This window comes from Diadema antillarum, unplaced genomic scaffold (genome assembly GCF_040938485.1).
Source record: "Diadema antillarum isolate AM-2024a unplaced genomic scaffold, OU_Dant_1.0 seq00001199_RagTag, whole genome shotgun sequence".
In the NCBI taxonomy this organism is placed as follows: domain Eukaryota; kingdom Metazoa; phylum Echinodermata; class Echinoidea; order Diadematoida; family Diadematidae; genus Diadema; species Diadema antillarum.
This window is the reverse complement of record NW_027271993.1, coordinates 1,072,970-1,145,058: the sequence shown is the minus strand read 5'-3', so window position 1 is coordinate 1,145,058 and position 72,089 is coordinate 1,072,970. Positions and strand designations below refer to the sequence as shown.

The window sequence follows — 72,089 nt, the reverse complement described above, 5'->3', positions numbered from 1 at the left end:
TAATCCTTCCATGGATGTTTAGTTTCCCTTTACTTGCTTGCCTAGGTAAATGTTTTTTACTACTACCACTCTTTAAAGTCTGCAGTACTCCAAAAGCTAAAGGCATAATATACCATTTGCAGATGAAATAAAAACCCAGCTTTAGTACATCATAATAGTTCTCAAATGTGAGTTAGGGATAGAAACAACCAATGTAAAAATTTGAATCAGTATACTCAATGTTAAGTATTGTTCAAAATGCAAAATGTGAACAATAGTTTTATTAATAATGTTTAATAAATAATTAATTAATAATGATTAATAATGGTTTCGTACCAGAGCAGAGCGGGCTCTGAAAAATTCTAACGAGCCGTCAGTTGGACTCGACGCGGTACCGCGATAATCAATGTACACGTAGTGTACGAAACCATTATTGCATGATTACTGACATGAGAGCACTTTGGGGCGAGTAAGTCTCACAGTGTTAGTTATATGAAAGGTACATCTGTATACTTTAACCTGAAACACAAACTAAGACAAGGAAACTCAGAAAAACTTTTGAGGTACCAAAACTTTATATTATCTTTAACTAGAAATATCCGTTGGAAGTGTATACCCCATGTCGTTTTAACTTTAGGGGGTTACTAGTATACCAAATGAAACTTGCATACCAAAGGAGAAGAAATAAACAAACAAACAAACAAACAAACAAACAGTCAAAAGTGTGGTAAGGAATGTATATAAGTTAGTGACATAAATATGACTAATGACCCCATAAAAGATGGAATACTGAGAGTAGCATCACCAAACACACCAGGAGTCTAGATTTGACCTACACACACATGAGTACAAAACTTCAATAATATCTGTCATGAAACACCACCTGTATGGCATACACAAAATACCCATCAAAATATAACCTTTGACCTTATGAAAAGTGGATCACTGAGAGCAACATTACCAGAACTAAGGATCTAAAATTCCCCATAATGTAGCTCTATATGAGTCATTAAAAAAAAACAGAAGAAATCATCAAGAAATGTAGATGGTAGAGCACACACAAAGAGATATGACTTGGTGGTGGCCTTTTGCAGATCATGGGGGCAGTACAATCAAAACTAGTACAGGTCAAGATTTGACAATTATACACCTTTGTACACAACTTGAATGCATTGAGGCATGTACAGTGCACACAAGCAGACCTCTAAAAATCAACTATTAAAAGACAGTAGAAGTAAGCTTGCTACCACCAAAAGTTAGAGTCAGCTAGATTTCCTAATTGATACACTTCCATATCAAATTTGAATAAAATCTGTCAAGAAATGTGGCTAGTATTGCACATGCAACATGTAATGCAGCAGCCGTGGTGTAACCACTGTACGACTCTACGACTATAAGAAAATGTTGTTGCCATGGCAACACACATTTTGACTGTATCAATCATTTGCCATAAATTCCAACTCAAATTCTCAAAAAAAAAAAAAAAAAAAAAAACTGAGGAAGAAGTTTGTTTCACAAAATTTTGTATGAAAACTGTGGTTGCTATGGCAACAGATTTCTTAAAGTGAAAACATAGTTTTGGTAAGGGTTTGAGAACCCGTCTGGTACCATTTCATATTTGCTTGCAATATATCGAAAGAGTCTACAAAGAAACTTACCTGGCTGACGCGATTTGCCGGGATGATGAGCCATTTTGGAGTATCTTAAGAAAAATAATAAAAGTCGGAAAACCGACTTTTATTCCAGAAGGATCCAGACTAACTCTGTCTCAGGGAAAACTTGACCTTATTTCAGACAATTTGCACGCAGTTCGTGATCGCCATATTCTTCTGTATAATTATACCAAACGAGGCCTAACTGAACAGACAGGAAAGTGCATGCTAATCCTGTACAAAACAAATGGACAGCGCGCGGTCCTCAAGCCTATACGCACATCACCTCAGTTGCTGAGACGCGCTGTCTTTGAAGTTTTTGTTGTTGTTTATCAAGCGTCTTTGATTGTTTTTAGAGGTGCTTGATAGGCGCACACTAATTTTGCATGCGCGCCAGAGGTTTTTTGATGCGCGCGTTTGAACAACTCGGACCATTACTGCGAGTAGCCAGAACGCGAAGTGCTAGTTTATACCAGTGGTTTATACAGGCTGCTCCCATAGTGCAACACTCTACAATCCAGAGGAACGGTCGGACAACCAATACAACTCAGCCCGCTGTCAAAGCGAGGGTGAGTTATCCGCGAGTCCGAGTTAAGCCTGACCTCGTTCGGGTAAGTTCTGAGACTGAACCTTTTTGGTTAATATTTCGAATTTTCGTCGTTACCCATCGAATATCTTGTTATTACAGCGTCATTCCGCACATTTCCTAGGCATACGTTCACATTTGGGAGCGAAATTTGACAACTTTTGCAGGCGTACCAGAACTATGTTTTGGCTTTAACAGTCACCAGAAAGGTGTCTAGCACATCTTAACATTACACTGATCACATGTGCCAAATTATTGGGAAGGTAGTTTGATCCACAACATTTTGGTATGATTTTTATGAAAATTTGCCCTCACCATGGCAATGCATTACTCAATACTGACAAAAAAAAGGTGTCTTGCAAAGCTACCTATGATAGCGGTTATACATGCCAAAACTAGTACGGGGGGGCATTTCATGAAGCATTTTGGTCGGATATTTTTCTGACAAACTGTTACAAGCTACTGAGATCCTTGCATCTGATTGGCTGAGAGCAAATTTGTCTGACAACTTTGTCGGACAAAATGCTTCATGAAATGCCCCCCCCCCCCCCCCCCCCCCCCCCAGGTCAGTTGCTTGAAAAATGAGGGAGTACATGTAGTTCCATCCACAAGATTTTGCAACTGAACAGACTGAACACCTGGCCACCTGACCTCAGGACGATTTCTACATACCCCCACAGACATTTTGTGTGGGTGAGGGTATAACTACAAGACGACGACTTCTATAAAACTGTATCTTCTCGTCAATGTCACTTTGATATTATGAGGTTTGAAATTCATCATCTTACTGAAACTTCAAAGTAAAAAGTGAAACCTCATCATTCCATAGCTTTCTTTTATTCTATCCTGTCTAACGAATATTTCCATTCTTTTTTTTTTCTTTATTCACAGTCATAACTTGAACGTGGAGTTGATTTTCCCTATAACTCCTTGAAGACTCATCTCGAGTATACTCCGGCAGATGCCTATGGAACTGCGTGTTATAGCAAAATCAGCCCGTCCTTAATAGGTTAACCCGTTAAAGGCTAATCCCAAGTATTCTCGGGCTGGGATGATGGGGGAAATGCATGTTCAAGGAAAATCAGTCCGAGTTCAAGACACCAGCCCTTTTTTGCTTGCCTTTCAAAGCCTCCAAATTTTGATCACAGCAGATCAACATATTAATGGCATGTGGTGTATATCACAGCCACAAAATCAGCAGCATATTCTATCCACTGAGAAGGTACAGCATGTCTCTCATGGAAAGTGAAGAAAAAAAAAATAGAAAAGCACCCTGAGATCACAGACCTCTCCCGAGCAGCTCATTTCCACCCCCATACACACATGCTGAAAATCGCAAAATGATAAAGATGCCTTGGGTTTACCTCACCAGCTTTCTACTGTTGCGCGGAGCCTCGCCCGATTAGAGTACACACTTTAGTGCTCATATGCAAACTTCAAAATACACGCAGCTTGAACTCCCAAGTTTGTTGACCCTACGTGCCAAAAGATTAAAAAACCCTTTAAAAATTCACAAAAATTCCCAGTTCACTACAAAGATTTAATCATGCCTTCTTTGTGTCATTATCAACTTTTTCTTTTCCTGTAAGTTTCATCCAAATCCATCCACTTTTTGAGTTATTAAAATCATGAAAAATCACTGCAGACTTGAGTAGAGTCTGACGTAGACGGAAAAAGTAACTGTTTGAATGTCACTATCATCTAAAGTAACATCCTAGGGGACACCTAGAATGACCACTTTGGTCATGTGACTTATTTTCACTTGAGTTGTATTCCTTGCATGTTTTCTATACACAAGCATGTATAGAAAGCATAACATAATACATGTAGGATGTGATTTATTCCATTTCCTACAAAGGCATAAATCTACTATGGAAGATCATGCAAGACATGGCGATTAAACAAAGTTCTTGATGACATCAAATAAAGTGTCATGGCGATGGTACTTCCACAACATCTAAAACTGACTGTCTCACTTATGAAATGAAAGTAAATGTTATTGATATGTGACCAGTTGTCATATCACACTGAAAAAGTTGCAGACAGTAAATCTGACAGCACTACACAATAAGGGGATGCTGCTGAAGCAAATAAAACTTTATATTTATCAAAAAGTATTGAAACTCTGATATTTTCACAACCTCCTGCATAAATTTCAAAGTCCAGTGAAGTTAAAGTTTTTCTACCTTGAAGATATTACAAAGGACTATTGAATTGTCCCATTACACATGCATAATCTCTTTCACACTTGATTGAATCTAAACTCCGGAGCCGATTTTCCACACACTGCGTCTGTCTCGAGGATGGCTTTCTCACTGTTTTCTTGGCAGCTTTGTGTAAATAAGGTGAAACAAATTAGATATCGCTGGGCAGCTCTCACACAGTTTGTAGAAATTGACCATGAAAATATCAGATACTTGCTGGTAGGCAACTTTATCACGGTTTCACGGCGGCGGGTCATTATGTGACTTCCGTCTCATAGATACAAATATTTGGTAAGCAGTGACTGCATAGGGCTAACTGTTCATAAATAAGAGAGTCCAGGATCACACATGACATTCAGGCAAGAAATGTCTAGGAAGGAGGAAAGTTTTTTTTCAGCTGCTGTAGCCAGTCTCCTGCTTTTCTTCTGACGAGTGACTGATATCTTCGAAGGCCTTGTCGAACTCGTCTCCTGAGAAGTCTGAGAAATCCTCGCTTGATTCCTCTTCCGATGTCTCTTCTTCCGATCCCGGCTCCGCTATCCTTCCTGGGGCTTTCTTGGGAGCTGATTTAAAACAAAATAATAATCACACTGATGTAGTAACAACTACAAGTACGACCTAGCTCACAACCATAACTACAAGTATGTGTATGATCCAACCCACAACTACATGTACAAGTAGATCCAACCCACATCCATAACTACAGTGTACATTCAGATCCAAACCACACAACCACAACTACAAGTAGATTCAACCCACAACCACACCTACAAGTAGACCCAGCCCATAACCACAACTACAAGTAGATCTGACCCACAACTACAAGTAAACCCAACCCACAATCTGAATCACAACTACAAGTAGATCAAACCTACAACCACAACTACAAGTAGATCCAACCCACAACAACAACTAAAAGTACACCCAACCCACAACCACAGATACAATTTTAAGGACACCTGGGGTACATCCATAACCATACCAACAACCCAAACCCAAACCCCAACCATAACTACAACCACAACCACAGCTGCAACAACCTCTACCACAACATCAGCGGCACCTCCAACACCACCACTACTTCCATCACTGTACATACCGCTGCGATTATCCCGATGTTAAAGCTTGATTCACTTGAATGTCCTCTGTGTTTTAGTCACATCTTTTAGAAGATGACATTCGGGTTTTTCATCTTTTTCATCTGGGCCCCATTTTATCAAAAGATAAAATCGATTTTAAATTTCCTTACCACACAGGCTGCCATAGACTTACAGTTGAAATCAACTATATAATCAATTTTATCTCTTCATAAAACAGGGCCCAGCTAATGCATCAATCTTCTGGTAATTTTCTGTTTCATATTTTCCACAGCCTCTTTCACCAATGCATACATGCTCTATCTCTTTGCTGTTTAACTCCACCAATCCTCTCAATCAGGAATTAATTCATTGTTTTGTCACTTCTCATCTACTGTAAAAGTGAACATTTTCGCGCAGCTAATTTTTCGCGCTTGGCGGGGTAAGAAGAATTTCACATGTTTTTAATTTCGTGGAATCAAGACATCAACTACTGGAACATATGGCAAGCAAACATATTCGCGTGCTTTTATTTTCCCGCTAATTTCAGGTTGCGCGAAATGCGCGAAAATTTCAACACCGCGAAAATTTCCACTTTTACAGTAATAGAAAGATAACCTTTGGACAGGTTTGACCATGTTGTTGACCATTGCATATTAAAAAAGAGCACAGAATACTGTTACAGTGCCACTCACCTCTCTGCTTGACCTTCTTGCGCTCTGACTCTAAGTCGTCGTCGTCCTTCCATCGTTCGAAGTCGATGCCCACAAACGGCAACTGATCGAGAGGAAAACATTGATAAGAGAGTAAACACGAGTCTGACTGAATGCCCACTGCAGTACTACGAGTTAACAAACTGTGGTTTTTATAGCGTACCAAAGTGTGACATCATACCACAGCCATTCATCTGCATTCATGGGCAGTAGTCCAGAAGAAGTCTGAAGAAGGCTCTCAGTCAAATGCTACTTCAGTCTTTCCCTGTATTCCTGTAAGTTCTAGTGACCGGCTACTGCCTGTCAGGGTATCTTCAACCTAACACTGCCTTTCACTCTGTTACCCAAAAAGTGAATCTTCAACCTGACATTGCATTTAACTTGGTTACCTGAAAGCATATCTTCAAGCTAACATTGCCTTTTTCTCTAGTACCATTCAAACAAAAACTTATTGAAGATATTGATAATGAAGATATTGATGGCAAGAAATGACGAGACTGTTTGGATCTCCACCTTTTTGGAATGTGTTAGCCTCGTCCACTTAATGCCGATGCTCTCCTTGTAGAGCGTGATGAGGACCTCACCACCAGCTGGTGCCACCACAAAGTTGCTGCTGTCCACTCGGCTGAAGAGAGCCAGCTCAAACTCGTACTGCATACTCCCCAGAATTGCACTGTAAGTGAAGTAAGGGTCGTAAACTTGAGCAATGACAAAATATGTTCATTTTTTTTTTTTAGAACATTTTTGGTAAGAATGCATTAAGAGCTATATATGCTTGACTGCAGGTTTTAAAAACGTTTACATTGTATTTTGACCAAAAAAAAAAATTTACATCAAATCAAATTGATTATCATTTTGATTTTCTTGTACACAACATTTCTGGATACCAATACTGCCTATTCTGTGATACAGCTTCAATCACATTTCCTTCATAATCTTGCAATTTGAATCCTTTTTAAATTTGAAATACCTCATTTTAAAAGTGACCACTGATACTGCTACACTATACAAAATACACTTAATGAATAAATTAACAAATCAATTAAAATGAGAGTAAATATATAGATAAATTGTAATATTGCACAATGTGAAAGAATAAAAGTGAACAAGCATTCTTCTATGAAGATAAACTTCTTTACATTGAAGTCAAACCTGCACATGTTGATTTTAAGTGTGGCAATATATAATTGCATTGAATGGCCTCAAAGAAAAATGACAAAAACATACAACAGACAGAATCAAGAAACACGCACACACACACAAATGCACATATTGAGAGTTATACTAATGTCTCATACCAGAAACTTATGCTGTTTGTAGTGACGTGGACTTCAGGGTTGACGACCCCTCGTAATTGCACACTGAGTAGTACTGAGTTCGGACGCTGGGACCAAAGGACCTTGGGGTGGGCGCTGGTTAGACATAGGAATATAACAGAAAGAAAATCTTACTTTCACTCTAGAACCAATTCATTCTCATCAATGATACATGCTCTTGAAAGAAAACTACAAAATGTATAACGAGGTGTTTGGATGATAGATTGGTACATAAAAAGAGAGTGTTCTACTTCTATTTCTATGGTGCTTCTCATCAAAGCCAGGCTTTGATGAGATTTTCCTATTCCTGTTTCTAGTTAGACGAACATTAATAAATCTCTGGCAGAGCAAGCAAGTTTTAAAAATGCATCAGTGTTGGTCAACTTTTCGTGATCCATTGTTTATACTCACATTTCTAACTCCTCTTCACTGTCCACTAGTGGAGGCATGTCATCAAATTCCATTCCTTCCACTTCCCCGCTGGCATCCCCCCTCCCGTCCAGTGGCGCAGTCTGGGGGCTGCCGGGTGATTGGCCCGTGGGATGGGTCTTTGGAAAGCTTAATTCCGTGGAGGGGGGCATCCGTTGGCTGCTGGCGAGGGAAGCCTCATGGATCTCATGCTCGTCTAGGACCCCCAGGAGTTCCAGGCAGGCATCCTTGGTGTCCTGACTGGTCCGCTCTGAAATGCACCGGCTGAAGCGGTTAAGGGAAAGCAAAAAAAAGATCTCACAATATCACCTCATAATTTGAAAGGTTGCCTGCTCCACCATGTGCTCTGTGACGTGGCACAACATTATGACTCCTTGTTGCAACAACAATAAATTTGCTTCTTCTCTTTTTTTGAAGCGCTATTACAAAATGAAGATTACAATAGCCAATAAAACCTCATACTCATATGTACAGTGAAAACATGTGCTTGCATGTATGATAAATCGGCAGCAGTATCTGTGTATGAAGTTTTATTTCTACCCAGAATAAATCATAGGCACACTTGCATAGCAACAAGCCCACACATCTATTTCTAGAGAATGAATCATGTCTTCACAGTTCGTTCTTGACTGTGAGGTAAAAAGAACTTTCACATTTGAATCCTACATTGCCAATTTTAGGGCAAACAATGGAACATGGATCACAGTATTTTACGATGAAAACACAACAAAACAACATCAGTGATTCATTATAAATTCAGTTAAAATTCTCTGTCAGTGCATGAAATACACTCTTTTTATCAAATCATTAAAATCACAAAAATGACGACAGGAAACTTCCAATCTTGCCATGACAACTGCCTCACCCTTCCAGGCTTGGAGGGAGTTCTTCTCTGATCATGGTCTGTCTGGCGCTATGGCTGTCTGACATGCTGTGTAGAAACTGTGCCATGGCTTTTATCACCTGTTCAGGCAAGGACAAAGAATAAGCGACATATCTGAATAAATTTTCCTCTTGATAATTATCCAACTCTCAGGACACACTTGCTTACATTTTCTTTTTTCTAATAATGCTATCACGTTTAGTTACCTTTGGTGTCACATAGCCCATCAAAATATCATTCCAGCCTGTCTCTACAAGAACAAGGAAAAGTAGAAATTACGCGGTGCGTAATATATGTCCCCGCCGGAAGTAGCATTTTGTAGCAAAATGTGCAATATAGGTAAAAAATCAAGGTCAAAGGTCAAAGAAGTCAAAGGTCAAAATTCTGTGTAAAAGTTTTGAAGCCCTCACCTAGTGCCATCACATAAAGCAAACGGAATCGAAATCGGGTTAGAAATGGCGAAGGAGTAGCATTTTATAGCCAATGTACAATAAAGGTCAAAAATCAAGGTCAAAGGTCAAAGAAGGCAAAGGTCAAAATTCTGTGTAAAGTTTTGAAGCCCTCACCTAGTGCCATCACATAAAGCAAACGGAATCGAAATCGGGTTAGAAATGGCGAAGGAGTAGCATTTTGTAGCCAATGTACAATACAGGTCAAAAATCAAGATCAAAGGTCAAAGAAGGCAAAGGTCAAAATTCTGTGTAAAAGTTTTGAAGCCCTCACCTAGTGCCATCACATAAAGCAAACGGAATCGAAATCGGGTTAGAAATGGCGAAGGAGTAGCATTTTGTAGCAAAATGTACAAAATAGGTCAAAAATCAAGGTCAAAGGTCAAAGAAGGCAAAGGTCAAAATTCTGTGTAGAAGTTTTGAAGCCCTCACCTAGTGCCATCACATAAAGCAAACGGAATCGAAATCGGGTTAGAAATGGCGAAGGAGTAGCATTTTGTAGCAAAATGTACAATATAGGTCAAAAATCAAGGTCAAAGGTCAAAGAAGGCAAAGGTCAAAATTCTGTGTAGAAGTTTTGAAGCCCTCACCTAGTGCTATCACATAAAGCAAACGGAATCGAAATCGGGTTAGAAATGGCGAAGGAGTAGCATTTTGTAGCAAAATGTACAATATAGGTCAAAAATCAAGGTCAAAGGTCAAAGAAGTCAAAGGTCAAAATTCTGTGTAGAAGTTTTGAAGCCCTCACCTAGTGCCATCACATAAAGCAAACGGAATCGAAATAGGGTTAGAAATGGCGAAGGAGTAGCATTTTGTAGCAAAATGTACAATATAGGTCAAAGGTCAAGGTCAAAGGTCACGACTGAAATTATGTGTAGCAGTTTCAAAGCTCCCATGTAGTGCTATCATATAAAGCAAACAGAATCAAAATTGGCTCATAAATGACAGAGAAGTAGCAAATTGAAGATTTTGATCACACACGGACGCACACACGCACACACGGACGGACACACGGACACACACACGTACGGAGCCCGTTTCATAGTCCCCTGCTCGAACTCGTTCGGCGGGGACAAAAACATGTTTTATATCCAACAAAGTATTTGTAAAAAAAAAGTATTTCTATGTCTCATCTTTTTGGACTGCTAAAAAAAATGTGAGAAAATACTTTGATTAGGTTGAGAAGACTGTTAAATGGTTAGGTATACTGATGGAAAACACAATACACAGTGCATGCTGTTTGTGATGAAGTACAATCATCCCAAGGTGAATTCATATATGCGCTACTGTTGACATTGCAAATTTTGTGGTATAGAAGTTTTCACTATATGCGCCCACTGAACTATAAGCCTAGGTATTAACATTATAACATGTACACATTAAGGAAAACAATGAACTGTGTGCAGAAAATGTTCTTAACCACAAAACCACAGGCAAGCAGAATTCAATGAAATTGAACCAGCACAAAACAATAATATACAATTGAAAAAGTTTTCACTTTTATGGGCTGCAACACCTAATAAAGAGACTTACCTGATTGTCTGTGGCACACCACATCATTTCGCAGGCTGTATCCAAGCAACCACGATCTTCAATGATTTCTCTGTTCCTTTTGAAACATGGGGGTTGAATGGCTTGCATTAGTGCATTTTAAATGACATGACTGACAACAGAGCGTTCTAAATAATGCACCATGGCAAAGTAAAGACGAAGCATTGGAATTATGTTGGAATATGCAAAGCAAAAGGGCCGAAGACAAGTTTGCAACATTGCTACTTCTAATAACTACTACTTTTGTCTCCATCACCAATGATACTGATGATTATACAAGCACAAGATGAAAAACTTTGCTCATGTTTTTCTCCCTTATCTATCATTTAGGGTACACTGTCTCGACCAAAAGACATGGTCGTCAAGCACACATACCTTTGTGTTTTGGCGATGACCGTGAGAACGTGGAGAAGCTCAGTGAGCGTGTTTGCGTCCTCTGATGTCTTTACCATTCTACTGATGGCAAGAATGAGGTCGGCTGGTATTTGCTCTTTCACCCTGTGCAAGCAAACATAGACAAACAAGTTTTGAGAACTCTTCAATAACATGATTCTAGAAGAGGATGTCATTGGCATTGATTTGAAAATGGCTTGAGATCAGAAACAGTTTACTTTACTGGCATCATATTTATCTTCTAATTTCTTCTTTTGTAAATCTTTCAACGGTACAGAATCAGTTTAATGGCACACCATGAGAGTGTTCTGACAGAACCAAGGAGAAATAGTCTGTTACTATATATAAAAGGGATTTACAGTTCTGTCCTCAAATCCCTGGAATACTAGTAATTCTTTTTTTTTCTGACAGATACAGTATGATCACATTTTAAATAATGTTTGAACTACAAACAGTTTATTTTTGAATTTTTTTTCTGAATTTTTGTTTTATTACTTTTTTTTTGCATGATGAGAACACTAAGAAACTCACAAAAATGTCTGATCAGCTGCTATTTATGAAAATATCAACGTTTTCAGGATATGAGGCAAAGATGTGAAATTACATACATGTCATTGTAGTGAAGCAGGTTGCGGAGCACACCACACACGTTGCTGACCGTCACCAAACTGCTACTGCCCGATGCCAGCTGGTCAGCTAAGACGGCCAGTCCTCTGGCAGCAAGGAACAGATCCCTGGGTCTATGTCCATCATGGTACAAGAACAAGATCAGGAATTGTGTTTTGAGAGTACCTCCCAACTTTCATGATTACATACACAAATTCCCATTGTTCCATTCCATTGCTATATATGATTAGATGTACAGTGGAATAACTGATATTGCAAGGAGTTTTGGAGGGGGAAGTGTACGGGTATGTATGGTTACAGAATGTTACTCATTATCCAATGTAATCTCTTGCTCACAAGTATCAGCACAGCTGTTAATTGTTGTTCAGCGGTTGCTAACTTTCCTTTTTGCATTGAAAGAATTCTGTCCACTAGTATCCATCAAATCCTGGAAACCCTAATTTTGTGGTATGATGCTGTATGTTTTTATCATTATATTTATCATTCATTGCTGGTATTTCATGAGGTGGAATCAAAACTTCTCTTTGATTTGAGTCTTATTTTGGTCATATAGAGTGTACCACTGCTGATTACAGTTGCAGCACTTATCAAAATCTTGAAAATCACTTAATTCATAACCATTCTTAAAATTGGCAACACATCTTAACCCTAAAAAGGCCGGGGGGGTTGAATCAACCCCCCCCCTCAACAGTTTTCGCGACTACTCCGCCACGCGAAATTTTTTGACCGCGCCGTTCACTGACTTTTTACTTTCAAGTCTTGCGCATCTTCTGACACCATTTTCGCGAAAATCGCGCATACCGTTACGACGCTGCATGATGTTTTATACATGCCTGTCAGGCCAAAAATGGCTCAAAAATGTGATTTTGTGTATAAAGTCTATGTAAATGGAGTTTTCTCTTCCTATTCATAAAGATATGATTATTTTCACTTTTATAGGCTGAAACTAATCATTTTTAGCATAATTATGCTTGAAATAGGTTCTGTCATAAATTTTGCGGAAAAAAAATGATAAAACAAAAGGTCGAAAAAACGAAGAAATACATAAGAAATTCATAAAACAATAAAATACATAAGAAATTTATTTTGATACCAATTTTTTTTTTCGAGTACATTGTTAGGAATGCTACAAAGAATGTTTTCACGAAAAATAAAAATTCTAGGAGCTTTAATTTCTGATTTAGAGCAAAATGTATGATTTTATGCATATATTAGCATAATTAATCATTATGACAAAAATTTCCATTTCTTTTTGTATAGCGTGGTAGAATACGCCACAGGCAATGCACGTGCCAAATTTCATGGCGATTGCGCTATCGATGGCCGAGATCTCAGGGGGGGGTTGAATCAACCCCTCCCCAGCCACAGAACACCCAAAAAAGCCCGGCCTGGTTAGGGTTAAAGGTGAATATTCTGTTTCTCTCTAAAATGGGTAAATTTGTGCCACTTTCTCTCTGATTTTGAGTATACTTGATGATCTTACTCGTTTCACCAAACATTTCTCCACTATGACAGATGTAGACAAATTCAGCGATGCCAATTTAATGATGAAAAAATAATCATTTCTGGACTGGATGGGTTTCTCAATGACATAGAGCCCATTACAATCATGTCACAGTATGTGTTTAAAAATATGTGAAGTTTTATTCTCACCTTTTCTCACTGGAGATGATTTTGAGAAGACCCGTAATATCCTCCTTTAGGCTCTGGTCACTGGTCTGAACAAACACATACAAACAAACATACAAACAAACAATCAAACTCACTATTTAGTACTTAAAGAAGAAAACATGCCAATGCACGCAGGTACTGGCCAATACAGCTCAAACAATCTCTTAGTTTTACTAATTCTCAAAAATTACATAAGATTGAACTTGCTGCTTTGTACATCTGCTCAGAACCTCGTCAAGTACAAGCCTATTTTTTCTAAATCCTTTTAGTTTGTTTTTTATCTGGATTCATGCATTTCTAATTTATTCATCTATTTAGCTATTTATTCACTTCTTCATTGGAACATTTACTCATTCACTCTTATCTTACTTACAAATTCATCCATATATTTACATATCTATTTTACATATACCCGTATATTATTTCATTCATGATTTTTTTTATCCATTAACTTTTGTTATTGCTTATTCATTAACCTCCCCCCTTGTTTTTTTTTTTTTTTTTTTTTGGGGGGGGGGGGGGGAGGAAGACTCATGAGTCCACTTTCCCTCTTGCATTCCACATAGAGTTATAACATACAAAGAATCACACTATGCAAGTCAAGTCATGTAAGACTAACCTTCTGTAGCTGAGTCAGAATTCCCTTCAGCGCTCCTTCCTTCACTACTTCACAGCTCACACTGCATGTAAGCACAGACACACAGACACAAAAAATGAGACATTATTATCAATGCATTTGCAATAAAAAGGCATGTGCAACTATCAATGATTAACCTGTGACCTGACTCGAGGATAATTACTTTACATTTAAACATTCATTGATTTTTCTTTTTCTTGTGCATTAATGACAATCTACATTTTGTACCTTATTTTCACTGTTTGACCATGGTGGCATCATGTGATCAAGTCTTCTGGGTACCCATACAACTAAAAATGTTGCTATAACGACTGGTATGCCTCCAGTTTATTGCATAATTCTCCCAAAGGGCCTACAGTATATCTTGCCAATGTGAGACAATAGTTTCACATGATCACAAACATTCATTCCAAGTATATGGCAATAATCCATCTGTTTTCAAGACAATACTTTGAGCTATTACTGATCATATTATCTTGATCTGGTAACACATATAACGTACCTGTAAAGCTTTGCAGAGGTAAGGGGAAATAGTATTTTGTTTTGTTTTTTTACTTTATCTCAAGACCTTTGATCTTGAGCATGTAACACAGCTTCATCCACTCACACAAACATACATATGCCAAATTTCATTTGCATACCTTAAACTGTTCTTATTAAAGTTATGTTGCCCACAAAATTGGTCATGAATGTATGGACGGACGGATGGACGACCCAAAAACATAATGCCTCTGGCAACACTTCATGAGCGGAGGCATTAAAAATAATTGAAGACAACAATCATTTGTAGAACATGATTGACATTGCTGAGAATAGAAGGTAAGCTAACCTCAGTTCACCAGATGCCAGCTGTATCAAGCTCAACACCAGCTGCTCCTTTGCATCATCTCTGAGCTGTCCGTTGCACAGGACATGGCACAGCCCCCTCACACAGCCACACGCCATCAGGGTCGTCTTGTCACTGCAGCAGAAAGAGAAGAAAAGGAAAATATTGGACTACTGTCAGTAGGGACCATCAGTTCAGTGTTACAATTCTCACATGAGAAGATGACAAATGAGGATGTCTCACTTACAATGTAGATACACTGTAAAACCAGACATGTTTGCATGCATTTTACTTTTGCAAATTTCACGAGAGCCAAGATTCGTGCAATTAAAAGGCACATCAAAGTTCTTGTCTACACTAAATGCATTTAATGCCACTTGCAATTGGCGAAAATTTCATGCTGCAAAAAAGGCTGTCCGCTCCAATTTGTGAAAATTTCATGCCACAAATAAATCTTGCTTTACAGTAATCTCATCACAATCTTGAATAGGTCATCTTTAAACAATTTTGAAACTTCTGCGACTCAATAACAAGTGAAGAACAAAGCTGAAGCAGCATTGCTAATAAACACTAATAATCACTTATAGCTTTTGAAATCTTACAATAAGATGTCAATATTTCAGAAAGAAATTTATTCAAAAAAAATCATTCTGTTAAGAGAAAATCAGAATAAATATGCTGAATACCAAAAAACTAGAAATGTCGCTATGGCGACTGGTATGCCTCCGCCATAATGCATGATTCTCCTAAAGGGTCTAGATAGATGTGGACAATGTGTGATTACATTTTCACAAAATTGGCAAAATATAAATATGACAAGTTTGTTACAAATGTGTTGAATGTTCACCTTCCTTGACCTAGGTTTAATTGGATGAATTGGAGAGCATGTATTTGGGATTTAAGGACTTTAACTTGACTTTGACCCATTCATATATTTATGCATTGAGCAATTTTCTAGGTACATGTATGGATAAAAAGTGCAATTTCTGTATTGAATAGTAGATTGTTACCATTTTCACCTGGCCTTTGACCCTAAAATTCAAAAGATAATCACTGTCAGGCAGAACATGCATAAATATGTAGTACTTTTGAGCCACTTCCGAGATATGGAGGAAAAAATTAGTTCAGCACTTTCACTTGATCTTTGACTTTTTGACCTTTGCGGCAAAAACAAAAGAAAAAAAAACTTTCTAGAGAATCTCTATTAGGTTATACGTGCATACACCAAGTGCAAAGAAAAAAAAAATAATCCTGCTGGCATGGCATAAACATGAGGGAAATAGTACAATTTTGAAGTGTTGCCATTGACCTTTGACCCCTGACCTTTGACCCCATGAACCCTAAATTCTCTAGATAGTCACTGCCAGTCAGTACATGTATATATACTGTACTATGTTCCATGAAGACATCTTGAACAATTTCCAAGGTACAGAGAAAAAAGGTAAAGTTTTACTATTTTCACTTGACCTTTTGACCTTTGACCTCATGACCCAAACTTTCACCAGAGAATCTTAATTGGGTAATACATGTATACACTAAGTTTCATGAAAATATCTTCAGGCATTGTGTTGATATGGTGGAAATAGTAAGATTTTATGTATTTGACCTTGACCTTTTGACCTTTGACCTTGAGTATGTGCACCCAAAAGTTGATAGGCACAACTTCACCCCCTAATACACACACATGCCAAGTTTCATTAGGATACCTCAAAAGGTTTTGATAGTTACCCTGTCCACAAAATTCATTACGGACGGACGGACGGACGGACGGACAACTTGAAAACATAATGCCTCCGGCACCACTTCGTGGCGGAGGCATAAAAATGCATAAACTGATGAATAATTTAATAGATTATATCTATAAACCATCCCCCACCAATTCTTACAGAAATAGTGTAGAAATTTTGCAGAGTGTTCTATAAGATACATTTAATCACACATCTTCTGAATTAATTCTGTTAATGTGCAGTGCAATTATTCAATATCAACTCTAATATTGATAAATACACATACACCATGAAAAAATTGAACAGGGGCAAACCTTGCTAGTATGCTATGTTGGCTCCTAAAATCAATGGAGCAGTACCAGGAGCATACCATGAATATTTTGCACACATTTTAAATGGATATGTAAGCGCAAAATACACATATGAAAAAAAGGAGGGTGCAAACCCATTAGAGTCTGAGCAGCACAGAGATCTCGCACAGCAGCGCTGCACTCAAAGAAAGATGGATCCCATACACTTTTGTAACATACCTCACATTCGCCAGCTCTTGGGTGATTTTATTGATGAGGGTAAGCTGCCCTTGTAAACTCTAGGGAAGACAGAGAGACCGAGGAAATACAAAACAGAAATTAGGAAAGAATGCAAAATTTCTTGGTGTTCATTCAAATATTCAAAAGGGATTCACATTCCTGGTAACAAACACAATACTGTCCAGATCAAAGAAAATTGCATATACATGGAATTGACAAATCACATATATGTGACCCGCTACAGCAAAAGGATCCTAAAGTCGCTGACGGGCTAGCCAATCATGACCCCAGAAAAATGCTATTTTCAGGCCTTTTCTTTGATCATTTAGCTTCGAAATTTTGGCAGATGATAGCAGATACATTAGACTACAAAATTATGTTAAAAACAGAAATCTAAACGTTTTGACAGATTTTGGTGATCTGACTTCAAACTCGATTTTCTCGGCTCATCGGTCAGCGACTTTAGAATCCTTTTGTTGTAGCGAGTCACATATATCATCGGCTGAAAATGATAAGGGTGTTACGTTGTCACTAAAAGCCATAGTGTTCGAGGCAAATTACGGCCTTTATCATTCTCAACTGATGATAAGTTTACTTATGAAGATCCATGGAAGAAATCAGAACAAAGTTTCATGACACAAATAACATATAAGGCTCAAAAGCAAAGTGTCTTGACACATTTATGAACAGTCCTGGGCCCTGTTTCATAAAGCTGTTCACAAAGTTACAAACGACTTAAGAATGACTGGTGATCAGTTCTGATGTGCTATACTTATCAGAATTTCAATAATTCAGCACAAGAACTGATCGCCAGTTGTTCTTAAGTCGTTCGTAACTTTTAGAACAGTTTTATGAAACACCCCCCTGGTGGTATAACTTTTAGGACCAAGACAGTTTCTTTTTCTTTTTAAGTACTGTAATACAGGTACATGTCCACACGAAGTCGGTCTACCTTGGTCTGGTAGAGCTGTGCACAGAGTTTGTTGAGCTGCTGCCCTGGGCTACCCTCTGTTGAGTTCACATCAAAGCTGCTGACCATGACCTGCAAGAGGAAAGGAAAGGAGGAGAAAATGCCTTCATTTTTCATGCTGATACAGAGGTAAAATTGCTATAATCTTTCTTAAACAAAAATTCACTATTTAGGATTCACCAAGCTTTCATCAAAGATTTAAGTCAATCATAAAGCTTATGGTCCACTTAAAATTCTGGTATAATATGTATGTCTTCACTGATATTTAACTTCCAAATAAAAATGAAATTCTACAGGCCTTTTCATGCAGTCTTTGATATTAAACTCCCCCATCACATTGATAATGTAAACATTTAGTCGCTAGAGGTTAGAGTACTGTATGCTGGCTATACGCTACATGCAAATGAACGAGGTAGTTTTACACATCCGTGCGCAACATGCGGAGGTCAAACAGGATCACACTTTTGGGGTTCCGTTGTGCACTTCCGGTAACGCGGAGTTAATGTGCAGTAGGCACGGGCAGAGCGTACATACGATTATCACATCCAATTTATCCCCTTTTTTTCATGATTAATAAAATGTCATTTCACATATGACATAGTTTTGAGATAAGGATAGTGCTCTGTGTTTTTCATGAACGATCAAATAGAGCTCGCGCTGTGCACCAGCGAAGCATTGTCAACTCCTTATGGAAATGAAATAGTGCCGCTACTGTTTGAGTTTTTACAGTTATATGCAATAGCAACAGTTTAGTGAAAGAGGAGTGTCTCTATAAATTCTGATTACAATTTGAAGTGGATTCTGAGAACACTGACTAAAAGTCTACAGGGAAACCACTGGCATATCATAATTACAAGTAAAAGATAAACTTTAGTCAAAATAAGACCATTTGTAATCCATCTAAGCCTGGTACTGTATACGCCATATATTTAGCGAGTCTAAAATTTCATGAATCCGAACTTCCCAACGATTTCGTGAGTGGTTAAATTCGCGATTGTGGAGTCCTGTACTGAACAGAGAATTGTATACGCATAAGTCACATTAATATTGGGATCAGAGTCAATATTTTTGCGTGTCTTCAATTTCATGAATAGCACCTGACTCGCGAAATTTGCGAAAATAAAAACCTCATGAAATATTCGGCATATACGGTATCTCATGCCATCTGATTCACAAACCTTGATCAAGTCTGCTGTCGGCCTGGCATGTCCACCTTCTATCAGCTTCTTACTGATGGCGATCTTCTCTCCGCCTGCCTGGTCAAAGACGTCCACGGAGTAGAAGTAGCCTCCCGTGAATTCACAGGACTCGGAACTCACCACCTGTGTTGGTCGAGAATACCGCAGACACAATATCTTTAATATTTGACAAGCACCTACACATTGACAACTGACACAAGTATTGTTTAGATCACACATCTTGTGAATATCTTATCAAATGTTTTGAAAACAGAGCAATCTTATTACAAGAAAGACATTACAATACAATACAAATGATACGTCAAAGGAGGGACTGTAATGTAAAAAGGTTTTACCCATTGCCTAAAAAAGTGCAGTAATTCATCATACAGTTATTGAAAGCATGACAAATCCTGATCCTGTAAATTACTACATTATGAAGATTTCCATGCAAAATGTGGAACAGGGCAAATATGCTTGATAACTTTTACATGCATATATAATGAAGTGGAATATGTCACTCACATCTTTGTATTCAAATATGCTGCTTGACTTACATAACTCACTTCAAGAGAGGAAGTATAACCATTCTTAGATCTTGCAAACCTGAAAAAATATATTACGTCTATTATGTTTGTGCATCAATACTTCAGAGAAAAGATGGAAGGGTAAAAACATTTCATATTGCATGACATCACTCTTTGAAGGGGGTAAACTACAACGAGTCAGCAATGCCTCAGCTTATTTCTATCACGTCTACCACTTCCTACGTCATCTTGTCGTCACCCTATGTGATTGTTAATGTCCTGCTGTCAGCAACAGCTGCGCAGATGACAAACCTCAACGGTCAGGGGCACGTTGACACCTTCTGCTCCGCCATTGCACATGTCCCACAATGCACTGCCCGCGACCTCTGACCAGCCGTCCTTGCAAACAGGTTCCACAGCCCTCATGGAGCACTGGATGGCTTGTGCAGGCAGCTGGAGTGGTGATAAAAATTGAGTGTCATTCCCAGACGCATCGTGCAGTTTGCAAATATACAAGGGTGTGGTTTGTAGTCCTCACTCAAATCAGTCAGAGTCTTTTCTTCCCTTCTGATGATCTCCCTCACCCCCCCCCCCCCCCCCACTCAAGCGGCACTACAGAAAACTGAACCTGTGAGGTATGTATGTCAACATTGCTGATGGTGTTGCATATGGATCATATAGCATTTTCAGTTATATCGGCAATCACTGCCCAAACGCTGAAAATGAAACACTTTGTATTAACATACAACATACATTGTAGCCCTCAATTTCCTTCTGCACTCTCCATAGTTACTCAATGGATTTAGAGTCTTATTCATTGCAGACAGGACTTTCACTTGTTTTTTTTTTTAACACATACCTGTATTCCCCATCTGACTCTGTCATTTGAGTAGCTCTTAAACCTACACACTAAGGCCCGAATTCACGAAGGTGGTACAAATGAAACCATGGTTTAAACCATGGACAAAAAACATGGAGCGCCAAGTGTCGCATGGAATATTTCGTTACGAAATCAGTCATTTCCTCGATGAAATGATTATTTTGCAACGAAATGACAACATTTTGTAACTAAATGAACATTTCGTCCACAACATGATAATTTCATTAAGGAAACGATCATTTTGTCGACGAAATGACCAATTTCATAACAAAATATTCCGTGCGACACTTGGCGCTCCGTGGTTTTTGTCCATGGTTTAAACCATGGTTTCATTTGTACCACCTTCGTGAATTCGAGCCTAAGTGTTTGATCTTGAAATTTCATTTTCAGCACTCTTCAAGGGAAGGGCTTTCTTCATTACCCCCTCAAAATATGATCTCTGAAAATCCTTCATGAAAGAATTAGCCTATTTCTTGACACAAAGACAGTTATGTCTTGTATCTCTCTTTCAATCAATCAATCAATCAATCAATCAATCAATCAATCAATCAATCAGTCAATCAATCAATCAATCAATCAATCAATCAATCAATCAATCAATGTGTCAGTTATGTCTTTTATCTATCTTTATATGAATCAATCAATCAATCTATCTGTTCTTTCTATCTATTTATCTATCTGTTTTTTCTATCTTTCTATTTATCTATCTATCTATCTATCTATCTGTTCTTCCTATCTATCTATTCATCTATCTATCTATCTATCTCTGATGGTATTGAAGATATCATCCATCAGAGGGTAGCTCCCCTACGAATGCCACATGAAGAGACGGAGCCTTACATCACAGAACTCTGGTAGCATGGGGCAGACGAGAGCAGCCGACACCCATTCCTGGTCTCCCCAGTCGACAAAGAAGATGTCTTTCTCCTTGGTGGTCTCATTGCTGTCCTTCACCTGACCTCGGTACCACCTGTGAGGGCAGCAGACAAAAAAGAAATTGGTTTATACATCTAGGCCCCATTTCATAAAAAGTTGATATGATAGCAACTCTTGCTGCAATGGCAATTGTCATGGTAACAACAAGAATCCAGCTTCCTGATTGGCTGTTGCTATTGGAAGTTGCATTCCAGCAAGAGTTGACATCCTAACATCTTTTATGAAATGGGTCCCTGAAGTATGTTTCCATACAAATGCTCTGCGCATGCAGGGAGCGCAGTCCACCTTTCTCAGTTACTGTAAAACGAGGAATGTTCGTGTGCATTTTAATTTCGCGAATTTCGCGAGCGCCAAGATTCGCGAAAATTCTTGTCTACAACGTATGCATTGCACGCCAGTAGCAATTCGCGAAAATTTCATGCCGCGAATATATCATGTTTTACAGTAAGGCTCATTCCTTAATGGCAGTGTTGCAATGTCATGTAGTCTGCCCTCGTTATGTGAAATATTTATATGATAAGAATACATGTGTATTTTTTCCTACATCGTTAATTCGTGTAAATTTACAGTGTAAATTTTCCAAACAAATTCTTTACAATACATCAATCAACACTAAGAGAACACAAGCTTCATTGCATTCAGCATGAGCACTACATTTTTTAAGTCTCTTCATACACACTTCAGTTTTGTTTTGTTTTTTTATTGACAAAGATTATCATATGTGACGTCATATTTGATAGGAGTAATTGCAACTGTTCTTCCTTGTATATTCCATAAATTTCAAAATTTCCATGGAGCACACAAAATCAGTTTTCTCATCTGTCAAAATGCTGCTCACCTCCCATCAAGGGGGAATTGGGCGAGGCAGAAATCTCCCACGGCAACGGTGGTGTCCTCCGTCTGGGTGTGGTTTGCCATCTTCTGGTTCAGTGTCTCCATCAGCCGCTCCAGTCTGTATAATGACACACACAAAATAAAAAGAGCCAAAGAAATAAACAAAAAAAAACCCCAAACAACCCACGGATACAATAAAATTGTGAAGGAACAGCAGACACAGGACAGATGATCGACAACACAACAATGAAACCATCATGGTGTGGTAGTTAAAAGGAAACGTTTCATCTAATATACATGTGGACTAAATGAATGCAGCAATATCAGTAGAAAGCATAAGTGAAAGTTTGAGGAAACTTGGACAATCCATCCAAACGTTGCGAATTTTCAAAGTTTTGGTGCTGTAATTGCAGGATGAAAAGACTACAGCAGTTCATCATGTACATGTAACTGCTGAACAACCAGATAAAGAGAGTTTAAAGAGAATTTATCAAAATTTTATCTTTCTAGCAAAATGAAAGAGCAATTGACATGTACCTCTTTGAGAAAGCAGTGGGAATATCACTCTTAACCCTAACTAGGCCTGGCTATTTAGGAAGTTGATAGAGTCGGGGGGGGGGGGGGGGGCCTCCCAGGCCCCCCCCCCCCCCCCCCCCCCTCTCCAGATCTCGGCTATTGACCGCGCAATCGCGACGAAAATTGGCACACACAGTGCCTATGATGTAATCTAAAATACCATGAAGTTAATTTTTCAAAAACTCATCATTTATGCTAAATTATGCTTATTTATGCATAATGATGCATGAAATCAGACTATTTGGTATAAATCACAAAATAAAGCTCAAAACAGGCACATTTTTTGTGTAAATAGTCTTTTTAGTGTCCTTAGCAAATGTCACAAAAAAAATTGTGATATCAGAAAAAAATTCTAAAAAAGTAAAAAAAGTATTTTATTGTTTTTGGAATTTCTTATGTATTTCCTTATTTTTTCGACTTTATGCTTTTCATTGTTTTTTCAATGAAATTTGTCCGTGACATCGCTCCGAACAAGAAAATATGTTATTCATCGATTTTAATCAATAAAACACCAAAATAATCATGCTTTTATGAAATTTGCCTGTAAGCACAGTTTGCATTGAAATTGTACACGAATTCACGTTTTTTGAGTAATTTTTGGTCTGACATGCATGTACATATTTATGCGTAACTTCGGAACCGTGCGCCCGGGCGTCGCAAATTTGGTGTCAAAAGATGCGGGAGACTCGCAAGAAAAAAGTCATGAAACGTCGCGGCGATAGCTTTTTGCGATTGCGATACATCGCGCGGAACGTCGAGGGGGGGGGGGCCTCGGAGGCCCCCCCCCCCCCCCCCCCCCCCCGGCCTAGTTAGGGTTAATGCATGTCAGTAACACATCAAATGAATGTGTACTTTTCAGAAAAAAAAAAGTTGTTCAAATCAAGCGAAACACCTGAGATCAATGTTTTAGACAGTTTGAACGATATGGGTGTTTTTTTTCTCGCAATTTAAAAAAATGAGATGATTTTGAAAGATTCATTTCTACCACTCACACAGGGTTGGTCTCTGCAATGGCTATGAAAAATGTGGTAAATATGATGACTACACTTAATCCATGCACAGAGTACTAATTCATGATCATATAACTTATTACTACCCAATGCATTCTTTACTATTTCATACTGCACCATGATTGAGTTGAAACAAACAAACAAACAAGCAAACAGGCCAAAAGCAAAACAAGGGAGAAATAATTCCTATTTCAGAGCATACCTGTACTTTGATTTGACCAGCTGGACATAGAAGCAGTGAGGGCTGTCTACTGCTGACAGGTGGACTAGGTTTGCTGTGTCCTTGCGGAGCTGGGCTGGTGGTGGCAGCCTCACACTGTAGAATCCAATACATGAGAGACAGACAGACAGACAGACAGACAGAGAAAGAGAGATAGGTAGACAGAGATGGAGTCATGATTAAGATGTGACTAACCAAATGAGATGACCACACACACACGTACAACACAGACACACACAGATGAACACAAATGCACACTCACACAAATACAGACACTACTATACACAGACACACACAGAAGCACACACACACACACTGACATACTCAATGCTGCTATCATCTTTTATGATATAGCATTTTTGTTTTTCAAACACTGCGGGACTTGTATGCAGTCTGGTTTGTGCGATATCTATGTGGTTCATTAGTTTATTACTTTATCGATTTTTTGTACTGGTGTAATTTTAGTTGGTCAAGACAAACATATCCGTTCTCCGTGTAAAATTATATGCCTATGTACTCAGGAACCTACAGTTTTACAAGCTTTAAAGCTTTTATGTAGGCCCCATCATATTTCTTATACTTACTAGTGACATTTTCACATGATATGACCATGTACATTTGTGTCAAGTATATATTTTTTTCTTTTTCTTCTATAATCAAAAGACATGATTGTATATATTTTGTATTCTTGTTTTGTTGTCAATAATTTTGTAATCTCATCATTGAGAAAATGGAAATATGAAATAAAATTTGAACTGAATTGAATTGAATGTAACTGTACGGCTGTGTGTCTCAATACATGCAGTTGCAAATAAATAATAGAAAAGCATCAGAGGCAAACAACATACAAACTGAAAGACTTTTTCCACACTTCTGAAATAAAAAAGGAAGGTAAGAGACAAAGCTTAATTGATTGTAAAATGCAATATGAAACTTTTCAACCTAACTATATACTGACAAGAATATACAGTTTATTTACCCTCTATTCAAACTCTGTGTTCAAGAGAACCATATAAAGATAATGCTAATCATCTAGGGCAGTTCAAAGACAATACTGCAAATTAAATAAGAAAATTCTTACAAGTATAATTTCTTTTAACTGACAAAGAATCATCCTCACTAGTAAAATAATTAATCATGCACTAATTTCATTGCAGTGCCTGCTTTTCCACAAGACATCTCTAAATGCCAGATAATAAATATTCTCAACTTGCAGTCTAGATATAAATCAGTAGCTGTTGTAACTGTTACATAATTTGTGTGTGTGTGTGTGCGTGTGTGTGTGACAGAGAGAAGAAAGAAAAGAAAGCACAACAGACAAACGACCAGTAGACGAGCTGAACAACACATTGTGAAAACTGCACTTCTACCTGGAAGCATATACAACACAGGTGTATTTTGATGATTCACAGGTCTGAATTTTATCGTATTAAAAAAAAATAGAATGGAAAAAACAACAACAGGAAGCCCACTTAACCCTTCGTGTGCCTTGAGTGCTGACTGACACAGAAAACCCCATAGCATTGTACACACTGTACAAAGTCCCTGGCACAAAAGGGGTTAATCTCCAGACAATAAAAGACTGTGACACAGTCAATGCATAATCTTCATATTAAGCACTCCTGGATGTTTCTGTCAATACTTACCTTTCTTTCTCCTGTGTGGAAGACTTCAATGGGGGAAGTTTGACTTTCCCTTCGCATAGCTGCCGAAGATTCTGGATGTGCTATCATGGCAGACGGAGAAATATACAAATAAACACAAATGCAACCTTTACAAGACTCAGAGATTTATCAACATATTCATAACTATATTTTTATAGCGAGGGTTTATGTATTAAAGCTTGCTAATGGTATCGCCTGATATATCAACAGTTCGTAGATTCAAAGTTCATTCAAAATACTGACAGGTAATAAATGGATGCATGTTGATTGGAAAGTTGATCACCAAGTCCTAACAGAGAAATATTTACATCTTTGGATACCTTGATAAACCACTGCACTTCTCTTTGAAGACCTATTGAATACACCAACAATTGAACCGAACAATCAAAAATTGAGAGAGAACTATGCAGGCCACCAAAAATGTTCAATCAGAATCAATGAATTTACTTACAAATGAATTTTTGTAAAACAACTGCATACTTTTCATTTAAAAAAAAAAATTCTTATGAGGAAAAAAAAAAGCATACCAAATTTTGTAAATCATACCAGTGGGCAGCTCTGACACATCCAAGGGAACTGCTCCCCCACTACAGTGACATTAAATAATTTATTCCCTTATTCCTTTGTTAAGTGTAGTGTAACCTAATATGTTAAAATATGAAAATAAGATCTTTTGATTGAAGTGAAAAAAAAAAAATCTGTACCTCTGGATTGTTCACAGCGAACTTCCTGCGGATCAACTCCTGTCGGACATTGTAGATCGTCATCAGAGCTTTGGTCTCCTTTAGGTACTTTCTCTCAACCAGTGGATCCAGCCACAGGGTGTTCCCCAGGCTTCAATGGACCAAAAGAAACCGATTTAACCCTTAACGAGACCAATGAGCTTAGCTATACTCGCCAAGCTTCTTCATCAGCATTCAGTAATACATCCAAACTTGAACTTTTCATAGATTTGCAAACCCATTCAGGTGCAGCAATGTGCTTCAGTTTAACATTAAAGGCCAAGACGACACAAAGTAATGAAATTTACTTCCTAACTGTGACCATTCCATGAGTGCAAAGAATAACAATAAAACTGACAAAGCTGAGAGCTAGCAACAAAATTTTACGCTGCTCTCAATAGTTCAAGAGGCTGTTATTTGTTCACACAGGATGTATCAAATGAGTGCCTCCTCACCTCAAGGCAATATTGCCTTCCAGCAGCTTTCCCTGCAGGAGCTGGTACATCTGGAGATCAGCATGTGTTGTCCAAGAGAAGTCCTTATCAGTTGGCTTGGCCTTGCACACAACCACCTCAACCGCCTACACACCAAAGACCAAACCAAGCACATAATGATGAATTTCAAATCATACCACAACTCTGAGATAGGGTGCATGCATGAGATAAACAGATATAAACATGCTTATACATGTTTTGTAGCATGTTTGGGATGTACGACAAATATCTATATTTTCTTAAGATGAAAATAAAAGGAAGGAAAAAAGACTACAACAAAGAATAAATGAATACACACGGACCTAAGGAAGTAACCAACCAATACCACCTAGAAGTACACTTTTTTTTTTTCTGCACAACACGTCTAAAATGTGCAAATATCATTCCTCCGTCTGTTTCCATCCTCCTTTCGTTGCATTATTTGAAGGTCAAAGATAAGAAAATCTGGTGGAAGCTTCCAGCTGCATTCACCTGAAACTTGACAGCGAGCAGGTTGTCCGGTAGTCTGAGAAGTTTGTCCACACTGACCTCCTGATAGTGACCGTCATCGACATACTGCACCTATTAGCAATCACAGGAATAGAAATGAAAGGGACACAATTAAATGCAATCTGCTGTTTTTATAACTCAAGCTCAGTATCTGTTTTATATCTTGCTTTGGCACGGCTGCTCAATCATAAAACTGACATACTATTAAAATGGTAGGCTGCAAGTCCATAAAAGTTCAAGTTATACAGTGACTTCATGCTAAAAATGCCTTCATGGTTGATTAAAAAAAAAAAATAAAAATGGCTCGATCCAATATAGCCTAATGTTGTACAATAGGAGAACAAAGCTTCCACATACCTCAGCTGTTGCGGGTGAGTCCTCCGTTGCCTTGGCAACCCAGGAGAGAACCTGGACCCGGGCGTAGCACCCCACGCTATCCACCACGCCACAGACTTGTCCAATCTTCAACGGCCTCTGGGCCAGCTGGTGGGCGGGGTCGGCGTACCAGGCTTGGAGGTCAAGGTTCAGTTGGACGGCATCGGTCTCCATGGAAACGGTGTGGTGGTGGTCTGATGGGCGATGCTTGATGAGGCGGGCGTAGTAACAGGAGGCATCAACCACATGGGTAATGAGTACCTAGGTAGGTACATAAAATATATTTGATAAGCATTGTGCAAAGAGAGTAAGCACCTGTGTGTGTGTTTATATCTACACATTTGAGTGTGCGGACATGTATAATTGGAATAGCTCATATCTGTCCTCTGTAAATTCATTATCTAGTGTTCGTGTTTCACATTTATGGATGTATACATGACAGATTTTTATTTACTAACATTTTATTAAACATACAATGAAATAACTATAAACATGAATATTGAATATCAAACTCTACTTAATCCTTTAAAAGAAAAAAAACCCTCAATTTATATGACTATGACCACAAGCTAAAAGCTGATCAGAATTGAAATATTTGAGACAAGTTACAGCTCGATAAAGAAGTCTACATACATAGAAAGATAAATATATGTGGTATCAGTGCATAGGGGCGATCCATAGTATAGGTTCATACTTTACGTAAACACACGTTGTAAGTAAAAGCCCCCAGCCAATAACTTTTTTTTTTCCCTACTCCTGCCAGCTCTAACGTGTATATGCATTTGATACTTGATTACAATTATGTTATGTCTGCACATGCATGCCTGGGCCCTGTTTCATAAAGCTGTTCGTAAAGTTACGAACAACTTACGAGCGACTGGTGATAAGTTCTGATGTGCTACGCTTATCAGAATTTCCATAATTCAGCACAAGAACTGATCACCAGTCGCTCGTAAGTTGTTCGTAACTTTACGAACAGCTTTATGAAACAGGGCCCTGATATGTTTGAAACACTTGTGACGAAAGTGCTGTAAATTAAATGCTAGTGTTATGTCCAGGTCACAATATGGCCTATCACCATCAGGCAAGAGCAACACATTGCTCAAACTCAAATCAGGATTACCAACTAAATATATCAAATGGACCTGGGCATGGACGGCTCAGCACATTGTCTTGTGCAGCTGATAACAAAAGGGGTTTATTTTATATACCCATCTAGACACAAGCATAATAAACTATGGCATCAGTTTTCCTCACTGAATCCCCGAACATACCATAACTGTCCCCTGGGTGGGCAGGTCAATGTACTCTTTCTGGGAGCCTGGTGTGTCGACCTCTGGGAACACCATGTGTCTGCTTGAACACTTAATCTGGTCCCTGGAGGAATAGATGAAGAGAAGAAAAAAATTCAACTGTCATTCTGAATCAGTATATTAATAGAAATAGGTCATTGAAGCACAATCTGACTTTCCAGTCTTGTCACTGCTTTGCTGTGAAAACTGTTTCATGCCCTTACAGGCAAGATAAGGGAAATTCCACCTCTTTTACCCTCAGCCTGCACAAAATGACAAAAGGCTCCACAAAGAATCACGTGACAGTTTAAAACATATTCTGTGAACATGCCAACAACCACTATCAAAAGTGATTTGCTCAACTTGAGACAATTTCATGTAATTTCAATGGACAACTTTGATGATATCATGTACACATGGTCGCATTGCAAAACGTATCCTACCTTGGCATGCATTACCCTCCCAACCCCAAATTATTCTTTCATCGTAATATCTATTTATTTATTTATTTTTTAAGACAAAAGCACATCCATAGCCAGGAAGTGGAACACAATTCCACTGTTATCCAATTCAATTCAATTCAATTCAATTCAATTCAATTCAATTTATTTCCATCAAACAAACAAACAAAAAATACATATACTGTAATACAAAGTACACATTAGTCAACTCACATTGTGAGCAATTTGAAAAAAAAAAAAGATGCATGTCCTGAAATATAATACAAAATATATGTACTACTAATTATATAAATTTCTAACATACACAACTTTGTCACACTATCATGCAATATCATTTTCATAACATACATATTAAAATGTGACAGGCATATGCTGAGATGTGCACTTAGATATTCAAAGAATTAGAAGAGTGTATTCAAACAGACTGCAAAGGAGGGCAGAACTGCAGTTTTAGTTCTCACCTGCACACTCCAAAGCATTTCAGGCTATGGCAGAGGGGCTTGGTCTTCTTCCGTTCCTCTTTTGCCTAAAATGGAATGACATTGGGCAAAACAATTAACACATCAAAGATTGATGGAGAGATTTTCAAAGGGATATACCTACATGTAGCACCACCCTCTCTTTTGAATCGGAGGACATGTCAGTATTTTTCAAATATCTTCAGATGAAAATATTCTAGAGAGAGTGCTTTTACCAAATAAACGACATACAGATTAATATCAATAATTGCTAATCTGATATCTATCTATCTATCTATCTATCTATCTATCTATCTACTTATCTATCTTTCTATCTTATCTATCTATCTACTTATCTATCTATCTATCTTATCTATTTATCTATCTCTGTGTTTCTTTATCTATATACAGTTGAACCTCTATTATCCGGCCTCCCTTTATCCGGATCTCTCTATTATCCGGACGCAATCTCGCCGTGATTTTTTAATCTTTTTTTAAGAATTACGGGAGGAAAGGGGGATTCCCAACTCCTTGAGAACTCCTACACAAACACACATGAATTACATATACTTGATACATTTCTTAATAATTATTTAGGTAAGTCATCCCAAGAATTTATAAAAGAAAATGATTTCATTCTTGCAAACACGAACCTCTATTTTGGGGTCTGTTACTGAGTGTAACAATGAAAAGGTTGCGGTATACACATTACTACATGTGGTACTACAATGGGCTACATCAGTACATGTGTATGTATATGTACATGTATAAAGCATTGAGTCTCCCGTATCCGGCCAAATCCCTTATCCGGATGAGCCCCGGTCCCGACTTGTCCGGATACGAGAGGTTCAACTGTACCAATATTTCTATCTACCTATATCTCTCTATTTCATCTATGAATGCATCTATCTATCTTTGAATCTATTTATCTATCAATCTATTTTCTGTCTTTCTACCAATCAAATCTATATACCTACCTCTGTTCCATCTATCTATCTAGATGTTTTTGTCCACCTATCAACTGGTATAAATCTGCGATGTACAGGGACTGCATCTTCCCATCTCTCCCTTCTAGTTTGTACTGTATGCCAAGGCATCACCAACTAACCTTCTCAATTTCTTCCTTCTCTGCAACATGGCTTGGAACACCCTGCCCTGAACGGCTCAGAATGTCTGCCAGGTGAGACACTGCATATGTGTTGGTTTTGTCCACAAAGAGGATGGACTGGCACTTGGACTTCTTCACCTAAGAGAAAAAGTTGCAGGCAAAGTAAGTTAAACTAATTTTAATATGCATTCAAATATGTCATATCTATCATGTACCATAATCTTCGCCAATGAGAGACTGCATAAAATGACAATAGCATGCCACACACACAAAACAACAACAAACTAGTGGCACAATCTTACAAATGCAATGCCAAGTGAACTCAACCACAATGACAAATAAACAAATATGACTTAAGAGGAGTCTTAAAATGAGTGTATGAGGTTTCCTGTCAGATGTTGACTTTAGTTAAAAGAAAAGAAAAGATTGGGACATTCTATCTTACAGTGTGTACATGATAGTCTTGTTTGCACATAGATGCCCACTTAGTTTCATTTCAAGCCTCTTTCTTCCTTTAATAAATTGAGTCTAATGGCAAGCCCTCCCTCTTGAATTCCATGAAATGTTCACATAGAGAGGACATTTTGTAAAGGAACAAAAAAAAAAGCAAAATTTCAGGCTTAACTACCTGTTTGAGCTGGACCTCGTAATGTCGCATCATGCAGCCGAGTCGCCTGCCGTAGGCATTCTTGCTTGGGGGGAAGTCAAAGTGGATGATGTATGCCGCATCGGTAACCCCCATGTCCTTGATAGCTCCATCCGTCATGACTATGAATGGCAGAAATACACAGGCAAGTAATAACAACAGCTTATCACAGCACTGATTAGCCTTGCATGGCAGAGAACTTCAGGTATTGGTCAACATATTGGCTACATTATCATATGCATACTTAAGATTATAATGAATTCTCACATGGCAAAACAGACTGTTCAGTTTTGTCTCTTTTTTTTTTTTTTGATTCTGAAGCAGCTGACCTAATCAGGAACATAAAGTAAAAAAAAAAAAAAAAAAAAAAAAAAAAATTACATTCGGATTTTTCCTCTTCAAACCCTACAAAGGATAAACCAAAAGTGCTTTTAAAAGATTTCTGAGAAAGATATTAATACATCTCTATTAGCTTTCTGTATATAAGTTCAATGAACGTTAAAAGGATATGAACCAGAAATATATATGGATTAAATGAATGCAGGATTATTAGTAGAGCACATCACTGGAGTTTGAGGAAAATCAGACAATCTGTTCCAAAGTGAAGGATTTTCAAAGTTTTGGTACCACTTGGAAGACTCACCTAGGAGAGGAATGGAGTCTGGCCTGTGGTGTGCTGACCACTCCTTCTTGACCTTGTCCAGTGTGTCGGTCATCATGTCTTCAGTGGCCATCAGGGTGTAGTGGGAGGAGGAGACCAGGATCTGTGATGGTTGGGGGGGGGGGAGGGAACCAGACACGCCCATTGTTATCATTGTGACCCATCATTGCCAAGGCCTGATGACCTCACTTAGCATCCAGGTTTCCGATTTGTATTACTAATTTGTAATTTCCCCCAACTTTAAGCTTTCAAATAGCGCTGAGGGATTATAACCAACCAGCCTTGAAAATTATATCAACCTAGCCACAAACTAATGCATACTGTGGGGAGATAAGGCATTTAACACAATCAGTCATTGACTAACACCAAGCAACTTGCATAATAATAATAAAAAAGAAAATCAAATCTGATTAAAAAAAAAAATGATGGCTTGGAAACATATCATGAACATCATGATTGTTGATATGAAGATGAATTCCCCTTTATTGCATCTTACTCAACTTACAATGACATCAACTTCATAGTTATCATCACAAAATAGTCAAATTTTGTGCACTATAAAGACTGCCTTGGAAAATAATGTCCTTAACACACCTTGAGAAAAAAATATGGTATGCAATACATATCCGCAGAAAGTGCAATATGTGAATTATTCTGAACAAAACACCAAAGTTAGTATGGATCACTTTTAGCAAACGAACCAGAACAAAGAACTATTAAGGGTCTAAAAAATGCGAAGTTGAATATCAACTTGACCTTTGACGATGATCATGTACTATTAAAGGATATAGATGTTCTTCTAATAGTGAAGATCTATTCTGATCTTTTCTCTTCTTTATTTTCAGATTCACTGCTATTGTGTAAAAGTTCATTGTGTGTGTCTGCTAACTTGTAACATCTTGTAACGTTCATACACGAATAAACGATACTGTCCAAACTCCGAGAAAACAATTCTCCCTTTCTCTCTCCCTCTCTTTCTCAGAAAAACCTCCAAACAAAAAAAAAAGAAAAAAGAATTCACTGAAGGATGCTCAGACAGTTCTTGCTGCCTCTTAAATGTCTTCTCCGCAGAATGACCATTCTGTATCCCAGCAGCCTACCTTGGTCAAATCGTTTGCCTTCTTCCGGTCGTTGGTGAAGATGATGACTTTTGTACCCTTGGCAAGGCCCGATTGCAGTTTGCCGAGCAGGACGCCTGTCCGTTGACTATCTTGTACAACCTCAATGCTCTGTAACACGAACACGGAAGGAATATACCAAACGTAATGTGCGCCAACAATGGGGTAACAATAGTACGCATGCGCTGTGAGCACTCTATAGAGTGGATTTAGCGCAATATAAATTCATATCATCATGATTAGTATAATAAATTTGTAGAAATGAATGAAGATGTTGACTTGTACTGTCAATGACACCATGCAAGCTTTTTGTTTCTCAAAATCTCTGCGCATAGCAGGGACTGAGCAGATGAAAGCATATTTTTTTACAGAGATGAAAGTCTGCTGCTTACTCTTCACGGGGATATGTTCGCCTATGTTTAATGTCACAGTCGAAAGAATTTATTTCGCATTCTAAATGGCATCAGTGTGTGACTGGTAGTAAAATGAGAAGAAAAAATATACTTTGATCTTCCAAACTCAATATCAAGGCAAGATTGGCTTAATCCATTCACTGATTTTATCATAATTTGTCAGCAGGAGTACCTCCTTTTGTTGATACACATAGAAGGAGAAAAGACATTTGAGAATATGAAAGCATTACCTCTGTAGACTTAAAAGAATGGAAGAAGCAACAGGTTAATAAAAAGTTCACGACATTGAAGAAATTTCTTAAAAATACATAGACTTACAAGAAGAGAAGTAGTCATGATAGATTTTCCAAGGTCGAGAAGAAACTAAGAACAAGCAGTCCAGGACTGTAAAGCAAGAAATTTTCACTAATTGTTGTTGACGCCTTTTTCGCAGCATGAAATTTTCACGAATTGCCACTGGCATTCAATGCTGTAAAATGTAGAAAAGAACTTTTGTGTGCATTCTACTTCCAGAATCTTGGCTCTTGTGAAATTCGCAAAATTACAATGGATACGAAAATTTCTGCTTTTACATTACTGTGTGTATTGTTTGTTGATCCATACCTGTCTCACTTTGGCGTAGATGGCGCCCTCTAACTTGTGCGTGACGACAACCATTTGATTGGTCATGTAGACCCGTAGGAAGGAACCGAGGGAGGCACGCCACTCGGAGGCGAAGACCAGCAGCTGGCGTGGGGCTGACCGGGTGCTTTGAGCCAGCAGGGAGGACGAGTACACCCTCATCAACTCCTTGACCTGTTTGACCAAAGGAGTACAGGAGGGTGTAGAGAAGCGGATAAAGTAGTAAAAAGGGGTACTTTAGTATGGTCCACTTCTGGCCATTCTGTATCACGCTCAGTGTATGACCTCGGAAAAAAAATTGCCCCGGCAATACCAAACACACAGAAAATACAATTCTGAATGATTTGCACAATCACAAATCTAAATTTTAACAATTATGTGATCCTTATCGATGTTTTCCTACATTGTAAAGGCATACAATTATTGACAGAACCTTAGTTAAATAAGACCAAGAGAAGCAAACAAATTAATAGACTCTATTTTCTATAATATGTCTAAATTTCTTAGGAAGCAAGCATTCTACAACTGTTCAAATAAAGAAAGAGAAAGATTAATTAGTGCAAAAGAGTGGTCAAGTATACTCACAAGTTGTTATCAGATAATAAGAAATACTACATTAGGTGAATGTGCCGAGTATTTCAAAATATTATGATGCATTACTTAATGATACTTCCCAATACTTTAGTCGGTGAAAACACTAGTTTCACTGAAATATGGAAATTGCAATCCTGTTGACAATGCTGCTGTAAACAGATTCTACACATGTTAGAATCCTTCCCACGAGCAATGGATTGAAAAAAGAAAAGTACCAGGCTAGCTGGGGAAAGCATCTACTTGAAACATTCTCAATATTCTGTAAAAGTGGAAATTTTTGCTGATTTCCCAAGACAAGAAACTAGTGCAAAAACCAAAATTTTTTTTTTTTTCAGGGGGGGGGGGGGGGGGCATTTTATATGAAACACTGTCTACTTTATGTTTTGATTCTGCACAATTAAAAAACATACCAAATTCATCTTACTCTCACAGAACGAAAAAAAAATAACTTACGACTGAATTTCCATTTTTACAGTAACTATGTGAAACAAGCAGTCCCCTTCAGAAAACTAATACCATCGATGACCCCTTACCTCAGTGTTGAAATCCCTGAAGAGAATATGAGCATTGTCAAAGACCTGTAGAAGGAACATAGATTTGGTATTATAATTGTGTGCAAGTTTCCTTTTTTTTTTGGGGGGGGGGGGGGGGGGTGGAGGAGGGGGCATGAGGCTAGCGCAGAGTGCTGGTGCCATGATCACTTTCAACTTGTACATATTTTGAGGCATGAGAAACGACAACTTTCCAGAATGTGACTATGAGACATTTTGGACACTTTTAACTCAATGAAGGTTGTTAGACATGAGTGATCTAAATGCATCCTTTATCATCAATTTTGAATTGTAAAAGCCGACAGATTTGATATAAAACCTCTCTTTCATTTTTTTTTTTCAGTCATTATCGAGGCATGTGTGTCACACGGACCACTTCACCAGGTTTTTAACTGACTATTCTTTACAGGGAGAAGAGGAGTGGGATCTTGGAGTTGTGGCTCTCACAAAACACACACACTCATGGGACCTCCACATCACGTTCTCTCTGTGGGACACTGTTGTTTTTTGCCTCTAACTGGATGGGACGAAGACACACTCACACACTCTTTGACTTACCAGGTGGCAGAGGCGGTTGAGGTTGGTGAGGTTGCTTTCTATCATCCTCAAGACACAGGGGATTGTTGAGACCAAGATGTGGCAGCCATTGACAAGTTGAACCTTAGTGGCAGATTATGTAAGTGACATAATGTAATGACCTCCTTACAAAACATTACTACTTACAACTGAGTACAAAAACAAACACACAAACAAACAAGTGAATACATAATGACACTAATGATGATGATAATAATAGTAATAACAATAATTAACTATTCAAACCTACTAATAATGATGTAGGAATGCATCACTGCATTTAGCTTAAGCTTGTGCTACAACTTATGTAATTGATTCTCATTGTTACCACAGTACTGTAATATACAAGTATGCCATATACCAACACAGAGTGTTTATTTTCATACATTTTGCAACTTGATTGATATGAATATAGTTGATATGATAAGGATACTTGATATTGATGGAAAATGAACAACCAAAGTACTGCCCTGACATATGAATATAATGTATCATACATTTCCTCTGCAATACACAAGAAGTCATAAGTATCTCTACAAAATGGACAAATAAGAATGATAGTTGTGATGAATGATTTATGACTACAAAGAGCAGCACAGCCTTAAGCCCATTTTGCAAATGTATGCGGCAAAATCAAAAACTTGTGGATATAATCTATATAGTTCTCTTGCCTAATAGCAATGTCTCTTATTTGGAAATATGTAGCAAGAAAATATTAATCGACTGTTACAAAAACAAAAAAAAATTATGAAATCATCTTACTTCTTGCTGGTGTTCATTGCCTCCGCCATAGATCAGAATGGTCTTGAGAGTTTTGCTGGCTGCCTTCACAAACAGGTCGCACTGCTCAGCTATGGTGGTGGCTTCAAGCCATGACGGACAGACAATCAACGCGAGGGGCTGCAGGTTCCACATACAGAAAACCATGGTCAAAGCATGTGCACAGCGTTCCAATGATACATGTATAAGTGAAATATGTAGTTCCGCCACTACCAAATCATCTTCCTGCCTCATTTGCATTTACATATTGTCAAGAATTTTCCTACAAATTTAGAATTTGTGTGAATATTAATTTTTAAGAAACTGACGTGCTGAAAGTTGGTAAAGAGCTTGGGATGACATTTTAACATGTTAAAGGTGCAGTGTGCTTATCCCATCCAAAGATCTACGACAGTGAATTTTACACCTCATTAAATACTCCACAAATCACAATGACTCAATTTTTACTCTGCTATACTGGCTCACTACAATTGGATATGCAATTTTAAGCAGCTTTTTCTTGGAAACAGAATGATTTTAGTTATGAACGATTATTGGAAGATGCAAGAGGATAGTCACTCACTCCATTTCCCGCTGGCAGACTGGTGTAAGTGTCTGGTTGGAGGAGCTGGGTGACGAGGGGCAGAATGTACGCCAGACTGGACCCAGAGTCCCTGGGGGCGATCCCCACCACATCACGCCCCCGTAGGACTGCCTTCCACGCACATGCCTGGATGAGACTGACACCCGATGGGGCCACATTCTCAAAAGTCTAATAACAAAACAAGGAGAGTACATAATTTTCAGTCATTTATAATCCATGACTATCCATGTTCCTTTTGTTATAAATATGTGCACAGAGATGCAGAGAGAAAGGAAAAGAATTCTAGGGTAAGATGAGGGAAAGTTTGACTGAACAAAGCAGATATTTGAGTAAATGTTTTAGAATGATTACCTCTTTAAGGCATACAACACTAACAAATTGAATGTACATGTACTTGGATCTTGTTTGTATTCTAGTAACAGTATGGGCTATTTTCTGACCACCTTCTACATTTGTCCCTCTCCTATGGTAGGTGTAAATTCTTCAGCATATTGTAGTGGCGGATCCAGGAATTCCGTAAAGGGGAGGTGCCTTTGCAAAATTAAAGGGGGGGGGGCCCATGCACCTCCATTTTTTTCTTTTTATTTCTTTTTTTTTAAACCAAAAAATAAAGAGGGGGTGCGCGTACGGAGCGCCCCCCTCTGGATCTGCCACTGATATTGCCACAGTAGACCAAACAAGGTTTCTACAGTGTACTGTACTGCAAACAATACAATGACGCAAGGCCTGAGTGGGCAGACGCTCACCTTTTGTATATTTTCTAGAGGAAACATTCCTCTACTTGGAGAACATTATCTCAGATGCAACTTACTAGGATGGGTATTCCGCAAAATAAAATCAGGATGCTCAGCAGAATGCCAGCTATGGTATCTACACAATACAAATGCATCTATTGACACCTTGAAGCACAACAGGTGAGATCAAACAGGAGTAAACTTCACAAGAAAAGGCAAATGCCATCAACTTCCCACATTTCACTCTAAACAGATGTTTCATAGACTATGAACTTCAAGGAACAATAATGTCCTCCTTTCCTACAAAAATGAAAAGGAATATTCCTCCAACTTGGAAAGAGTTGGTAGAGACTTCTTTGTCAGATCACAAGTGGTGAAATAGAGACCTTACCCTCTTGAGAACATCTGGAAACGGAGCTTGGGGCAGACGCTTGATGGGCTCTGGGATGTGCTCTCCATGGATGACCACGCCCATGTCGTAACCATGGCGATGATCAAAAGATGCTGAAGATGAAGGCTGGGGGACCGTACCATCATCTGGAGCTAGCTGCCTCATCAAACTATATAAAGATGACAGACAATATCACATGTTAACCTGCAATAACACATTTTTATCCCTTCAATGTTAATCCACTGCATTCTACTCTTCAATACTTTCTGATTTGCTTTTCATCGTTCTTCCCCAACATTACTCAAAAGCAGGATCTAATTCTACACTACAATCCTTATGTACAAAGCAGTATAATGTCCAAGATACATACTGTATATACACTACTTTCTATCACATGGTAGCTTGTAGAATATCTGTCAGCAATGCTGAAAAATATCATACCATGGTAATCATTCAAATTTTTTCTTCAGAAATTATTCAAAGAAAAATGAGAATCATTTTACCGATCAGTACTCTTTTATCTGCAATTTTATATTCATATCATTCATGCCACGAACAACGCATATATGACTCTGAATTAATTAACTGCATTTACATTTGAGATCAGAAGGATGATGTTAGGCATCTGCTTGTTTCATTTGCAACTTCTCACCTCCTCTGAATAATTTTTGTGCGTTCAGCCGACGACTCTCTAAAATTGTCGCCTGGCTGTGCAGTGCTGTCTTGGTCAGATGTTTCTGAATTGCCTCCGCTGGCCGAGCTCCTCTTGTTCCAGTCTGACGAGGGAGGCGTGGCCTGCCGTCTCCATGGTACCCGTGCTACTTTCTCATCATTCACTGGAGAGATGAACGATGGCGGAGATTTGCTCTGGAGTCTGGAGACTTCTGGCGGAAGCACTCCCTGTAGCGGTGTCTTCTCTTTGGGTCGAACCACCGGTGCCTTTATGAAGGGTAATCTTAGAGGGAGGGAGGGCGCACTGGGTTTGGTAGATGGCTCAGGGAATGTGGAGACTCCATCACGGTCCTGAACTCTCCTCTTCTGGGACTGAGACGCCTCTTGTGGGCTTGAGTCAGAGACATCGCTGGGTTGGGGTGACTTTGCTGGGGAAGGTGACTTCGCCATCATCCGCTGCAGATTGTCCGATTTTCGAATGTTGGAGGTGGCGGGTGGTGATGAGGAGGAGGCAGGGCTGGGAGAGCGGGTACGCCCGACTTCGCTCTGCTCACCAAATGCAGGCAAACCGCGGCCCCTACCGAGAGGTACTGTCTGAGGGGCTTCACTGCCCTCACCTTGAGTCTCTGCTCCTTGTTTCAGTCCAGAGGTTTCCTCATTGGAGTGATCTGCTCCCATCCTCTCCACTTTGTGGATGGAGGGACCCATTTTCTCATCGCCTGATGATGGGCGTACATCTTGCAGTGCCCCCCTGCCTAAGTGTCCTCTTATCTCATCGGCTCTGTCAACTGTGACACCAGGTGACCTCCTGTTTGGTGGTGATACTGATGCTCCTTCACGCCTCCCCTTGTCACTACTGGGAGACTTTGTCGTTTGTCGCCATGGTAACACTCTCGATGCATTCCCGACTGCTCCATCTCGCTGGGTCCCTGCAGCTAAACCTTTACTGTCCAAGTTGCCACCTTCTGCCTTTCGCGGACTGGTGATCTGAGGTGTGTAAGTTCTTGGCGTTACCGGGCGTGATGGCGCACCTTCCGAGCTACCAATTTCAGACACTGCAAGAGAACACAAGACCCAGAAATAATTTAACATTAGATAATCCATAATGACAATGCCTCTCCAATCAATCTTCGTACAAATTATGATATCACAGTTGGTGGAGTCAATATTTGATGCTGTTACTACAAATCCATATATTTCCCTTGTAAACATATTCCTTGCCAATAAAAGAAATACTGATTACCCTGATACAATAGAAAGAAATAGAAAAGTAAGCAAAGAGAGAGAAAGGAGAGATACTTCAGGAAAAAAAAAAAAACAGGGGATGCAAAAGCAAATGAAACCGAGACAAAAATGTTTGTGAGTCAAATCAAAGACAAATAAGATAATCATTTCTTACCCTCATCAAAATCCCGCTCATCTCTGACAGCAAATTTCTGACTTACGAGTTCCTCATTCACATTCACCTGCAAGAGAAATAAGACACCTGGATTCATTTCACAATTTTCATAAATTCAAGCAAGTCTGGAAATCATGGTCACAGAAACTCCCTCTGCTATTCTTAATAGCAGAACAAGTTAGTGATGAATATTAGAAGCCCAAGTTTAGATTGGAGAAAACCAGGAGAAACCGCAAAATTCTGAACTTTATTTTGAGCTGTGTTGGCTGCAGCATTTGGACAACTTGCTGGCATAGTAGCCTACGGGCATTTTATGAGTAGAAGAAGGCATCTTCTCATTGATCACTTTACAAATATTATGTTTGGGCATTCTTGGAAAGTCCGGACATATATACCTGAAATATCATACTAATGTCTCTGTTTTTCATGCATAAACCACAGTCAAATATTTTGCTAGATGTGTCATGATGAAATTACAATTACGGTAACTTGACAAACCCTTATGATTTCATGTGAAATCATTTCAATGTCACTCATTGAGAAAGGTTGATTTCACTATGGTACTGCTGATTGGTTGCTTAAATGTCACTCCTCATTATACATCCATGCTGATTGGTTGCTCAAATGTCATTTCTCATTATACATCCATGCTGATTGCTTGCTTGAATATCACTACTCATTAAACATCCATGCTGATTGGTTGCTTGAATATCAATTCTCATTGGACATCAATGCTGATTGGTTGCTTGAATATCACTACTCATTAAACATCCATGCTGATTGGTCACTTGAATGCCACTTCTCACTATACATCCATGCTGTTTGGTTGCTTGAATATCAATACTCATTGTACACCAATGCTGATTGGTTGCTTCAATGTCACTACTGATTAAACATCCATGCTGATTGGTTGCTTGAATATCACTACTCATTAAACATCCATGCTGATTGGTTGCTTGCATGTCACCACCCATTAAATCAGAGGAGCTGTCATGGCTCAGTGGATGATTTTGGATGAGTTATGAATCATTTTAAATGCTGGGAATCTCTGCTTTCAAAATCTGCTGGAATCTAATAATTCATGTCTGGCTACTTTTTGTAGATTTTGTGATACAAGGTCACATATTGTAATATATTTGTTGAATCCAGTGAACGTGCTGATATTTTAAGAAATTCAGATTAAAAAAAGGACCCTCCTGTACCTGTCCCAAATGGGTGTTGATGTACAGAGTGACGAAGCGCGTTTCTCTCCTTCCTATGCCATGGATGTCAACTTGAGCCGACTTGCCTGTAAAGTGAGTGTTGGAGTATAGCAAAGGAATAGTACAATATTTATATCAGAGAGTGGTGAAAACTGACTGACTGGTCTTACTGTTAGTTAATCTTTGCACATTCAATGCTGGAAAATATAAAGTCTATATTTCTACATTCGTATTCACATACATGTATCTGCACACACAACCAAAGAGAAGTCTGAAACATGGAAAGGAGAAGTCGATATTGATGACTTGCCTACAAGAAACTTGATTTCATCTCTTATTTTGTGGATCACAGCTTCCAGACAGGTTTGCCAAAATTTCAAAGTTCACGTATACCTTAATCTGTTGAGGACGAGCTGATTTTTGCTATGACACGCATTTCCCATAGACACCTGCCTGAGTATACTTGGGACTAGTCTCCAACGGCTTACTAATAAGAAACAGACTTGATACCTCCTTCACAAAACACACAGAAAGAGAGAGAGAGAGAGAAAAAAAAAAGGGAAATAAGTATTCAGCATGTTGTCATACACAGTAAAGACAGTCATACCTTGGATCAACTTGTTGAAGAATTCCACGGCTGCTTGGTCCCATTTCTCACAAGGACTGCAGAAACAAAATAGTGGAATGAGAGAGAAAAAAAGATGATTATAAGTGGGTTTGTAGGTTTTCATCCATGTCCTGTTGTCAATTTGCTTGCAGTATCACAGCAGAAGGATATTTTACAGGGAATGCAATACAAAACCAACACAATGGAAACTAATTATTTATCAATTATTAATCTGTATTGAAAATGACCACTTACTGCTAGTGACTACTTCAAACTAATGCAGCATTAATCTAACTATAAGGACATCAGCACCTTTCTTGTCAACAGCAACTTTTCACATAGCAATTTGCTCACCAGGCACAACTTGGGCACAATTGCATGTACCGTACATGTACAGTATTTGCAGATTGCTTTCATTTACTCTACTGAACACCAACAGCCCCTTACTGCTAATCCCACCTTCCTAACTGTAGGCAGTGAATAAGAGGATTAAGCAAAGGTAAATAGACTTGGCTCAGGTGAGAATATGGTATTGTTCTTAGGGCACTAATCTGCTCTGACACAGCAAGGCATTATCTAGTGCTTACACTCACTAATGCCTTTGGTATACCGGGAATTTCACATAATGCCTTCCCTAGCTTGAAAACAGAGGCTATGTACTTCAACTTTACTCAGAACATTTCGGAGAGGAAAATAAGACACAAGTCACAGGGATTTCCCAACTAATCGTGCAACTAAATATATGCACAGGGGTGAAGGTCGAGGTGTGAGTTTTCTTCAATTTGTCTCAGATCAGCAGTTGCGATCTTACAAATTTAATTTGTAGAGGGAGACAAACTGAAGAAAACTCACACTTTATAGGGATCGTATAGTTTTAGTTGAGCCCTAACTTCAGGTTTCTAACATTTCTCGGTGAGATAATGAGAAACCTCCTATGAAATGTGAAAAAGCATGTAATTCCAAGAGGAATTCAACATGTATTTGATAAAAATTGCCTGTGGAATGGGTGAGAAACAGAGCAATCCTAATCAAAGGTGGGACACACCTTTTATTACGATCGCTTTGTTTTACTTTTTAAAAAAAAAAATGTTTCAGTCATTCCAAAACCGATTTTCATCAAATAAACTTTGAGTTCCTCTTAGAATGGTATGCTCTGTACTATATCTTAAGGGGTTTCTGGATATCTCGCAAAAACGTAAAAAGCCCAATCCTCACCTCCATCAATACAATACTAGCCCTTTTATAGTGCGACTGTTCACATATCTACTGATCTGGTACTCGCGAGTTTAGGTTGAGGCCTTGCAAAGGGGAAATTAAATCAGCGACAAGATTTTCAATCCTACAAGCCAATCTGGGAGCTAGGAGAGGTTGAATTTCCAACATGACACACTGAAACAAAATGCCTGTGGAGTGTTTTGATTTGTTGGATATGGGGAGCATAAGGCAGAGAAATTGACTTCTCTACAAACATCAGGGTTTTACCTCAATTCTGCCACATTCTCCTCCAGGTCAACACTTAGCGTGGTCGGCTGAACTCCGTGAAGTCTGAAGGGTTTGGCCTGCACTGGGAAGGCTTTTAGCTTGGCTGGAATATCCTTCAATCTACGAAAAACAAACAAACAAACAGATTAAGTATGTTACAGGTTTCAATACAAACTATTCAATCATATTTCTTTCTTTGGCTATATATCTTTTAAAATATTTCATCTCTGACTTTTTGAAAATTTTTCATTTGTCATGAAATGTCTTGTCTGATAGCAAAGTCATGCAGAAACAACATCTTGACAAGAAAGTGTACAAACTGACATCTGAGATATCATAAACAATCTTGCAGCTCTTGTATTTCTTTTAGGTGCTTTTGTGGAAATTTCTGAGTAATCTACACTTTGACAACAAACACATCTTACACATTTTCCAATTTGACTCCATATTATTCAAAAATTTCTGTGTAGAATACTATGTATGCCATACATTCCAACCCCATGGCCTCAACACCCAGGAGGAAAATGACTAATATAATTTTTGTCATTCCTTACTCTATGCATTTTACCCAATATACACCTTTTATTCCTTTTTTTTCTTCCTTTTGTCACAGTTACTTTTTTTAAAAGCTCTTTTCCACACACACACACATTTTTGTGTGTGTGTGTGTGTGTGTGTGTGTGTTTATATGTATGTAACAGGTATACACATAATATTTTGTTTGTGTTTACATGTATAGACAGACAAATATGCACACATCATGTACTGCATATATTTCTCCCTTTTGCTTTTACATAATTGACTCACTCTTATATAGTATGTATTTTTTTATTTTTATTTTTTTATACGTTTTGTACTTCGCATTTTCTGGTTGGCTCTCACTTTCATTTTTTGCCACATCTTTGCACATCAGGTTTAGGGCTCACTTCTTGTTCACAGCATCCCCCCCCCCCCCTTCAGAAATGCTATTCCTAACTCACTCTTTTCCTATTCTTTACCCTTCCATTGTTCCTTAGCTTGTTTGATGTTGCCTCCCTATTCATCTTTATCCCTCACAGGTTGCCCCCTAAGATCCATGGAATCATCACTGGCCCACCTCTGCCTTATGTCTGTTCACCCCCTTGTTTTAATCCCCCTTCCTTTACCTGTTTGGCTCCCTGCCTTTGACTTCCAACCCAACCCTTTTGTTTTCATTGTTCTGTGTCCCTTACCCTCCTCAGACTGTGCTTGTTGTGTGCAGCCCATAGTGATTGCCTTCCCCACTTTTGTCATTTTGCCTCTGATGAAGATTCTGCTAGGATCGAAAGCTCAGGTTCCTGTAGACTCCATGTGTATGCAGGGGTTTTGTTTTCGTGAAATTGAAGAGTCTCAAGCTATTCCAAAATTTAACAACATGCAAATGATGAAATCCCATTTTCTTTGTTCACTTTTCCACATGCAAATACACTAACTTAAAATCCGATATGAATGTTACGTGTGTGCATACATTTTCTTTGTTCATTACTGCATTCAATTTATCCATCTGCAAAAAAAAAAAAGAAAAAAAGAAAAAAGACTAGCTAAATGTATGGCGAAAACAGAAGTCCATCATTGTGTGAAAAAAGGAATTACGAATTCAGAGTAACTCACCTGCTAATTGGCACCAGGATGGGTTCCCCATAGTCCACCATGTGACAACTGTGAACAAATACCATGTTTTTATACAATCTATCATAATCATTGTATGTTTTCTACACATGAAATGGGACCAGGTTTACCATCTAAACAACTAGACCTTAACCCCTGCTATTCACGATGACTGTTACCAAATTTGGCTAAAATTGCATGCACTCATGCTCACTTTCATTTTCATATTCGTATGTTATGTCAAACTGTTACCACTTACTTAGGGTGCCTAATCTAGCTTCCATTACCACTGTCATGGACAACCTAAACATAGTTGTACTTTATTTCCCAAGAGTACACTGTATCTACAAACAATGCAACTTGGCTGCCTTCTAGTGCTAGCTCTGGATAGGAAGATCACTGAAATGGACACATTTTGGAGACTCAGGGGCCTTGCCTTTGGGCCCCTCCTGGGGACCACCTGTACCATTTCAATACCTTGGTATCCTCTGTCCCAAAAGTTAGGTTAAAATTACAACTGCGGGTTTGAAGAAGAAGATGGAGATGTAAAAGGCAACATACAGCAGATAAAAAGAACCTGCAATAATAGCTCACTTGAGCCCTTCATTTTGGGGTGAAGGTCAGAGGTCAAATGAGTATCTCTACTGCGATGCAACGAGATTACATTGGAGGTCACATCAAACACAGAAGAGAGTTATTTCCTCCTTTGTTACTGAATTTCACATGATGAACGTAAGAAAAAAAAGGAACATTCATCTAAATACACATGATCTGCAATAAAACTTTTGTGATTCATACTCACTTTGATTTGATACCGTTTGATGTCTGTAGGTTGTTGAGAACTCGGACCCGATACCAAACGCCATCATTAAGTCTCTGTGCCAGGTACATCTGATGGAAAAAGCAAGACAAAACATAACAAGGCGAGTGCCAAATTGTGTCTCGCCCATTCATGTACAGAAATTAATATTTTTCTAACTCCCAGAAGTTCATTGACCCGCCTATGACCTTTGACCTTGTGGTGACCTTCAACTCCCCAAGGGACATTTACCATCCAAGTTTAGTCACAAACGGACAAAGGGATAAAAAATTATGAGCCATAATCGAAACGCGCCATAAAAACTTAAAGGACAAGTTCACCTTCATAAACATAAGGATTGAGAGAATGCAACAATAATAGTAGAACACATCAGTGAAAGTTTGAGGAAAATTGGACAATCGATGCAAAAGTTATGAATTTTTAAATTTTTGTGTTGGAACCGCTGGATGAGGAGACTACTACAGCTTGTGAGTCATATGCGTACAACAGTATAAAGAAAATGTAAAAGAAAATTCAACATATTTTCACTTTTTTTCGCATAATAAAAGAGTACTTGACTTGCCTCTTTCTAAAGGCGGGGGGAATAATATTACCCATAACATTTGTCGAGTCAGGGGAATGTGTACTTTTTTCAAAAGATGGAATTTTGTGAAATTCTCTTTATATTTTCCTTATATTGTTGTACGCATGTGACATCTCAGTTATACATACACTGCAGTAGTCTTCTCATCCAGCGGTTACTGCACAGAAACTTTAAAAATTCATAACTTTTGAACGGATTGTCTGATTTTCCTCAAACTTTCACTGATGTGTTCTACTAATATTGCTACATTCTCTCAATCCTTGTGTTTATGAAGGTGAACTTGTCCTTTAACAATGGGCACTAAAAATTTGTTGACCCCTTTCTGTCATCTTGGACCTTGTGATGACCTTTAATTCCCCAAGGGACATCTACTGTCCAAGTTTGGTCACGGTCACAAACTGACTTAGGGATCAAAAGTTATGAGCCACAATCAAAACGCGCCATAAAAACTTAACATTGGGCCCTAAAAGTTTGTTGACCCCTTTCTGTGACCTTTGACCTTGTGATGACTTCCACCTCCCCAAGGGACATCTACCATCCAAGTTTGGTCACAAATGAACAAAGGGATCAAAAGTTACGAGCCATAAACGAAATGGGCCCTAAAAACTTAACAGTGGGCCCTAAAGTTCATTGACCTCTGCCTGTGACCTTTGACCTTGAGGTGCCCTTCATGTTTGGTAAAATGTGTAACTTTGTATAACCACTCTTCCCTCCAAGTTTGATTGAAATTGAAATCCTCAGTAGAGAGTTATTCAAGTTTTTGTAGCGTTACGGAAAGACGACAGACGGACGGACGGACGACGGACGGACAGACGCCGCAGGCGATCCCTTAGTCTCCCCACACCTCCGGTGGGCTCGACAAAAATGTGATGTCCTGGCTCTATTGTAAATCAAGTAGGACTCTCGACTGTCATTGTGATTGTCAAGTTTAACCTTTTCTCTGCTAGGGACTATTGACAGCATGTACAATGCTATGGGGTTTACTGTGCCAATCAGCACTCAAAGCACACAAAGGGTTTAAGATCACTTACAGAATGTACAAACTATAATGAAAAAAACAAACAAACAAACATGCAGTTTAGAATGAAAGGTTTTGCTCACTTGCAGTAGGATGTAAAATTTTACAAAGAAGCAATTTCTCAGAGAATTTTTTATGAAACATAAATAAAGCATAAATGCGAGGTATCACCAACGTCATGCAGCTTTTTTATTATAAATGCAAAAACAAAGGGAAACTGACCAAAACAAACAAACAAACAAACAAACAAACAAACAAGCACACAACTGAAAATTTTCATTACATATATATTTCTGGTCAGGAAAAAAGAATAAAGAAAAAAATATATATATCAGATGCAACACACATAAAATGTTTTTGCCATATATTCACGCAATCTAATATCAAACTAAGGAACTGAAAAGCATTATTGCACAATAGATAGGTAGATAATACAATTTAAAGGGATAGTACAGTATTGGTGGAGATGAGAATTGGGCTTTTAACTTTTTGCGAGATACCAAGAAAACACTTATGATATAGTACAGAGCATACCATTTTAAGAGGAATTCAAAGTTTATTTGATGAAAATCGGGTTTGGAATGAATGAAACATCCAAAAACAAAGTAAAACAAAGCGATCGTAATATAGTGTGGGTCCCACACTTTATTAGAATCGCTCTTTTTTGGATATCTCGGCCATTTCAAAACCAATTTTCACCAAATAAACGTTGAATTCCTCATAGAATTACATGCTCTTTCATATTTCATAAGAGGTTTCTCATTATCTCACCAAAAAATGTTAGAAACCTGAAATTAGGTCTCAACCAAAACTGTACGATCCCTTTAACTAGAAATGTCGCTATGGCGACTGGTATGCCTCCGCCATAATGCATGGCTCTCCGAATAGGTCTATAGCACAATGTCTTGACAATGTGTGATGACAGTTTCACATAACTGGCAAAAATATTAAAAATGACAGGTTTGTCACAAATGCATTGAATGTTCACTTTCCTTGAACTTTGGATGAATGGCTATACTGTCTAATAAGAGTGCAGGTATTTGGGGATTTGTACCCAACTTTTGAACCTTTTATAAGTTTAAAGAAGAAGTGAAAATTTAGCATTTTCACTTGACCTTTGACCTTTTTTGCCTTTGACCTTTTGACAAAAAACTTCCAAGAGAATCTGTATTGGGTTATACATGCATACACTAAGTTTCAAGAAAAAATCCTGCAAGCAGTGCATAGATAAGATGGATATAATGACAATTTAATGAGTTGACCTCGAATTTTGACCCCCTGACCTTTGACCCATGACAAATAAATTCCCTACATGTTTACTGTCAGTCAGTACATGCATATATACTAAGTTCCGTGAAGATACCTTGAAATAAAAGTGAGATATGGAGAAAAAAGTGAAATTTTAACATTTTCACTTGACCTTTGACCTCATGACCCAAAACTCTCTCTGGGGAATCTTTATTTGGTAGTTCACGTACACACCAAGTTTCAAGAAAATACCTCCAGCCATTGCAGAGACACAGGGGAAATCGTGAAATTTTGAGCATTTGACCTTGACCTTTTGACCTTTGACCTTGAGCATGTGCACCCAAAAATTGATAGGCACAACTTCGCCACCTCATACATATACATGATAAGTTTCATTAGGATACCTCTAAAAGTTTTTTAGATACGCTGTCCACAAAATTGATTACAGACGGACGGACGGACGGACAACCCGAAAACATAATGCCTCCGGCGACACTTCATGGCGGAGGCATAAAAATATATCTAACTGTCTCCCCCATTACCTTTCCTTTGACAGGGTCTGAGATGTATTCCATGACATACTGGTCCGATGAACAGTAGTCCTGGATCTCCCCTATCAGTCCCTGGAACTTGATGGTCTCCTCTGACATCCCCGGTCCTGGGACCTCCCTGCCCCAGAAGTGATAGGGGTCCTCGCTCTGTGTAGTGTATATATACAGCAGTACAGGCATTACATTTTTAAGGCATTATTTACTAGCTGCAGATGAAACAAAAACCCAGCTTTAGTGTTTCAAAATAGTTCTAAAATGGGAGTTAGGGATGGAAACATCCGCTGTTAAAATGTCAATCAGTATAATCAATGTTAAGTATAGTTATTTAATATATAAAAAATTTGAACAATAGTTATAATAAAATTGTTTCTGGAATAAACCATCTACAGTAATGGTTTGTTGAGAAAAATAGTGATATCTCCTCATATTTTTGGCTTTATTACAATATTTTTATATGGCAGGATGTCTTGTGATACAACTGACTTACACATACGCATGAAATGTGATAACTCAAGCATTTTTTAAATCACTGCTTCCAATGGTTAACAGTATCTTTAAGATTGGTAGCTTTTAGAGGCACTGTTTATTAACATATACAGTCTGAAAAATCTGAACTGCCAAGTCCTACAGTACATGCTACCAGAGTATCTGATATTGTGTAAATACAAAGCTATGGCAAAATAAGGTTTGATCATAAATGCTAAATGTTTCACAACGTGAAAATCTGTAATGTCTGATATATCATACAAAACATTTCCCACTTACAGCATTAGTTGAATAAGCCATTCAGTAAACAATTTATTCCCATGGTGATACTAACATATACCACAAATTATGTGAAGTTATTGCCAACACATAAAAATGCGCTACAGTGACATTTAACTTTGACTATCATTACTATCACGCAAAGTTGCCCATTTCTTTGCACCCTGTCCACAAACTTTATTTGTACACTGTTCAACAACTTTCACTGCCACTGCACATTCACAGTTGAGGTAATGCCAGGAAATGACTTTTTTTTTTTTGTATTTGTTTTTTATTTGGTAAATATGCAGTGACCTCGTCCCCACTTTCATTTCATGTAAATGGAATTGTGACAGACATTATGTGGTGCACTCATTTATTTCTACCCTTATTCCAAAAACCACTGAACATTCCCACTAAAGCTGTAAGCATTATTTTTAGCTAGATTTCCTGACCTTTGACCTTCTGCCCTGTTGCGTTTTGCCTAAAATCTAATCAGCACAACTCTAACTCAAGGAGCGTGCAAAAACCTGGATCAACTACCACAAAAATCCATTCATTCATTCATTCACTTAAATCATGATATGAGACAAAACCTGGACAAGGCAGATGGGTGGACCATTGGACGGAAAGATAGATGGACAACCCCCCCCCCCAAAAAAAAAAAGTACTCTAGCACCCAGGCCTCAGATCAGAGGAATAAAGACAAACCCAAATACCTTTAGTATGGTAATGTTTGTAGTCATGATGATGTTGTCTCATGCCACACAGTCGCTGAAAAGGAAGAAAGAAACAAGTGTGAAAAGTCAATAAAATGAGTCAATGGATAGGCCTACCCAAGAAGGAAAGACCTTTAATCCTAACTAGGTAGGCCGGGGGGGCCCTCCAAGGCCCCCCTCCTTAACATTCCGTGCGATGTATTGCCATTGCAAAAAGCTATCGCCACGATATTTCACTACTTTTTTCTTTCGAGTTTTCTTTTTTTTTTCCTGCATCTTTTGAAACCAAATTTGCGATGCCCAGGCACGTGGTTCCAAAGATACACATAAATATGTACATGCATGTCAGACCAAAAATTGCTCAAAAACATGAATTCTTGTTCAATTTCAATGCAAACTGTGCTTACAGTAAAATTTCATAATAAGCATGGTTATCTTGGGGTTTTATTGATTAAAATCATTTCATAACATATTTTCACATGCAGAACAACGTCGCGGACAAATCTTATCGTAAAAACAATGAAAAAAGTTGAAAAAACAAAGAAATACATAAAAATTGAAAAAACAATAAAATACTTAGGAAATTTTACTGATGGCACAATTTTTTTTTCATCTACATTTGCCAAAGTCACTAGAAAGAATACTTACAAATGTACATAAAAATGTCCGTTTTTAGCTTTATTGAGTGATTTATAGCAAATTATTTGATATTCATGCATTATTATGCATAAATTAGCATAATTTGGCATACATGATAATTCAAGGGGGAAAAAAATCAATTTTACAGTGTTTTAGAACACGTCACAGGCAATGTATGTATTAATTTCCATCTCGATTGCGCAGTGGACGGCCGAGATCCATACAGCATTTTTATTTCTATTGAACACTATGTTTCATATCATTTCTAGAGTCAGTAGTGAAACGATATCAGCTAGACTGACCCAAGTGTTACATTTTTGTCAGTCCAAGTAACACATGTTCATCACTAAGTTTGTGGTTTAAAATACAATGTTCAATACAACTTAAAGGCTGTTACTAACTTTTTTAGTCAATATCAGGCCCTTCAATTGAAAAAAAAAAATAGATAACAAGCATTTCCAAAAAAAAAAAAAAAAATGGCATAGATTGCCTGTTCGAAGCAATTTGGGGGCAAAGCTATCTCTCATTAAAGTTCAAAAACATCTTATTGTGGGGGGGGGGGGGGGGGATGCACACTGGAAACAGAAAATAACCAGACATCCCTGAAAGTACCCATTTACTGTGGAAATACCGAAATGTATTTAGTTAAGAAGAAAATGCGAAATTTAACAAAAAGAAAACACACATCGGACATTGGACAATGAGTTCTCGCAACAGCTCACTTGAACCTTTGACTCAGGTGAACTAATAATAACACAGAACAGTCAAACATACAGCACAAGCAGAAAAGAATGAGTATACATTGCTCCATAACCTTGATAAAAACAAGATTACCCATAAGATTCAAGAAGCTGCAGTTTCAATTCTAAATCAATAAAAATTTGAACTATGGTGATATATTGTCATGTACATTGTACATCTGTACCTGTTCAGCATCTGCACCATTATACAGATAAAGCAGCCCAGTCTCATCAAGGAACATTCTATCTCCATATAAGGCTCTCTGCACTTCTACTGCTAGGAGAGGGGCTGCCATCTTGAATGTCTATGTATCCTTCCCAGCTACAGGTGATCTGAATTCGTCCCACCTTTGGGTTCATTATTTTGCTTGGCACTGTTCCCAAATGGCTCAGTGAACTTCTGAGGCCTGACTGATCCCACAATTGTCCCTAAGATCAGTTGAATTGAACTTTGGACTGATCTTCATAGCTTCATGAAACAGGCCCCTAGGATCTTTGAAAGAAAGAGTTATATATCACCCTCTACACGTACTAATGTATGTGCCCACATACTATAAGCTTAATGGGATGGTACAGTATTGGTGGAGATGAGAATTGGGCTTTTAACTTTTTGCGAGATACCAAGAAAATACTTATGAAATAGTATGGAGCATACCATTTTAAGAGGAATTCAAAGTTTATTTGATGAAAATCGGGTTTGGAATGTCTGAAACATCCAAAAACAAAGTAAAACAAAGCGATCGTAATAAAATGTGGGTCCCACACTTTATTAGAATCGTTCTGATTTGGATATCTCGGCCATTTCAAAACTATATTTTCATCAAATAAACGTTCAATTCCTCATGGAATTACATGCTCTTTCATACTTCATAAGAGGTTTCTCATTATCTTACCAAAAAATGTTAGACACCTGAAAATGGGTCTCAACCAAAACTATACGATCCCTTTAACTTGTCAAGCTTTTTGATCAGCATTTAGTAATCCCACCAAATGCAACCCAACTGTGAAGTTAGCACGCCCTCTCAATAGTAGCGACGTGCCTCAGTCCGGCAGGAAAGCCAAGGTGACAAAACATGCATGGGGGGGGGGGGGGATTCAGTATCGTAATCTGTATTCATCGACAGTCAGTTCCACGCATACATACACTGCAAGGTCGGCGGAACATCATACAAAGGAATACATAAGGTGTCACCACTTTGGGTCCCCCCCCCCCCACTTTTCTTACCCCAGAAGTGTGTATAGGTAAGTGGCGCAGTAAGGCTTTGTTTTTGCACTGAAGACTTTTTTTTTTTGTGCTTGTCACTGTCAGCTGAAGAAACCCGGAAGTGGAATGACAAAGATGAGCAGAAGACCTTTTATTTTTATTTTTATGTATTTTTAATTTTTTAAATTTTTTTTTTTTTTTGCTTGTCAGCTCATGAAACCCAGAAGTGCCACCCCCCCCCCCACTTTTGAAAACGTGGTGCCGGCAGTGAACTGTATGTGCCAATTGTTGAATGATACAGTTGTTCACCGATAGTATCGGATATTGTCTATATTTGGTTCACGGGGGGTTCCCCACTGCAATCATAAACATGTAGCACTCATTGCAAATTGATCAGACATGATAGAAGTTATTGACTTTCATGTGACTCTGGGCTGAGGCAGCCTATCATTCCACATTAACCAATTAAAAATTTAGTCAGAGGATATCCATGACTGCTGCAATTTTCATGCTAGCTCAACCCAAAGTGAAAATCTTTTCCGTATCTGTATGCTAATGTGTTTAATCTGTTTTAATTGATCACACAGATATGACTAATTTCAGTATTTTAGGATATGTACAATGTATGGGTTCTGTGCCGCAGTTATTTTTACTAATTTATATTAATCAATCCTCAACATGCCACAGTCATGTAACAATAGGGGGGTTCATAAAGCACTCCACACAAATTTGCTCTCAGTTAATCAGATGCAAGGATTTCAGTAGCTTGTAACAATTTGTCAAATAAAATATCTGACAAAACACTTCATGAAATGCCCACCCACACCCCTTGCACTGCGTCACAGCACTCATATTTTCATGGAGTTGGCATAATATATTAGTATATTTTGCAGATTGCATTGTATGCATGCATGATTGATTCTATATTGTTTAAGTTATCCTAGGTATGTCATGCTCCAGTTACTACTCAAATGCCCCCAAATCTGTAAGACAACACATTCCATTTGCGATGACTCCATCTGTTGTGGATACAATAATAACTGGTGCGTGTCTCATGGCCATGGGGCTGGCGAAAAAATTGGAGACTGGACTATGATTTCTCTCTTATTATGGTTCATAACAGAACAGCCGAATACAGGTGTTAAAAAGGTAAACCCTGTCTCATTCTGATAATTGTTAGTTCACAGTTCCACTCTTTCCGTGGCGTAGTCGGGAGGATTTTCTTGTGGCTGCGGGACAGTGGAATTCCCGGGTTTCAGCTTGTCTGCAGTGAGTAAGTCCCGAGACTGAGTATGAGTACTACGCTAGTCGATGCCACGTGTGTCTGCGCACTAGCCCCACCTATTGAGAAAATAAAGAGTCCTTGTATTGCACTGATAGTGTGGACACCTCCATGAGTGACATCAGGTATCATAGCAGAGGTTTGTATGTGATTGAATCTGTGGTCTATTATTCATTGAAAAAGTTTTATGATAGTATCAATCCATAGATCTTATTTCATTGTTGTATTAGACAGTCTACACGTAGGTCAACATTGCATTTTTTGATATTTGATAATTTGCTGGAATTATGAATCCTCATGCAAGGATGTTGAGCATTCACAGCGTGGTTTTGTAAAACGGGCTTGAGTGGTAAAGGAGAGATGCCTTGGATTACCCCACAGCACAGGCTAGCAGAGAAGGCACTCCCTTTAATTACATGCCTACCATTTTCAGACCTGAAATTCATCAATCTGATGCACACTTTAGGAGAAATTTTTTGGCTTTTTTTCGACCACAAAAGTGAGAAGAATAAATAGACCCCTGTAATGCCTATTCACAGATATGTGAACGACTAACTGACGGTATCTCAGCTCTTGTTCCATGTGTGCGGCATCACTGTGTAGGCCTACTAAGAGTATGGAACATTTAGAAGTCTAGAATCAATGCCACCCGTATGAGGAATTCAAATAAAAATATATCGTAAACACATTTTCGATGGAATTTGGAAGAATTGTCAATCCTTAAAAAGTGTACTAAAACTATGGAAGGAAACCCAGCAAGGAAAGGGTTAACTGAAAGGAGATATCCCCTCACACCCAACATAAATTTCTGCATTTTTTAAAACTGAAGTGATAGATCTGGTGCACACTTTTGATGAAAATATATTCGTAAGTCTGTCAAAGGGGCATTCTAAATGATTTTCATGATTTCACATCATGCAGTACATATATCGAAAGCCCCACATAGATTTGTGGAATTTATTGTGGTCGCTGAGCTGAGAAAACCAATAGTCTGAAAAACCTAAAACAGATTACACCGAACAATGTTGATGAAATAGGAGGCTCACATATGTCAGAAACGTTGCAGTGTAATTCCATTACAATCATTAAAACAAGTTCACCTTTGTAGAATCTATGCATGTCTTCTTCTGTTGTTCTGCTTCCTTGAGCCTCAACTCATGCATTCTTATGGTGAGGCTGCCATGTCATCATCCTTGTTCATTGCAATTTGTTATAAATTTGAAAATATTATTTCTCATCCCAATCACAATAAATTCTGAAACTCTGTATTCAGTACAATTTACAGTTGTTCAAATATAAATGTCTGAAAATCATCCGGTCTCCTATCTAAAAGCATACTTAGACCCCGTTTACAGTGCAGGGCCGGGCCGAGCCCGGCCTCAATTGCGGTATTCAGCCCCGCAATTTTGTCCGTTTACAGTGCCGGGCTCGGCACATGCTTTTAATTCAAACCTTTCAATATTTTGTCATAGTGGCGCTCTGCTTGTAAACAAACATTATCATTTGGAGGGTGCCGGTCACAATTCTATATAGTCTGGCCAGACCCTTTGCCAACTGGACTCCCTGGCGACGAATTCGCCGCCCCGCGACAAAGTTGCCGCCTTTGCAGGACAAAACCACCTTAAACTATACTAGTTTTAGACGTTGAGGGCGTTAATATCATGAATAGGGAAATAGTACGGGCAGAGAGTCTTGAAGCCAGACTAAATTTTGTACCGTATTTGGCCCAGGTTGCGTTTACAGTGAGAAAAGGCCGGGCTCGGCCACAGCTCGCAAGACTACCTCCAGAGCTTGGTCAAATGCGTGGCCGATTTTGGTACCGCATTTGGCCTTTTGCATGTTTACAGTGAAATGAAGGCCGGGCTCGGCCACGGCCAAGCCCGGCCTTTTCACTCACTGTAAACGGGGTCTTGGACGATGGGAAAAGGACCAAACATGGGCGGGTGTATGTGGGAGGGGGTATCCCCTCCCATGACAGGGAGATTTTGCATTTTCAGAATTAAAATTTACCAATCTGGTACACACTTGGCACTTACGGAGAAATATTTGGACATGATGACATGTTCATTAGCTCTGTTATTGATGAATGGAAGTGCCCCTGCCAGAAAAAAGCACCCTGCTGCAAACAGGTGTGTTTACCCATGTGTGGATTGAGTATAGCTATGCAGCAGTGTTTATAGTAAAACACGCCACACTGAAGTTTGGGGAAAAGTGAACTATTTGTTCAAAAGCTATGAAGTTTTAAAGTTTCAGTGCCGCCATGGCGCGCCAAGGCTGGATGAGAAGACTACAGTTTGTGACATCACCACAGGATAACAATACACCGGTAAAGAAAATAAAGAGAATTCCACAAACAGTCTATTTTTGAATGAAAAGTACACATTCTCTTGACTTATTACTGACACCTGTGAAGGGTAATATTGACTTATTGTTAACCCTGCTTTCTGGAAGAGGTAAGTCAAGTGCCCTTTCATTTTGCCAGAAATGTTCATGAAAATATGTTGAATTTTGTTTGTCTATATTTTCTTTATAAAACATTGTTGTCCTACAGTGAAACTTTTGTTTCAATGGTGAAGCCTCACCCAAGAAAGACAACACAACATCTGCTTTCTCAGAAGAAACTTTGGTGCAATCCCACGCAAGAGAGAAAAACAATCTATGCTTTACACCATTGCTGCACTCTAAACTGGAGTACGTTTGCATTGTCTGGAACCCTTCAATGCAGGATAACATTAACACCACCAAACTAGAGTCCAGGGCCCTGTTTTATGAAAGGTTAAAATTGATTATATGGTTGATTTCAACTGTAAGTCTATGGCAGCCTGTGTGGTAAGGAAATTTAAAATCGATTTTATCTTTTGATAAAACGGGGCCCTGGTCCGGCAACATTTTGCACACGTCATCCTCAACAACATTGTTGATGGGCCTACCAGTAGTGCGACATATATGTCTAGATGATTAACAAGCAGCACAACTTTCACAACTGTCGCGACAGGCGTCTGCCGTGCTGTGCATGGCGGTTGGTCAGGCAAGGACTGGAGGCCGCTATGACTGATGTCCACTGAACTGTACGTGTACGGTGTAGGCTTAACTGCGACTAGCCAAAACACAAAGCAATGTGTGAGGAGCCCCCGGGGTTACTGTAGTACTAAGTAGGCCTAACTGCGACCAGCCCCAATGCTACGTACCAGTCTTCCACCATTAGGCTGCGTTCACATAGAAGTATTCGGTATTCGGTATTCGGGCACCGAATACACCATCACCCGCACCGTCAACTCACCATCCCATGCAGTGAGGATTTCTTCCTCCTACATCCCAGCAATAACAATTTCTAAACTGCATCAAAATGTCAGTCTACATGCTTATTTTTGCTAAAGGGCCAATCCAGACCAAAAGTGTAATTATTTCATAAACGAGAGACGGTATACGCTGCAAGAAAATCGAACAAGCTCGATTCCCACTTTGCTATACTTTTCGCAGCTATTCGGTACTTTCGAATGATGCCCTCCTATGTGAACCGGTGTGAGGAAATCCTATCGTTCGATTCAAGCTCTTCGCGTGCCCTCGAAAAACGAGCCTGAATACCCGAATAGTATACTTCTATGTGAACGCAGCCTAAGGAGCGCCCCGGGGTTTAACTGTTGTTTAATGTTGGACTAACATTTGTTAAATGCCCCGCCCGGGGTTAGAATGGAAGTAACTATACACAGCCCAGTCGCTGTACATGGTACGTCGCGACAGGGCTGTACGAGTGCGACCACCAACCACTAGGAGAGCGACGTAATCGTATCACGATAGCTTTGACTTTTGATACTTACGTTCATTTTTGTCACCTCAAACTCATCGAGTATACTCTTCAATATTTAATACTCTACATCTGATGCTATCAGTATTCAAATGTACGTAATGAAACTTACCGAAATTGATCATCATATCCAGCATGTCCACACCGTACACAATCGCTCGCATTTCAGCATTCGCATGGGTCGTTTGACATCGCATTTAAATCCATGATTTTAGATATGATGCCTCAAACCGATTTTGCTCAAATTTCGTGAGTAACTAGGAAACTTGTGAAGCTTTATGGACATAATCAAGCGAATTGCCGCAGTCCTTTCATTTTCGCGTTGCATTGCAAAAAAGCGTGGAGACTCCTTATAAGGGGTGCCCCGGGGGTAGCCCCGGAGACCGCGCCGCCAGGCGCGGTCCTGGCGGCTTCCCCCCAGTTTCGCTAATGTGAGAGCTCCCCTATTCTGTGTGCTTGTGCGAGTGATTGTGAATTCTGTGAACATCGGTGAGCTGCTTATAAGACATCATTTTGTGCATCACAAGCAATGAAATGCCTCAAACAGTCGCCGATGATAGTCATTTAGGTTTCATCGACCCATGTAAGTATTCCTAGTAGTTTCTGTTGAAAATTTAAGGAAATATAGCGCCGCAAAGGCACCCGTTTGTTCAACATGAAGATCTGAAATGGGAGCACGGCGCAGCCGCCACACTGCGTGTGGCGGCTGTCGCAGTTACCCCGGGGGTTACTTATAAGGGGGACGGGGTTACTTATAAGGGGGACGGGTTACTTATAAGGAGGGGCCCCCCTTGTGAGTGGGTTTCCCGAACTGACTATCAGTATACACTGTTAGTGTTACACAGCTCTAAGCCCTCTTTCGCTGTAGGCTAAGGACACAATTCAATGTTTCGCACAGCGTCTTGTCAGGCTAAACTGTCATGACTGCTGCGGCGTCTGTGTAGAACTAAGTCGTACGAATGGAAGCAACAACACTAACAGCATCAATTTCCACCCAGAATATATCTAGCTGACAGATCTAGATCCAGCATAAGGTCTATTCTATAATTGAAATGCCCATAGCAATGACAGAAATTTTACATTTTAGTTTATTGTAAATTTACGTTTAACACAACTAGACTAGTTACATTGCCAACAAGTATGACCGTGCGTGATGGGGTGTCCAACTAACTGCGACCAGCAGCCCCATATGCGTATGGGGCTGCTGGTCGTAATTAGTGTCCAACTTACACGAGGTAAACTTCAGTCTAAGAATGTAGGCCTAAATTTGCTTTTCCTTACTCAAAACCAGCTGAAGCAGCCGTGGCAACTTGTAGAGTTACAACTGTGGCACACAAATTTGACTGTGAAGCCCCTTTTTTTCGAGCTTCATGCGTCCCACGCCGTTTCTTTAGAAAAAAAAAAAGTTGCAGGTAGTCAATGATCGATCAGTGGTCAGCTCGCCGTGTCGTGGCCGTAATGCCCGCGCCGAGTCAGCGGGGTCGTGTTCGTTTGGACTTCGCGGCGATCCTAGTTCCAGCACCTCTCTGTGCAGCGTGCATGTTGCAGGTACCCGCACCCTTGACGAGTCACAACAAAATACTAGTGCGGGGAGGGAACAACACAGCATGCAGGAGGACGGATGGACGTTGGTTGGAAGCAAAGAGTTTAGAAGTTTCTACGCTCTTTGGTTGGAAGGCCGAAATACGATTTTGAGGAGTGACACAATTAGATTACCGATTTGATTTTTAACCAAAGAATTTGCAAGAGCTTAATCATCAGAGGTTAAAAAAATCGGTACACACTGCGTCTCACTTTTGCATAATTATTTTAAAGTAATCAACACACTCGATGAAAAATGCGCTAAAATATACTAAATAAACATAAAGGTTTGCTTTTTCCAAAGGTTTGCTATTCGGAAAGTTCGTTAATCCGAAAATAAATCCAGCAGGTCGCTATCCTATACTATAATACTCGAAGTTGTTGTTGTTGTCGCGGCCTTATGTATTTCCTGTTTTATTTCGGCGTTGCTGGTTTCTCTATCTCCTCCCGAGCCGTCGGCTCCGGGCAGTTGCGACCCGTGCCGTCGGCCGCAGGAGAGTATCCTACATCGAATGGCGCGGGTTTCGTCCCCTCTCCGCCTCCGTGTCGACGTCGAGGACGAAAAAGAAAAATTAATTAGCTACATGCATAATGCATTTTTGTGCGTGACGAAAGAGCCGAGCGTTTCAATATTCAGGGACCTGCGCTGGCCTCCAGCTTTCTCGATCTTCCATCTTTTAGCTTGCAGAGACACTGGGGGATACTAAAGATGATGGTGCAGCGAAATCTCTGACATCTTCCGGCGGACGCGCACGCACACACACAATGTACCTCGCAGAACTCTATACACACTCTACACTGTGTGTATATAGTTCTGTGATGTACCTTTGCCTCCGCCTGTTACGTGTACTGAATGTATTGACGATGGTTACACGAATCTGTGTGTGCGTGATATGGACTAGGGGCATTTACGTACAGTTCGCCATTATTGGCGTCCCCAAATGAAAACAACGAACGGTGGTTATGTAATTGTATTTTGCACAACTGCAGAATACTATATGCAGCTCAGGTACGTCATAAAAGTAGTTTGCTCGCCGTTTGCTCTCAAGTCCGGTGTCATTGTACGCAGACTGTTTAGGACGCGGCTAAATATATTTGCCGATCGTACCCTTACATATCAGATTACACGCGCAGCTGTGTCCATTCGTTTCCACAGAGCTGCTGTAATCATACATATTCATAAGATGAGCGGACGTAGAGGAAAACCTCGCTTTGCCGACCGCCTATTTTTAAAATTGCAAGTGGAAATAGAATGTGTGGTTCTATGGTCTATCAAACCAAGTTTTGGTGACCAAAAAAAGAGGGAGCAAATGAAGACGAATGCAGTGATGTATATATTCTTCTTTCTACCATAACATGGGAAAAATATTAAAGAAAAAAAAATACGAGGTCGTGAGAACCTACTCCCACGGGTGCCTATTAAACCTGATGACTACCGTCTCCCACTCCCCAAATAATAACAATGATAATAATAATAATAATAATAATAACAATAATAATAATAATGATAAGGATAACGATAATAATGATATAATAATAACAATAATAGGAGCAATAATATAGGCCTAATATTAATTATGATAATGTACAATCTGAAGCAGATGTAGTTCTATATTAATATGATATATCAAGCCAAGTTTTGGTGATTAAAAACAAAAAGGAGGGAGCAAAATTATGAAGACGAAAATATCTTATTTTTCTCTCATAACGTGGGGAAAAGAAACATGGAAAAAAAACACACAAAACAAACCGAGGCCTTGAGACCAGCCGTGGATTCCCGCGGGTGCCCGCGTGGATGCAAGAGCAGGGGGTAATCAAAGTCATAGTGTTAATATCTTCCCGTTTCGACGGGAACAACCTGTGGGCAGAACTTTCGGGGAATCTCATTTGCGATTTTGGTAATTTTTCCCTGAATGTTTTTGTTTTTTGCCCTGCGGAGGTGGAAATGTGTGTGTGCGTGAGGGGGGGGGGAGGGGTGAGGGGCAACAAGACAACTGTTGGACTTCAACGGGTGCAAATAACCCCTCGAAACTCAAGTTCTATAATAAAAGCAAGTAGTGGCGGGAATGATCCCTACCAATGGACCGGATCGCCTGGCATATACTACAAAAATGTATTATAAAATTTCTGGGAAGGGTGGTCATTTAGAAGACAGCACAATTAACGAAAGAATGAGAAGACTTTTCTTTTTATTTCTTCAATAAAAATGTGCAAAATCGTATTATGAGAAAAAAAAAATAAAACCCCTCAGACCCGTGGATTTCCACGGGTGCTGCTAGTCCTATACTATAATACTCGAAGTTGTTGTTGTTGTCGCGGCCTTATGTATTTCCTGTTTTATTTCGGCGTTGCTGGTTTGTCTATCTCCTCCCGAGCCGTCGGCTCCGGGCAGTTGCGACCGGTGCCGTCGGCCGCAGGAGAGTATCCTACATCGAATGGCGTGGGTTTCGTCCCCTCTCCGCCTCCGTGTCGACGTCGAGGACGAAAAAGAAAAATTAATTAGCTACATGCATAATGCATTTTTGTGCGTGACGAAAGAGCCGAGCGTTTCAATATTCACGGAACCTGCGCTGGCCTCCTGCTTTCTCGATCTTCCATCTTTTAGCTTGCAGAGACACTGGGGGATACTAAAGATGATGGTGCGGCGAAATCTCTGACATCTTCCGGCGGACGCGCACGCACACACACAATGTACCTCGCAGAACTCTATACACACTCTACACTGTGTGTATATAGTTCTGTGATGTACCTTTGCCTCCGCCTGTTACGTGTACTTGGTACTTGGTACTTGGTTGAGGTCCTCCTGAATACTCCTACTGGAGTTTTGACTGGAGGTGCCGGAGGGTGGACATTTAAACAATTATTCCATTTAATAACATCTCCTTAAATTTAGCAGAATCCGTTTGTGTGATTACGGAAGAAGGAAGTTCATTCCATGCTTTAATTGTGCGGGGAAAAAATGAGTTTCTGTGGACTTCCAGTCTGGAGGATGGTACTTCAAACTGATGAGAATGTCCGCGTCTACTTCGGATAAGCTTGGGTTTAGTGTGTGATAAATAATCAATATCCAATCTATTATTCAACATTTTGTGAAAACAAGTCAGGCGATGTGCTTCTCGTCTTGTTTGGAGTGACTTCCATCCAAGGGAGTTCAGGAGTTGAGTGACGCTAGATTCCTTGCTGTAGGTGTTGGTGACAAAACGTGCAGCTTGTCTCTGGATTCTCTCGATGGATGAAATATTTTTGTCAGTGTAAGGATCCCATGCGGCAACAGCGTATTCCAAGTGTGGTCTTACTAAGGTAGAATATAATTTTTGCTTGACAGTGGATGAACAATGATGAAAATTACGCCGGAGGAAGTTCAATACACTCGCAGCTTTAGAGGTTGAGTAGTGAGTATGGCAATTCCAGCGTAGGTCGTTTTGGATTTTGATGCCTAAGTACTTGATCTCCTTAGTTCCTTGGAGGGTAACACCACTGATGTTGTAGGATGCTTTACCTGGAGACCTCTGTCTAGTGACTCGCATAAATTCACATTTGGTAGGATTAAACTGCATGCCCCATCTGTGAGACCATTTGACCATTACGTCGAGGTCCTTTTGGAGATCACTCATGTCATTCGGTGATTTAATTGGGCGATATAATAAACAATCATCGGCGAAGAGCCTAGTGGTACTGGAGACTTCTTTCTGGATATCATTAATATACAGTAAAAACAGATGAGGGCCAAGCACTGTACCTTGTGGCGTACCACTCAAAACTGGATACCATTCAGAGCTCTTCCCATTTACACATACACGTTGAACACGCTTGGTAAGGAAATTTGTAATCCATCGCAAAATGTTAGAGCGAACTCCATAAAAATTCAACTTTTGGATTAGTTTTTTGTGTGGGATGACGTCAAAAGCTTTTGAGAGATCCAGTGCAAGAACATCTGTTGGGATGTTACTATCCAAGTTCTTTGCGAGGTCATTTACAGTGAGTACAAGCTGTGACTCGCAGGATCTGTGCTTCCGAAACGCATGTTGGTTGTCGGAGAGAATGCTTTGTTCACTTAAATGATTCATTAATTGACTGTCGATTATATGTTCTAACAGTTTGCAGCATGTGCAGGTGAGAGAAATTGGACGATAATTTGCAGGGTCAGTGGTAGAGCCCTTTTTGAAAATGGGGGCAACATTAGCACTTTTCCAGTCAAGCGGGAGTTCCCCTGAGTCAAGGGACTGTTGAAAGATGAACTGTAAAACAGGAGCCAATTCATCAGCAGCTATCTTAAGGGCTTGGTTCTGAATTTGATCAGGACCGATGGCTTTTGATGTATTGATATTAAGCAGCAGTTTACGTACACCATCAACACTGATCTTAATAGGTGGCATTTCGGGAAAAAAACTAGTTTGTAACTCAGGCAAGGGAGAACATTCATCTTCAGCTTCAGTAGAGAAGACGCTCTGGAAATGAGTGGCAAAAGTTTCTGCTTTCTCCTGGTCAGTTGTAATCAAAACATCATTAACTTTAAGTGTCTGGATACCTGTATTATCTGTTCGTCTAGATTTAATATATCTCCAAAATTCCTTGGGCCGATCATCTTCAAGGATTGAAGAGACATACTGTCTGTGAGCAGTGCGTATGGCACGATCGACTTGCTTCCGTACCGAAATGAATTTATCCCAATCAGACTTAATACCACTTTTCTTAGCACGAATATAAAATTTCTCTTTTTTACTACAAAAGCGTTTCAATTTAGACGAAAACCAAGGAGGACGAGGTCGTCCCTTGGTAAACTTATGAGGAACATTATCTAATACAATATTGTTTAGAGAATTCTTGAACCAGGTCCAGTTCTCATCAACAGAACGAGTATCAGGTTTCATTTTGAAAAAATCCTGCCCTAATTCCTTGGCTGACTTTACGAAACCTTCACTATTCACTTTCCTCCACAAGGAGATTTTACGTTGTGGTTTCATTGGAAGTTCAATTTTAGTGAGCAGTTTGGCCAGAACAATAAAATGATCACTTATTCCAGCACGAGGGGAAACCTCTGGAATTAAATCAGGATGAGAGGTTAATAAAAGATCCAAAGTGTTTTCAGTCCCGGTAGTGTAATCATGTCGTGTAGAAAACGAAACCTTCTGTGTCAGGTGATTATTTATGATGAGGTCAGACAAAGATTCTTGTAATGCACCTTTGGGTATGCTATGAGAGAGATCTGACCAATCTAAACCAGGCACATTAAAATCACCCCCTAAAACAATTATTGAGGAACTTGCTGAAGCATTAAGTGTGGCAAGGTTAGAATCCAATTCCAGAAGAGGAGCTATATTCTTATCAGGCGGCCGATAAAAACAGCCAATTTGAAAAGTGCGGCCTTGTATTGAGGCCTGACACCAAATTTGTTCAGTACTACTTTCCAGATCCGTGCGTTGGAAACATGGAATAGAGTTCTTTACCCCTATAAAAACACCACCTCCATGAGCGTTCCGATCCTTTCTAAATACCTGGAAATATGATGGAAAAATTTCTGCAGATTTAATTGAGGGATCAAGCCAGGACTCTGTCCCAAGGATAATATCAATGTCTTCTGATTCAATAAAAGAGCCCAGGATAGCTGCTTTGCCCTTTACACTGCAGCAATTAATAACAGCAATTTTAATACCATCAGTGTTTGGTTTACGTGGTGTACTTGAACCAGACCTATGTGGGTTATCCATAGGGGTTTTTGGGTGTGGACTTGAAGGGTGATTACTAATAAGATCAGATTTGAATAGGTGCACAGATGGGTTTCGGCTCTTCCCATTCTTCCCAATGACAGTCCAACCGTCATTAGTTCTCACACATTTCAGTGGGGAAGGATTCTTCATAAAAACTGTCTTGTTCACTGGTGTAGATCTAGGTGGGGTTGCACAACGCCAGCCGGTAGAGGATTTGCGTAGTGTAACTTTTGGTACATTATCTGACCTTGGGGGAATTGGACTGGATGATCTAGAAACTTTATCTTTGTAGTTTCCGTGATCACAATCAGAGTCGGAGCTATCACTCAGATATGACAGGCAATCAAAAGAGTTGCTAAGATCCAAACTGTTGTTTGAAGACTCAAATGAACTAATAAAATTTATATCGTCACATAAAAGACATAACCAGATGGCATCAGGATTCTTGGAGTGGAAATCCATAGTACAATTGGAGACATCTGAGCAGTTCAAGTGAAACCAGTTTTTGCACACTGAACATTGTATGCCAGAGTCTTTTACGGCATATTGGCATAGACCACATGGATGCTTGGGTTTTCGTCCGCGGCGTCGATGCCTGGGCTGTGAGATTAAACTCTTGGTAGTTTTAATACAATCAGATCCTAAAGGGCCAGGATTTAAGTTTATATCACCAGCCAGAAGGTTTGTAATAATCAACAAAGGGAGATGACCTCTAGGGTAACCTAGGAATGGGGCAGAAGACACGTTCAGGCCATTTCCACAAGGCTTTTTGGCAGCAGAGTACGATAACAAATACGAGGAGCAGAAATCAACTTCTTCCTGGAAATTCCTTGCTCCTGGTTCTAAAATATACATTTCTTTATGTGGCGTTAAGTAAGAGTCGAAAAAAGGAACGATCCTACCGTATGACTTGTGAGTACTTGGGCTAGGCAGACCAGCGTCAGTTTTGTGGGAGATTTTCAGCCCAATCTGCAGGATGGCGAAGAACAGTAGCATGTACAGCGTTGGAGGTGAAACAGCACGCTGGTATTGGTTGTTGTGGCGCCGACGGATGTGTCCGACGGAGGGAGCAGTATGGTGAAACATGGCTTGGCTTATAATAGACAATATTTCTCACACAAAAACCTTGAGCTGAAATTCCGTCAACAATCAATACACTAATGTAAAAAACACTAAACTCTAGCGGTTAAATATACACTCAACAAAATCCAAAATGTTAAAAAAAACTTCACGAATTTAATTCACGGTTGCGGCGATAAAAATCCAGCTGGATCCAGAATGCAGAGCGGCAATAAAAATCCAGAGGGTGATAAACACACATAAAAAGGATTCCAGCGTGGTTGTGGCGTGGAAAAAAAACCGAAAATTTGAAGGTTCAGAGGAAAAACAGCATTGACTCAGAGATCCAACATGGCGCTGGTGTGGCATGTGGTCACGCAGTCACAGTCAAGTCCACGGTCACGCGTATGTGTTGTACACGTTACGATGCAGACGAGACGCTATTTGTATTGTACACGAAGCTGAAGGCAACCATGTGGCGGGAAAAATCCACAGGATAGGGCACGTCTAAAACGTATGTTTTTCCACTAAAATCACACACAGTCGAACTCAAAACTATGCTTCAATAATACTGCATCCATTAAAAATCTACAGTGAAATCTTCACGACTAAAAATTGTTGAATATCAGGCAAAAATCAGGCAAAAATAGATTGCAAATGAAGAGCAAAGTAAAAACACGTCCACCCTCGGCAACGGCGCGCATCATCATATCTACTGAATGTATTGACGATGGTTTCACGAATCTGTGTGTGCGTGACATGGACTACAAGGGCATTTACGTACAGTTCGCCATTATTGGCGTCCCCAAATGAAAACAACGAACGTTGGTTATGTAATTGTATTTTGCACAACTGCAGAATACTATATGCAGCTCAGGTACGTCATTTAGTTTGCTCGCCGTTTGCTCTCAAGTCCGGTGTCATTGTACGCAGACTGTTTAGACGCGGCTAAATATATTTGCCGATCGTACCCTTACATATCAGATTACACGCGCAGCTGTGTCCATTCGTTTACTGCAGAGCTGCTGTAATCATACATATTCATAAGATGAGCGGACGTAGAGGAAAACCTCGCTTTGCCGACCGCCTATTTTTAAAATTGCAAGTGGAAATAGAATGTGTGGTTCTATGGTCTATCAAACCAAGTTTTGGTGACAAAAAAAGAGGGAGCAAATGAAGACGAATGCAGTGATGTATATATTCTTCTTTCTTCCATAACATGGGAAAAATATTAAAGAAAAAAAATACGAGGTCGTGAGAACCTACTCCCACGGGTGCCTATCAAACCTGATGACTATGATCTCCCCCTCCCCAAATAATAACAATGATGATAATAATAATAATAATAATAATAATGATAAGGATAATGATAATAATGATATAATAATAACAATAATAGGAGCAATAATTGTAGGCCTAATATTAATTATGATAATGTACAATCTGAAGCAGATGTAGTTCTATATTGATATGATATATCAAGCCAAGTTTTGGTGATTAAAAACAACAAGGAGGGAGCAAAATTATGAAGACGAAAATATCTTATTTTTCTCTCATAACGTGGGGAAAAGAAACATGAAAAAAAAAAACACAAAACAAACCGAGGCCTTGAGACCAGCCGTGGATTCCCGCGGGTGCCCGCGTGGATGCAAGAGCAGGGGGTAATCAAAGTCATAGTGTTAATATCTTCCCGTTTCAACGGGAACAACCTGTGGGCAGAACTTTCGGGGAATCTCATTTGCGTTTTTGGTAATTTTTCCCTGAATGTTTTTGTTTTTTGCCCTTCGGAGGTGGAAATGTGTGTGTGCGTGAGGGGGGGGGGGGAGGGGTGAGGGGCAACAAGACAACTGTTGGACTTCAACGGGTGCAAATAACCCCTCGAAACTCAAGTTCTATAATAAAAGCAAGTAGTGGCGGGAATGATCCCTACCAATGGACCGGATCGCCGGGCATATACTACAAAAATGTATTATAAAATTTCTGGGAAAGGTGGTCATTTAGAAGACAGCACATTAACGAAAGAATGAGAAGACTTTTCTTTTTATTTCTTCAATAAAAATGTGCAAAATTGTATTATGAGAAAAAAAAATAAAACCCCTCAGACCCGTGGATTTCCACGGGTGCTGCTAGTTTCAAATAAAAGCAAAGGTACGTTCACACGATAATGAATTAAGGTTCGACTCCCTGATAAAATGCCGAAGGTTCGAGCAGGCCCTCACTTCCTTAACCCGTTCCTTACGGGAACCTGGTAGAATTTAGTATGGAACGGGTTAATTGGCCCTACTCACCTTCATTTCATTTTCCTAATAATTTACATTCTAGGTCCTATGTATTCGAATCTAGAGGATTCTACACCACATTCGGGATAACGAACAATTTTTTTTTTTTTTCCGGATTAACGAACATTTTAGTATATTAAATGGAGGAACCTTCGGAGCAACTAATCTTCAAAACAAAGATTTGAAACCTGATGCATGGCAGTGTTTGGCTGTACGGGGCCGGGGCGGCCGGGGGTAACTTCTTTCTTTCTTTCTTTCTTTCTTTCTTTCTTTCTTTCTTTCTTTCTTTCTTTCTTTCTTTTCTTCTTCTTCTTAATATTTCTTCTTCTTAGTCTGTTAGTTAATCTGCATCCTTCAAGGGTATTCTCGCAGACTGATCTTTGGGCACTTCCAAAAGGATTTTCTTTGAATGTGCTTCCTGTTGACTGTTGTTACTAATACTTATGTAAGATCTTCTCTTTATCCAATCACATAATTAGGCATTCATGCTTATGGAAAAAATGGAATGGCAAAAACATGACAAACAATCAAGAAAGCAAAGAACACAAAAAATAAAGAACAGTTCGCCTTATTCTAGAGGTTCTTAAAGGACAAGTTCACCTTCATAAACATAAGGATTGAGAGAATGCAACAATAATAGTAGAACACATCAGTGAAAGTTTGAGGAAAATTGGACAATCGATGCAAAAGTTATGAATTTTTAAAATTTTTGTGTTGGAACCGCTGGATGAGGAGACTACTACAGCTTGTGAGTCATATGCGTACAACAGTATAAAGAAAATGTAAAAGAAAATTCAACATATTTTCACTTTTTTCGCATAATAAAAGAGCACTTGACTTGCCTCTTTCTAAAGGCGGGGGGAATAATATTACCCATAACATTTGTCGGTAACGAGTCAGGGGAATGTGTACTTTTTTCAAAAGATGGAATTTTGTGAAATTCTCTTTATATTTTCCTTATGTTGTTGTACGCATGTGACATCTCAGTTATACATACACTGCAGTAGTCTTCTCATCCAGCGGTTACTGCACAAAAACTTCAAAAATTCATAACTTTTGAACGGATTGTCTGATTTTCCTCAAACTTTCACTGATGTGTTCTATGAAAATATTGCTACATTCTCTCAATCCTTATGTTTATGAAGGTGAACTTGTCCTTTAAGAAAGAATCCGAAAACAAAATAATGTTCGTTAATCATCCGAAAATTAAAAAGAGGTTCGCCATGAAATAAACGTCATTCAGTAACAAATTTACCGTTGTTGCAATTTACAGCAAACCACAGACCACAATAATATCAATGTGAATTGAAGGAAAGCACCAATATCACTCACAAGGTTTGAGGAAAATCGGACAATCTATTCCAAAGGTAATTTTTTTTTTAATAAGGTTATTTTGCCGGTGCCGTCATTGCTTGATGAGAAGACTATGCAGTCCATGACGTAATTTTCGATAACAATATGAAGACAATGAAACTAGAATTCCGTAGAATCTAATTTTCATGAAAAGCACACATTCCATCAACTTCGACTGACATGTGTGACGGGTATATTCCCCCTGCTTTCTGAAAGAAGAAAGTCATGCATGTGCTCTATCATTATGCTATACATAGAAAAGTGAAAATATTTATATGTTGAATTTTCTTTACATTCTCTTCTATAAATTGTCGATATTCAAAAGGATCCTGTTTGCTCCTCATGGTCGTGGGAGATCAGCCCCTTCCCATCTATATTATACTCTACACCCCCCCCCCCCCCCTCCAACTCAGGCGGTCATTTACTATGCTATAGCTTGCATGTTCCAGATTCTTGGAAATACCCCCTTTACGGAGGGAATGGATAGGATTTTTGACCCCCTAGCCTTTTGGAAGGGGAGCCATCAAAATTACCTTCCTATTTTAGGGTTTTGGAAGGGATCGAGGCTAGTAGAATTGCCCCCTATCACATGCTTTTGGAAATGAACTTAACAAAATTACCCCCTAAATGAAGGAAGAGTGCTGAGGTAAAGAGTTT

At 39.1% G+C, this 72,089-nt stretch overlaps 1 protein-coding gene across 1 annotated transcript; it reads right to left on the bottom strand.

The window, feature by feature from the left end:
- Window positions 1-22,574: 22,574 nt before the first annotated feature.
- Window positions 22,575-51,838, bottom strand: LOC139744633 (putative ATP-dependent RNA helicase TDRD12). The gene is made up of 28 exons (XM_071655062.1): window positions 51,783-51,838; window positions 50,311-50,466; window positions 46,902-46,990; window positions 46,103-46,150; window positions 44,474-44,593; window positions 42,992-43,047; window positions 42,385-42,470; window positions 41,183-41,249; window positions 39,764-40,838; window positions 39,112-39,280; window positions 37,966-38,154; window positions 37,386-37,523; window positions 36,606-36,707; window positions 36,030-36,074; window positions 34,885-35,076; window positions 33,851-33,979; window positions 32,733-32,853; window positions 32,072-32,211; window positions 31,444-31,581; window positions 30,339-30,403; window positions 29,399-29,501; window positions 28,107-28,385; window positions 27,732-27,821; window positions 27,222-27,346; window positions 26,749-26,878; window positions 26,027-26,106; window positions 24,363-24,476; window positions 22,575-22,692 (listed from the first exon to the last, which is right to left on the bottom strand). The coding sequence occupies exons 1-28, from the start codon at window positions 51,807-51,809 to the stop codon at window positions 22,575-22,577; spliced, it is 4,191 nt and encodes a 1,396-aa protein (XP_071511163.1). The 5' UTR covers window positions 51,810-51,838.
- Between the last annotated feature and the right edge of the window lie 20,251 nt (window positions 51,839-72,089).

Coding starts and splice junctions, on each gene's coding strand:
- LOC139744633 (XM_071655062.1), bottom strand. CDS start 51,809: ATGACTACAAACATTACCATACTAAAG. Junction 50,467..51,782: donor CAAACATTACCATACTAAAG/GTATTTGGGTTT, acceptor TACACTACACAG/AGCGAGGACCCCTATCACTT. Junction 31,582..32,071: donor ACGAGGTCCAGCTCAAACAG/GTAGTTAAGCCT, acceptor TTTTTCTCTTAG/GTGAAGAAGTCCAAGTGCCA.